Source organism: Mytilus edulis, chromosome 7 (genome assembly GCF_963676685.1).
Source record: "Mytilus edulis chromosome 7, xbMytEdul2.2, whole genome shotgun sequence".
NCBI lineage: Eukaryota > Metazoa > Mollusca > Bivalvia > Mytilida > Mytilidae > Mytilus > Mytilus edulis.
The window spans coordinates 66764079-66836167 of NC_092350.1; the positions used below are offsets into that span (position 1 = coordinate 66764079).

The following is a 72089-nucleotide window of genomic DNA, read 5'->3' on the forward strand; positions in this document are numbered from 1 at the left end:
GATATCAATAGTCATAAGACTTTGCGTAGTATTCCACATGATTAACATAAAACCCCAAATAATCAAACGAACGCTGCTTGAAAATTACCTTAAAAAAATCCCTTGAATAAAAGCATGTGATGACTCTTGATTAACTCCTAGTGGACATTAAATGCGTAACATTTTGAATACATAAACATAAATACGATTGAACATATATACGATTTCGAATGATGTGTTTATCATATTTGATCACCTGGCCCAAACGGCTTAAAAACGATCATAGGGGGTATAAAACAAGATTTATATGTTACTTTGAAAACAGCTATAAATCAACTTGATCTGACAAGGGTAGACATTTTCACAATGTTAAGCTCTACATATTTTATATCAACGTCAAAACTTTCAGGCGATTTCTGATTGGAATTATCGACCTTGAATAACAAATTTTACCTTCTTTTTTTTTTTTTTTTTTTTTTTTTTTAAATATTTGACTATTATATTAAAACTGTAATAGACAAAAAGAAACTTATAAAGTTAAATATGATCAGCTAGAAATGTTTAACAAATAATTTAAATGGTTGAAATTGTCAGTCGACTATGTTTTATAGCTTTTTTGCCCTTTGATGATCAATTTTGATCAATGTTTTGCGTTTTGCCTTATATCTTTAAAAAATGTAACTGATAGATTGAAACCAAGTAGGCAAAAAGGAACAACATGACATTATCTACAATTACTAATGTATAATGAAAATCGTTCGATGACTCCTTAATGACGATTTATACCATTTTTGTGTGTTGTGCCAAATATAATGAAAAGTATAATAAATAAATAGAAACTTGAATAAGAAAAATTGATAAGCAAGACATAATCTACTATCAAATCACATTTTGTCGATATATGAGTGATTGTTCTTAATTTGTGATTAACTTTCCATCTCTTGTGTTAAATTTTTTGAATAATAACTAAAGTAGATAGAGAGAAACCTAACAAACTCATCGATCAGCAATAAAAAAATCAACAAAACAAAGATTTGGGTTTTGAATTCTATTCATGCCTTCGATGTTGGAGAATGTCATTTGTTGTATATGCATATTGAGCAAGGTGAGCGATACAGCTTGCTCGTTTGGATACTATGAAATGTTCAAGGTTAGTATAATTATGACGTCTTAAATAATTAGTTTCGCTTGCCAGTTGTCTTTTACTAGTAAGTTCAATTTAATGAAATACAAACGCTATACCGCATTTTTAACTTATGCTAGAAGGAGTTTGTACTGACGAAACAGATCTTTTTCTTTTATTTTTCTGAGTTTCTAATGACTGTTGTTGTTTTCAACACTTTTTTCTTACTAGCTAACTAGAAACTTATTTTGAAGAGTGCCACTTGCAAGAAAAATTACTCTGTTAACCCTGGGAAGCCAAGTCTATAAATCAAAACATATGATATCGTCCATGCTCAATGCATTCTTGCTGACTTCATTTTGATACAACCACCAGATGTTATAGATAGCAAATAAATAGCTGTCCAAACCCAAAGAAGTGCACATATTCTAAACTTTTGAAAATCTTTGTTTTCAGAATTCATGCTTAAAAATAGTTTCGATTTAAGGAAATTGCAAAGTAAACATTTGAATTGATGCACACTTGTAACCAGACCTTATGACACTGAATAACCCGAGATCGAGTGATCAACAGATTAGATACAATCAAAGGTGTTAAATGGACCATACCAATGTCACTTTTAGAAAACAGTTACATAAACAATTGTTATAAATGTACCTTGAATTGTAAAATAAATTCTTATCAAAAGCAAGCCCAATAAGAAATTGTTATTTTACGTAGGAGAATTATGAGGATATAGAATGAACACTTCATTATAATCATCACCGAAAATAGATCTGACTTTCGTCAATCATTTTGTTATGAATTTATAAATTAAAAGTGTGCAGTTTAGGCCTTTAAATGATTAAATGGGTTAGGTCCTGCCTGTAGTTGTAAGAGCATTTGCCGATATTTCTAAATTCTATATCTAATATGGACCGTATACATGTAGTTAATTTAGATCGTGTACGTCTATATTTGGACATCAGTCGTTAAATTTTTTTGGACACTTAAATTTATGAATAGAGTCAACCACGAAAACCACGAAAACCACGAAAATTGGTTTCCAGCGAATAAAAGTACTTTCACAGTATCATATTATGTGTAGCATGCACGGAGTATGATACTAAGGGATGCAAAAGTAACTAGTTTTGATTTGCATAACCAGCATCATGACGATGTTACGACATATCGTTTTATATCAACTCTCGTTATTCTATTTAATTATTTATAATTACTTTTACCGTTTAGTTTGTTTTTGGTAAAATCCATTTGACGTGGCTCGGTACTTAAACATATATAAAGGAGTAGGTCCGGTAAGGGCCGATTTTAGCCTCAAATTTCACGTTCATCGAACGAAAGATTTTGGACACTTTTTAAACACGTAAGTGTCTATTTAAATTGATTCAATTAGTTTCTGTAAAGAATTTTAACTGATTTAGTAATTAAAAACGCTCCGATTCAAGCTTAACTATGAAAAATCTATCAAATATGCCAAAAAACGTCACTTTTCAGATGTTTTTTGTCAAAAATGAAAGTGGCCGCATCCGTGTTCATCCACAACCTTTATATATGTCATGTATTATCATCAAATACACCTTACATTTAAATATTATGAATGAACACGAATGCGGCCACTTTCGTTTTAGACGGAGACCGTTTAAAAATTAACTACAATGCTCAAATTGTGAAGATTTCAGTAATTTAGCATGACTTAATGATGCTAGTACCCGATATATGTGCATTGTTTGTAAAAAAAACCAGCCCATATTTCTGTAGCAGAAGCATTCTACTTTCCAGTAAATAGCTAAAAGAATACATTTTCATACTTTTGTAAAACTGCTATATTTTTGGGCCAAAAAGGGGTCTTACTGAACCTACTCCTTTGTCTATTCTTATCTTTCATGTTTGCGAATGTGCTTTGTCTATATCCCATTTGCTTGTTTTTTGTTTGCATATTAGATTGTTTTATAATAGTGATTAGGATTATAACATAATGTTGACTGCTGTACCTCTACCTGTTGGTATTTTTGACATTTTTACTTATTATGTCTGTTTATATCGTTGTCAATACAGTCATACAAGTGACGGGTTTGCTACCTATAAAACGAGGTGAAATCCCCTAATTTTCAACATAAAAAAAATCCTGTACCAAGTCAGGAATATGACAGTTGTTATCTATTCGTTTGATATGTTTAATCTTGTGATTTTGCCATTTGATAAGGAAAATTCCTTTTTTTTAAACCTTTAACATTTTATTATTGTATTCGAATTAAATAACCCGAAATAATATCAAGCAACATCTAATTCTCACTCGTTTAGTTGTGAACATATTAAAACAGCAAAACACTCGTGGACAGCTGAATATGAATAACGTTATTTTTACCCTTTATTGGGGCCGATTGTGAGATATGCAGTGTGGCCTTCTAAATGATTTCATGGTTTTGTTTTTAATTCATTTTCTCCTTAAACCCGTGCCAAACATCACAGGTATTCTGCTGGAATGGTACATGTTTAACGTACACAAAACATGCAAACTAGGTCGTTGAATTGGCAAATCTGTTCCTTCGAACTGCTAGAGAAACCAAGATCCATGTACTTTCGCCGAAGAGTTGATACAAACTAAACTGCACCGATATATTTGACAAGCTTTGATTGATACCAGAGCTATGTTTGAAGGCGATAAATTAAAAATAAAACATAATTCGTAACACAATATCCTTTTTTATTGCTGATTAAAGTTTCAAATAAAATACTTATCTGATAATACATCATTTCAAAAAAACTTATGTCCATATTATTTAGTATTGATTAAAAATTCTTTTCGCAAAAACACAAATAAGTTTGCATTTATTTTGTTTACATTTGCAATTCATTCATGAATTACTCACATTTTTTATTTTCTCTATTACCACGGATGTTTGACATCTTACAATTTAATCGTCATACAAAATCAATTTGTATTCATTTCATATCATTGAACTCATGCATTGGATCGATTGACTTCAACATTTTTAATATCTACCTGTCCACAATCTATATTTAACTTTAATCTTTCTTCTCAAACAAAATGTCGGAAGCACAGTTGTCATATGAGAAATGTTCTATGTGTTATGATCAAATAGGAACTTTATTTTGTCACGATTGTGAAAAAATATTGTGTATGCAATGTCGTACATTTCATGATAGAATTCCATTGACCAAAGGACATGTGGTAATAGATTCACATAGTGAAGGTCGTGGTATTTTCAAACCGAAACCTGTTTGCACGACACATAAAACGGAATTCTTTTCAGTTTGCTTGGATTGTGATTGTTTGATCTGCAACGAATGCATCCTTTCTATTCATAATGGACACAAATTAGGTAAAATTAAGGATGCTTCGGAGACTTCACGTGAAATTACAAGAAATATCATAGAAGATTTAAAATCGAAAGTAAATGTGACTTCCGACATGTTGAAAGAAATCAGAACAGCTCAAATACCAAAGTTGCAATTGGATTGTGAAAACTTTATTGGAATGATTTCTACGACATCAAACGAATTTCAGCAAATTATAAATCATACAACAAAAATAAGCAAAACAAAAACGAGTGATTTTTGTCAGTCAGAAAATGAACCAATTCTTGAATTTTCGGCTCATCTTGAATGTCTTCAAGACAGTTACACTAAAACATGCACACAATTTGAAAATATTCTTCAAGAAAAACATGATGTAACATTTCTGTCTACAAAGAAATCTCTTCAGAAAGATTTAGATAATTTAGAAGAAATACCAGAGATGATAAAACCAAAAACATTAGATGCATTTCAACTGGAAGATTTTGTCAATTCAGTGATAGAAGAAATACAACAGAAATTCACCATTGGGTAAGATTTGTTCAACTTTAAAAAAACTGATGGAACCCCAAACTACTTCAAATTGAAAAATAACCATACAAAGTATAAACATAAAATAATGTTAAATATTATTTGCCATTTTTTATCAAACATCTATTTTAGTGGTCGAGGACCAGTTACCGTCACCTTTGGTCAGTATAGTTGAATTTATCTTCTATGAGGTGTAGAAAATTAGAAGATATTCCATTGACAAGGAAAGTCAATGCTAAAATTGACAAAATTTTCGAGAAATTGCTCCTATTAAAAAGCATATTCACAATTTCCTAGGCAGCAACAGAAATCATCCTCAAAATAATGAAATAAACATGACAGGAGCAGCAGAAGCAACCCTCCCCCAAATTGTTTATTTTATTTTCGAAATTAACCTATATTACCCTGTATCAGTAATGGCTGGAGCAATATATGATATTCATGCGACACCAACAGTCCCAAACTTCCAACAAAAACAAACAAAATGTCGTAGACCAGATCTGAAAAGCAACCAACATGTATTTCGAAACAAACACACTTTTAATCAATAGTTATCAAAGGTACCAGGATTATAATTTAATACGCCATACGCGCGTTTCGTCTACATAAGACTCATCAGTGACGCTCATATCAAAATATTTATAAAGTCAAACAAGTACAAAGTTGAATAGCATTGAAAAGAAAGCAAATAACCTCCTTTGCTAGCATTAAAAAACATACTTCACCCGGACATCACAAAGCGTTATACATTGTTACAAGGAAAACGAAAGGCTGATATTATCTGTAATTGACTTTTTCATAGAGTACGCGCACATAAGATCTAATTGATTGCGATATTAATGTGCTTCTGAGACGGAGTAGCTACCCTTTAATTTGGGTTTACCCATTGTTATCTACACCTCTGCCTGAATAGGATAATTCCTGTACTTTTCTTTTTAACGACTAATTGAAATTTCAATTGCTCAAATATTGGGCGTTATTTTATCCTAAATAAAAAAAAAAAAAAAAAAGAAAACGAAATAAACATATTGCATACGAAATTGTAAAACGATATCAGTCTGTGTACTGGGTTTAAACACCTACAAATAAATGATATCCATTTTCCGTTTTTTTGGTGCTCTTTAAGCTAACCTTGTATTTTATATAATGAACATCTACTGAAAAGCCAATCATAACTGAATCAAGTTAACTGTTTTATTGAGGTGTATATTATATTCACCGACATCATATAAGTATGATTTGAAGTTCATATAAAGTTCGTTATTTAATAAATTGCACGGTACTCCAGATTTACGATTAGCATTACATCTAAAGAATTTACTTTTAGTATTCTAATTGAAAAAAAGAATCAAGTTGATGAGCTAACAACGGAATTGATGAAACAGAAATCTAAATCAAAAGATCTAGAAATGGAGAAGAACAAATTACAGAAGAGGTTGGACGAAAGGGAACTGGACATAGAACAGTAATATATATTAATATGTTATCTAAGAAAAACAAAACAATTATATGACGTCCTATTAATACTTTAGATATCTTCATTTTATTTCTTGTTCTACAATGCACCTACTATATATTGATTATAAATAGATCTATTTCAATTCAAAAGTTATAGACAATTAATTTTCAATAAAAGGAACACAGTAAAACACAGTTTTGACTTGTGTTATATACCTCTATTTGCTATTTCTGGTTACCGGAAATGTAGGACATAATTTAGCCTGTTTATTGTATTTTACGGGACTGTATACCTTTGTTTGTGCTTGTCGGCGGCGAGCAATTAGTGTCGTCTGTCATCCATGTGTTTGATAAAATGGCTGTAGAATAAAATTTAGATATCGATATTCAAAAGCGTGACTTCAATCTTATTAGTCATGGCAGATCTTTTTGTTAAAGAAAAAAAACCCCGACAAAACAATAAAACGATCGCAATCGTAAAAGACAATAGTCTGATTTGGGGTTTTCTATCACCGACTAATAAATCAGATCAATTTCCTTTTTTTATGCTCTTTTTTGCCAAACTTTTTAATACATTCTTTAAATATCAACCCGATCGAAAGCCAATCGTGACAGAATTGTTTTATTGAGTTGTATGATTTCTTCAGCTACATCATCTTCTGAAGAACTTAACTTTCCAGTTTCAAATGTAAATGGATACCTAACGCAACCTAAGACTTTTAAGAAAGATGGATGTTTAAGGTCAATATTTATGATTTTCTAAATTTCAGACTCCTAACTGAAAACAGAAAAGCTATGCAAACACTTAAGCAAGAATTGAAGGATGAAAAAGCTAAACCATGTGGACTAGATGAAAGAAAATTAGAAAATCGAGAAGATAGAGAAGAAATACAAGGTAGAAAGAAGTATTTGGACTTTACAAAGTACGTAAAAAAAGTTCATGTTTGTACGATTCTGCTTGAATATCTACAGTCACCTGACCTAATTTTTTATGTAAAGTATAGCAGTTTAAAAAAAATATTTCTGATTTTTTATCATTGTTATGAAATCCTAAAAAAAAGACAAATGTCAATACCTAAATAACCGCAAGACATATATAAATACAAAACCCGAACTTATTGAAACATAGAAAAGAAGCCAATACTCATCTATTTTTTATCATTTTTATTTAAGCTTAATGTTGATCCTTAACTAATAAAAAATTAAACTAAAGGATGTGATCGATTTCAATTTGGTTTCCTATGTAATTGATTGTGATGATGTAAATAGTTTTTAAACACATATTCGAAAGATATTTATTACAAAATACTCAACCATAATGAGTGATATGCAATCTTTATAGGAACAAACTGCTATTTAACATTGGTGACATTCTATCCTGTACTTGTAAGATTAATTAAGTCTTCTTAAATCGAGTTTTTTTTTATCGGGATGAATCAAACAATAACTTTGACAACATGTTGAAAATCATTCAAAGTATTAAATTCTGCATAAAGGATACTAAATAAAAAATAAAATATCTAATATCGTTGACAATGAGGCAAGCATCCACCCTGATAACAAAACGGTGTAGATCAAATCATATAACGGTAACCGTATGACCTTCAACAATAAGCATATCTCGTTTCTTATAGTAAGCTGTTAAAGTTCCATTGTAGCAAAATATAAGACAGTACAATTAAGGAGAACAACAGTCTTATATTATAAAAAAAACAGTCATAAAAAAAGATATATGACGGGCAGAAATTGCCCACAACCTCTGAATTACAGGCTACTGACTAACAACAGACAAAAACGAAATACGACATGGTTAAAAACTTGGAAACAACGTTTAATAGTTTCATGCGTCCGAGGCGCTTTTCTGGATTTACCTTCACCAGGAACGGTCAAAACCAAACATCTGAAATCCGAGGATGTATAAGTACCGAAACCGTTGAGGAGCTATATGACAAGAATAACTAAAATATAACCAAATTATCTAGAGTTAACTATGCCTGAGGGGGTTAAATCCTTAAACATGCTATCAAGCACTCACTCCTTCTTATTTTTTAAGATTTTGTATATCAAACCCGGCTTACTTTTTCTCAACTATTGAGATTAACAATAAACATATATCCAGATGACCGGTGTTGGCTCGTTATTCTCTATAATTGAAAGTTTTTGTAATTAGAGGTAGTTTTACTTCATCTTGTGGGTTCAGTTAGGAGATAACACTAAACACACAAAAACAAATGTAAAATCACAAAAATACTGAACTCCGTGGGAAATTCCTTAATAAAGTGGCAAAATCAAATAATAAAACACATCAAACGAATGGCAAACTACTGTCATATTTTGTAAATGAAAGTCACTTTTTTTACCATGGTTTAAGTCAAGCCAGGATTGTATATAACATGTCAATTGTTCTAAATGCAAACTATCTGTTGTTTCAATGCAAAAATTAATTGTACACCTCATAGAAACAAAATAAGCTTCAAAATAAAAGTTCAAATTACGATAACCGTGAAAGCAGTGCATTTCGTTGGTAATATATCTGTTATTGGTTTAAAACAAAAGTTATGATAAAGGTAACTAAATAAGCATGGTTTATGTTAGGTAATTGCCAGATTGTTATCAGCTGTCTATTTACCGTTCAATTTGTCTGAAGTTATATAAACATTAGACGGTTTCTTTGTAAAGAAAATGTTCTTGCTCCCACAGAAAAAGCTTAAAAAAATTTGTTCTTATATGTAAATCGTACAATACGGGCAAAATGCTAGGTTGCATTCATAAGTATCTAAATAATCCTGTTATTTTAATCATTTCTAAGTTCATTACAGTAAGGTTTGGACTGTAAAATATATTTCATGTGATTAGGATCTTACTGAAGTTTATGAAGATAAATAAATCATGTAAATGTTTTCATGATTTTTTTTGTATTATAAAACTTGAGGATGGTTTCTTGTATTTAAGATATATCTGAGTCAACTTTATTCAATGAAACATAATGTATAACCGTCATATGTATGATTAGTATTATCAAATTCAAACGTATTACATCTTCTATCAAAACTATCGAAATTAGTTATATCCGAACTTTTGATTTTTCATCCCTGTATACCACCATTCCTCATGTCAAATTGAAAATAACTTAAAATAGATTTTCAATATAGAAATGGTAGCACATGCCAATAATTTATTGCTTTGTGATACGGAATATTTTGCTGCAATTGACAAAAAGATAAATCTTGCTGCACAGAAGAATAAGTGATGAGTACATGTATAATGAAGTTTATTATTGACAACATACTTGTTGAATTTAGAGGTAAATGTTCTCATCAAATCGTCGGCATTCCTATGAGACCGAACTGTACGCCTCTCTTTGTCGACTTCTCCTTTTATTCATATGATCCGGAGTTTCTTCAGACACTTATCAATAACAAGAAGATAAAAAAAACCGGATCATTTAATTTCTCATTCAGATATATTAATGATGTTCCTTCCATTTACAACCGAACATTTTCTGATTGTGTTCCATTAATATATTTTCTAGGAACAATTATCAAATTAAAGAAACAACAGACACGGCTTTCGCTGCTTCATCTATAAACTTATACCTGGAATTTGACATCGCTGGTCATCTCAGCACCAGAATATGTGATAAACGGGACGATTTCAATTTTGAAGTTATAATTTCCACAACTGTAGCTGCAATATACCACCTTCACCTGCATATGTGATATAAATTTTCCATTCATTCACTCATTTGGTATTCAAAAGCATGCAGCTGCTACTTCGACTTTACAAATCGTCAACAGCACCTGGGCAGAAAGTTGATGAACCGGGATTATATCTTTCAAAGCACGTATTGTCCATTTTCTTAAAATGTTCAACGGAAGATACCCAGACCTAGATAATAGATATTTCGTTTCAACTTCACATAATACAAGATGTATTTTGTATCATCTTTATGACATTTTATATTGTTCTTTGATTTTATTTAAATTTGTATAATTTAATCTTTACTCTTTAGTCCATTTTTGGTATATTCTTTTGGCGCGGCTAGATATTTTTACATCCCGCCATTCTGTTATTATGCTGTGGTAATTTCTGTATTCTTGTCTTTTATTTTTGCTTATGAACTTTGGCAATATAGTGTCTATTTGTCATTTTTTGTTTTTCTTTGTTTGAATAGTTATTTTTGTACATTTGGATTTGGATTGTAACATATGATTGACTGCTGTATCCCATTTTTAAAAACAATATTTACCTATTACGTCTTTTTATTGTCAATATAATTGAAAGCTATGTGCGATATAAGTGAGAAAGATAGATGTTTATCGTCGGAATTCCTATTTGACCAACAACATAAGAAACAAACAAAAATATGAGGACCTCTTCTAATACTCATATGAGTTGGAGTTTCTGACACTGCTGACACTTATTTTAAAAAGATGATAAAAAACAGGATAATTTAATTTCACGTTCAGATATATTGATGATGTTATTTCCATTAACAACCGACATTTGTATGCCCCACCTACGATAGTAGAGGGGCATTATGTTTTCTGGTCTTTGCGTCCGTCCGTCCGTCCGTCCGTCCGTCCGTCCGTCCGTTCGTCCGTCCGTCCGTCCGTCCGTTCGTCCGTCCGTCTGTCCGTCCGTTCGTCCGTCCGTCTGTCCGTTCGTTCGTCCGTCCGTCTGTCCCGCTTCAGGTTAAAGTTTTTGGTCGAGGTAGTTTTTGATGAAGTTGAAGTCCAATCGACTTCAAACTTGGTACACATGTTCCCTATGATATGATCTTTCTAATTTTAATGCCAAATTAGAGATTTTACCCCAATTTCACGGTCCACTGAACATAGAAAATGATAGAGCGAGTGGGGCATTCGTGTACTGAGGACACATGCTTGTTCTGATTGGGTTCCATTAAACATTTAATATATCTTCGAGAAACAATTATCAAAATAAAGAAACAACAGACACGTCTTTCTCCCGCTTCATCTTTAGACTGATACCTCGACATTAACATCAGTGGTCATCTCAGTGCTAGAATCTGTCAGAAACGAGGCAATTTTAATGTTGAAATATAAATTTCCTCCACCATAGCAGCAGTATATCAGTTTCACCTGCATATTGAATATACATTTCCCATTCATTCAATCATTCGGTATTTAAGAGCATGCAGCTGGTACTCCGATTTTAAAAATCGTCAATAGCCCCTTGGCAGAAAGTTGATGAACTGGGGTTATGTCAAAGAACATAGCGTCCTTTTAAAAACAAGTTCATCGGAAGATACCAAGACCTAGTTGATTTTAAATATTCCGTATCAACTTCACATAATACATGACAGCCTTAAAGTATTGTTCTTTATGACTTTTTTTAGTATTCTTTCTTTTAATTTTTATTTATATATTTAAACCTTTATTTTTTAGTCCATTTTTGGTATATTCTGTTGCCGTGGCTATGTATTTATACATTTTGCCAAAGGTGTTATCATGCTATGATAATTTTTGTTTTCTTGTCTTTCATTTTTGTCTATTTGCTTTTACAATAGAGTGTCCATTTGTTTTTCTTTAATTAGAAAGTTTTTTTTTGTATAAAGTGGTTAGGATTGTAACACATGGTTGACTGCTGTACCCCTATTTTAGAAATTTTTACTCACACATTGATGCCAATATATTGGAAAGCTATATGACAGCAATACAAGTGAGACGTTAAGCCAGCTATAAATCAGCTTTAATCCACCGTATTATACATAAGGATATTCCTGTACTAAAGCTGGAAAGTGACAGTTGTTTTCTTTTCGTTTATTGTATGTTAGTTTTTATATTGCCATTTGTTAAGGGAATTTCCGTTTTGAAAATCCAGAGAAATAGATTATTTTGTTATTTTACTTTTTTATCACGTGAAAACATGTCGTTGGTATGATTTGTCGATAAACGAATTTTTATTAATGTTCCTCACAGGTGGCAGAATGCAAGTAGACACATACCTTTCAGAATTGATGAAAGTTTGACCAAGTTACCTAATCCAATTGAAGAAAATTCAATAATCAATTCAAAAGGAAAACAGAGAGAACATATTGTGAAGAAAGACAATGGCAAGGATATCTCACAAAATGTCCGATGAAAAAGTTGAGGAAAAAAATCCCAACAATTAGATGATGACAAACAAGACGTAGAATACAGATACTACAGAGGACGATTTATTGCTTATAAGCCCAATGATAAAAAATGGTTTTATGTTCATTAAGTCATAGCATTTATGCAGCACATTTATCTACGAAATTTACAGAGTACATATGTTTACTCTCTGATTAATATTTATATCAGAATATCATCTGGGGTTTCTCATCGGAGAACGGTTATATTTTAATCTTCACCTTTGTGTTTTATGATTTATTAATATATTAAATATAACATGCAAGTATTTTGAGGAAAACATCATACCAAATCGAAAAAAAAAATTGCTTCACCAGTTGATCACGTAAGTCTTTACGTTGTCCTGCGCTACGTGAGACAATGAATATGGTTGATTTCTCCCTCCATAAATCAATTAACACCAGTACAATTTCAAAAAAGTCTTCTTACTTGCCAAAACAAAATGGCCTGTTATTGAACCAATCGCCAAATATAATGTATAATCAAGCGCTGCAACATATTGCAATGTTGATAAAGATTTCTAAAGTTTAGCATGTTTTCCTTATTAAGATCAGGAAGGACAAAACTTATATTATGTTAGTTATAATGATATGCATTTTCTTTCATTTTAGTTGTAGAAGGTAATTGGATATATATAATGTTGCAAAAACAAAATGTATGGATAATTTTGTATCACAAATTTTCTCCATCAGCATGTTACTGGAAAAAATTAGAACAATTGTGGATTGTAATACTAACGACTTACTAATAGTTGATACAAATATCTCATATAAACACCTTGTTCAAATTGATTTAATGTTTAATGCTTTAGCCATAAGGAAGACCTCAGGTGCACATGAGATCTATTTAAAAATATGATTGGTTTTTTTTCTCAGTCTTTAAAGTTTGATTAAGTAAGTAAATAGTTTGTCTATCAGTTTTGAATCAATTTTGGTCTAGGTTTTGTCTGATTATGTCGATATTTTGATTTATGATTGTATTATCTTCGGTATTGGTCGCCTTTTTAACTGTAAATGTTGTCTTTGAGATACAAAAAAGGAGAGTTTGTACTCATGCTAGTATTAATCTCCGACACACACAATGAACGTGTTCAACATCGATATCTTGCATTGGTTGCCTTTGCATATCATATAAAAATAAGAAGATGCGTTATGATTATAGGGACTCCGTAAGCAAGGAAATGTTTTGTTGTTTTTCTAGCAATTTGCAGTTTACCATCCTTATCTGTATACTGAAAAAATCGAAAGGGGATCTGAGTCGCCATTTTGAAAAGTAACTCCAGAAGAACGGGCACAATAAAAGTTAATATGTTTTTTTTTCTTTAAAAATTCTCTTTTTATCGGAATTTCATACGTCTAAGAACATTAAATTGTTTTGATACATTCTCTATAAAGTCGTCTATTTGCTTGGTCAACTTGCAGTCACTACTAATAAGTAAACCTAAATGTTTTTGAATTTTTGATACTAAACAGTATGATGTTAGTTTCATTTGGATTAGATTTCACTGTCAAATTATTTGCCCAGGTTTTAGTAATTCATTAATCGATATTGATCATGGATTGAAGCTTAAAGGGACCCAGTAACGAGCCTTGCGGAGTACCAGCTTTAAGATTGCCTATATCGGAAGTTTCCTCTTTTAATAGTACCCTCTGGGTTTTATTAGTTAAATAAGTTGAAAACCATTATAACAACTTTCCTTTTATATTTTATCTTTCTAATTTAAGAAGTAGGCCCTTATCCAGACTCAATCGAATGCCTTACTGACATCAGCAAACTTGTATAAAATTTATTGTCTTAAGCGTACACAATAGAATGGTACATCTTAATTAGTTGATGAAAAGTAGAAAAGCGGGGTATGAAAACAACTAGAATTTAAACAAAAGTTTTTTTAGAAACTAAATGATTTAACATATGTTCAATGTTTTTCCTGGTACCTTGGTCACACAAGAAAGAAATGAAACTGGTCTTTAATAAGACGGCATTGACTTATCTCCATTTTAAAATAATGGAATAACATCTGTTAATTTCCAATCTTTATAAAGTATTTTTTAGAGAGCGAGTTATTCAACAGAATACATAAGAGCAGTGCAATTAGACAATATACGTATAGTGTCTTGAAATATGAAATTTATTTGTATGAGGCTTAGAAACGGGAAAATGCGAGGTTCTACCGAGCATTTTCCCGTTTCGTGCCGAACAGAAATAAATTTCATATTTCAAGACACTATACGTATATTGTTTTTATACTGAAATCGATAAAATACTAAAAAAATAATAAAAATATGAAACAAATATTATTAAAAAAAAAGTGTTTGGAATTTCCCCCTTGGGGTACCATTTTGGGGTATTTCCCTATGAGCGTAGTTTAGGCGGTAAGCATTGACAATTTACGGAATTAGAAAGGGAAAATGAATTTAATTAATAGCATTTAATAAACATGGTATATAAATTACCAATTTGAAGACATAACAGGTTTAAATTCATAAAAGTTTGACCATTGTTACTACACGTTGTCATGGTTGTGACGTGACGTTGTAAGTAGGCGGGGCTTATAGGTGAGTTGAGGTCATTGACGTATAAAGCTAACGTTTATACGTATAGCTTTATCTGTATAGTAAAATAGCTGATTGCAGTATAATATCCTTTTTGTGTTTTACAGTTATCATCATTCTAATACTGATTTTGTCTGGGCAAACAACTTTATTTGGATCCAAAGTAGAAATAATATCTTCAATTTCTTCTTCAGTTACAGTAATTTCTGACAAAACTTTATTACCTCTATCATCGAAGTCAGGCATTTTTTTTGTTTTCGTCATCTAAGCTAGCTATTTAACAGAAATATTTATTTAAAATATTAACTATTTCTTTTGCATCATAAGAGAATTCGGAATAATTTTTTTTTGCCACGACGGAATATCATAAGAAGATCTGTCTGTCTTCTTAATAATGAGTTTATGACTAACTCTACTACTTACTTGTTTAGCTCATTTAAGTTTTTATTAATATTTTCATTAAAAGTTTTGTTAATTTGTTTCATTAAATAATTCACTCGATTTCTTGTGTTTTTAAATTTCCTTTAGGAGTGCTTTGATATTTTTTAAATGTTTTTCAAAACCGCTCGTTTTCTCATTTCTTTACACAGACTTGAATTAAAGCTGAAATTATTATTAGATCAAATGATTTCTTCTTTTTTTGGGAATACAAGATTCCGTCACTTTTATAAATTCGTGCATAAATATACTGCTAGATTCATGGACGCTAATATCATTTTAAAGTAATTTATTCCATTCGACCTCTGAAACCATCTGTTTCATTAAATTATAATCCCCTCTTTTATAGTTCCATATTGTACGTTTGAAACTTTCGAGTTACTAAACCCGCTTTTGACTGTAATGTAAGTGCTTGTATAATCAATCATGTCTCTATTGATAGGTCTAATTGAAATGGAATCTGTTTATAATATTGGGTATAAAAGGACAACAAACCAGTTCGGGAATTAAAATGAGTAGCATTGTTATTATAAAAGATCAGACAATTAATATTTGGTCATGTTAGTTTATCACTGATACATTTCGGTAGGTTTAGTACGAAAACTTTATTTAGATCACCTATATATATACTATGATTCGTTTTGTCTAATGCCCTCCTCAACAGTATATCTTATAGCGACTAAATATTACACGATGAAAAGCGCTCAGATCGATAAGTAACGTTAATCAATTTAACGTGCAATTGTTTTTCAATTCAAACTATATAAAGTAATTTTGAAGTTTTAAAGGCACGTTACACATGTGAAACATAATGAGTACAAGTTAAATAGGAAATATAAATATTATCATATACCGCCAATAAGATATGTCATATACCGCGGATAAGATGTGGCATAGTATCAAATTGCATAGTTTCATGCATTGACAAACTATAATCTCTATACGTATGATAAAGTCAACTATGTATTTCTTTACCAATATAGTTTTTGCAAATTTACATTATTTGTGTCATAAGTCTGAGTGATGTATGAAAAAAGTCAATGTCGGCGTGTGTAATTGAAGACATCTTCAAGTAAAAAGTCGACAGAAAGACATTGCTACCAAATATATAGAATTATAATCTCTAATTGATAACTCGTGCAGATAATTCGTACCATTAATTGTCTTTTTGTTACTTATGCCATTTTATCAAAGGGAGACTGTTTTGTAATTTCTTAGTTGTGTATGTTAAAGATAAATGTGTTTTTTGTTATTTAATATGCTTCATATTTATTGTGCAACATTGGAATGTTTTGTTTTAAAAAAATATTATAGAATGACCTGTAGATATTCATTTGTTCTTACTATGTCGTTGCTTCAAATCGATGTTGCATTCACTTTTCCATAACACAAGAGTGATATTTAATTTTGTCCCTTTGATGTTAGTCAACGAGGGTATCACCAGCCCAGTAGCCAGTACTTCGGTACTGGTATGAAATACGGACTTTTTTAGTTATTTAAATTTGCTGTTACCAAAGGCTAGAAATTATTATAAATTAAGGAATGTATCTCCCTCATGCAAAGCTCTGATTCCTTTCACGGATTTGTCTATACTTCTTGGACCTTTTGGATTATAGCTCTTCGTCTTTTATATAAGCTTTGGATTTCAAATATTTTGGCCACGACTATCACTGAAGAGACATATTTTGTCGAAATGCGCATCTGGTGCAGGAAAATTGGTACCGTTAATGTAATTACTACCACTGGGTCGATGCCTCTGCTGGTGGACTGTTAGTCCCCTAGGGTATCACCAGCCCAGTAGCCAGTACTTCGGTACTGGTATAAAAATGCGGATTTTATGAGTTACTTAAATTTGCTGTTACTTAAGGTTAGAAATTATTATAAATTAAGGAATGTATCTCCCTCATGCAAAGCTCTGATTCCTTTCACGGATTTGGCTATACTTCTTTGACCTTTTGGATTATGGCACTTCATCTTTTATATAAGCTTTGGATTTCAAATATTTTACTTCAAATAACATGCTTTTTAAAAGACTGTTATACATTAATCATATCTAAATAACAGAACAAAAATGCAGAACAAAGTTAAAGGTGCGTTTCCTTGTTTTTCAGATATAAGCCATTGAAAGTATGGCAGGAATCGATTCCCTCTAGATTTTCCTAATAATTATAAAAAAGAAGATGTGGTATGATTGCCAATGAGACAACTGTCCATAAGAGACCAACATGACACAGACATTAACAACTATAGGTCACCGTACGGCATTCAACAAAGCAAAGCACATACCGCATAGTCAGCTATAAAAGGCCCCGATATGACAATGTAAAACAATTCAAACGAGAAAACAAACGGCCTTCTTTTTTTTTTCTTCGCATTTTTTATTTTTATATTAATACTTGTTTATTACAAATATTTCCTGTTTACAATTTCCTCAGTTGCCCAGGATGCAAACTGTGGATTCCCGTTTACATTTAAACCAACTGTCCGGGAAGTAGGAGGCTGAAAAGTGCACTGTATTATCAGAAAAATAGTATAAATGTAGTAATACTTATATTGTTTTATATGACACTGAGTGAAAAAAGAAATATCTTTCTAGAATGTAATACTAGTTATAAATAACATAACCATGGATTACCGTAATCAATATAAATTAAATAAAAAAAAACCAGACCACATAAAATTGTGACTGTTATCTCCTGCGAGGTATGTACTTATAGTATAAAATTAATTAATGTGTTTATTTTCTCTTTGTCTAATGTATAATTCGATAAGTAACAGGGTACAGATTTCATATGTGTTATCATGTATGATTTCATTTTGTTTCTTATTTTCCACAAGGACCATTTTGTCAAAATAAAAAAGAGATTTACATGTAAAGTTTGGTTCGATTGACCACTGCTATCTCTCAAAAGCATAAAATGTTTTAAATTTTCATCATCTAGTTGAATATTCCATAATGTAAAAATATCTTTGATTTTACTAATGATTAAACGGCCTTATTTAAATTAAAAAAAAATGAACGAAAAACAAATATGTGACTCAAAAACAAACGACAACAACTGAATTACAGGCTCCTGACTTGGGACAGGCACTCACATAAATAATGTGACGGGATCCCAACCCTCCTCCTAACCTGGGACAGTGGTATAACAGTACAACATAAGAAAAAATATAAAAATCAGTTGAAAAAGGCTTAACTCATCAGATGGACAAAACACAAGTGGACGTGGCCGGGTACTTGTACATCCCGACAACAAAAAGACACTAGGAACAGATCTGAGAGTACTCGCAGTTATCTGACACCTAGTTCAAACCCACTAATAACTTATAAAAAAATTCATGCATCTAAGACTAAACTATCAATCCGTACACATGATAGTTGGTTGTACAAAATACCGAGTCACGTCGTGCAAATTCCCACTCTGTCAATCAGTCATATTCATTAACAGGCCATGTTCGGTACTTAGCAGATACTGACATACAACATAAATGATGAACAACAATCTAAAACGTAGTAAAAATGTCGTTACTTAGTTTAGACACTGACACATAGTATAGAAGAACCAATTTATGATGACCATAAAATTTACGGAGTGTTTTCCCCCCCTCCTCATAACTATGTTGGTGTATTATCTGCATAAGGAGCACACTACTGTATATGATGTACATATAGTTCGAACATTCACGAGATAAACGTTTCAATTGAGATATGTAAACACCATCCGATGGAGAACATGAAGAGGAGGGAATGTTACTGCTGAGAAATGGGAAATTGATAATTGGTAAGTTGAAATCATCCGGTTTGTCATAAATTCTAGTGTGAACTCGTCAATCTGTGTCAATATTGAGGACATGATCAAGCCATAACGCAGTTCTTCTTGTATTAGTAATATCCTTATTTCAAGTCTTTTAATAAGAAGGATCTGATTTAAATCTGCTTTATACGAGTATAAAAACAAAAATCTATTTACGAGAAAAATTAAGACAAATAGAATTCACAGAAAACATTTCATACCAGACTTTTTGTAGCTGACTATTCAGTATGGCTTTGCTTATTGTTGTAGTCCAAACGGTGACCTATAGTTGTTAATTTCTGTTTTTTATGGTCTCTTGTGCATATTTGTCTCATTGACAATCATTCCACATCTCTTTTTGTATATATATATATATATATATATAAACTAAATAATTAACTAAAGGCAGGAAACATTAACAAAATCAACTGTTATCTAAACCATCATGTCACCGTGAGATTGCTGCATACATTTACTTAGTGACCAGTTTATATTCAATAGTCATCATAGATATGTTTAAAATAAACTCCAGCAAAATGATAAGTGAAAATTAATAATATTGCATAAATTCTAGTGTGAACTCGTCAATCTGTGTCAATATTGAGGACAAGATCAAGCCATAACGCAGTTCTTCTTGTATTAGTAATATCCTTATTTCAAGTCTTTTAATAAGAAGGATCTGATTTAAATCTGCTTTATACGAGTATAAAAACACAACAAAAATCTATTTACGAGAAAAATTAAGACAAATAGAATTCACAGAAAACATTTCATACCAGACTTTTTGTAGCTGACTATTCAGTATGGCTTTGCTTATTGTTGTAGTCCAAACGGTGACCTATAGTTGTTAATTTCTGTTTTTTATGGTCTCTTGTGCATATTTGTCTCATTGACAATCATTCCACATCTCTTTTTGTATATATATATATATAAACTAAATAATTAACTAAAGGCAGGAAACATTAACAAAATCAACTGTTATCTAAGCCATCATGTCACCGTGAGATTGCTGCATACATTTACTTAGTGACCAGTTTATATTCAATAGTCATCATAGATATGTTTAAAATAAACTCCACCAAAATGATAAGTGAAAATTAATAATATTGCAGAATTATGGCAATTTTAAACCTAAATGTAGGTCCTGGATCTCAGCTATCAGTCATCTTGGTTTTTTCTTTAAACACTTTGGTTGTTCGATATTAGAAATAACAGCAAACAACCAACAACAACCTCAAGCAACATATCCAAACCAAAACACCTACTTTAAAGTTGGAACTTGTTCGAGAAACTAAAATCGAGAAAAATGAAATAATAGAAACTGCGAAAAACTTTTCTTATTCATTTGACGTAAAAATCTTCACGCGAGAATATATTACAACAGGCACTAAATAAAAAATTACTGCAATGTGTCGTCCGAGATTGAATGTCATTTCAATTGAAGCCCAGCATAAAATAATGGTAAATACTTAACCTAAATCCTTCAGGATTATTTTAGTCGTATTCTTTTCATACATGTTGCATGTTGATGAGATTTTTTTCTGCTTAGCTTTATTTTTAACTGACCATTCTACAGTTTTGTCTGAAGCAACAGATATATCGTAAATATAGGAATTCATTGTCATATATACTATACGAAAACTCAATTATTTCAATGAAATGTTATTTAGAGTTGAAAAACAGTGATTAGTCAATTTTCTCGTTTGAATTATTTTACATCTGTCATTTCGGGGTCTGTTATAACTGAAAAAGCGGTATAAGGTTTTCTAACTGTTGGAGGCCGTACAATGACCTATAGTTGTTAGTTTCTGTGGCATTTAGTCTCTTGTGAAGAGTTGTCTCAATGGCAATTATACCTCAATGCTCTTCAACTTTGTACTTGTTTGGCTTTATAAACATTTTGATATAAGCGTCACTGATGAGTATTATGTAGACGAAACGCGCGTCTGGCGTACTAAATTATAATCCTGGTACTTTTGATAACTATTTACCACTGGGTCGATGCCACTGCTGGTGGATGTTTCGTCCCCGAGGGTATCACCAGCCCAGTAGTCAACACTTCGGTGTTGACATGAATATCAATAATGTGGTTATTGTTATAAATTTCCTGTTTACAAAACTTTGAATTTTTCGAAAAACTTAGGATTTTCTTATTCCAGGCATAGATTACCTTAGCCGTATTTGGCACAATTTTTTGGGAATTTTGAATCCTCAATGCTCTTCAACTTTGTACTTGTTTGGCTTTAAAAATATTTTGATATGATCGTCACTGATGAGTCTTATGTAGACGAAACGTGCGTCTGGCGTACTAAATTATAATCCTGGTACCTTTGATAACTATACCACATCTTTTTTTTTTTATATTAACTAGTAGTCAAATATTGGAAATCAATAACAGTAAGAAGATACAAATAAGGTAATAAACAAATTATAAGGAAACTGCATGGACATGAAATCCTTCTTTGTATGCTCATCCGCCTTTTCGAATTCATGCCATTCTACATGTATCACGTTTGTTTGTAACTTTATGTGTATCTTTATACTACTGTTCCCGATATTTTGGTTAAAACAGAAACATCGGGAATAGGACACAATTGGTTCAGCCATTCTTATTATAATCTGTTGGAGCATTGTTTTTGTAAATGAATTTGAAAAATACTTTGAATAAAATTAAAGCATATCAATGACTGATTATTATTCATTGTATACGTTTCTTTTTACGCCTAAATTGTTACATAATTCGATGATACTTTGAAATATATAAAACTTTTTTTTAACTCAATAATTATGTAGTTTATGAATTTCTGACATTATCAAATTTACCGAAGACAATTATTATAGTGAAATACAGAGTTTTCAAACTTAGTTGATATAAAATGATTAATTTAAATTAACAGTCCCTGATTTACTAAATTATGGACTGAATAACCCATACACTTGTAAAATATGAAAGTCCGGTTTAAACCTTTCTATGTTTTATTGATTATAAATAGAGATCAATTCTTCAAGTGTACAAGGTAAACAATCTATATTTAACATTTACATACCTGTTCATTCAAAATGGCGACGGCACAGTTATCCTCAAATAAATGTTCTATGTGTAAGGATCGAATAGGATCGTTATTTTGTCGTGATTGTGAAAAATTATTATGTATGCAGTGTCGTTTATTTCATGATATGATTCCATCAACAAAAGGACATGTAGTAATAGATTCGCACATTGAAGGTCGTGGTGTATTCAAACCGAAACCTGTTTGTAAGACACATAACATTGAATTCTTTTCAATTTGCAAAGATTGCAATTGTCTTATCTGTAGCGAATGTATCTTGTCTGAACATAACGGGCACACTCTAGGTAAAATCAAAGAGACCACCGACTCGTCCCGTAAGGCTACCGAGCACATCATAGAGGACCTTAAATCGAAAGGTGATTTGATTACAAAAACGTTGAAAGAAGTCAAATCTAAAATATTACCGAAATTAAAATCCGATAGTGACAAGTTTAGAGAAATGGCTACTTCCACATCTAAGGGATTTCAGCTAATTATAGATCACGTAACAACAATAAGCCAAACAGCTGCGAGTGATTTCTTCCAGATAGAACAGGAATCGGTTCTTGAATATTTGGCTTCTCTTGAATGTCTTCGAGAAAGTTACACTAAAACATACACAAAATTTGAAAACCTACTGCAGGAAAAACATGATGTGACATTCTTATTCGAAAAGAAACTATTGCAAAAAGACATGGATAATTTAGATGAAATACCACAATTGATAAGTCCAAAAAGTATAGATGTATTCAAACAGGACGATTTTGTCAATTCAGTTATTGAAGAAATACAACAAAAATTCACCATTGGGTAAGATTTGTTCAACTTTAATTTTTTTTTATGGAACCACAAACTACTACAAACAATTGAAATGTAATCCTACAAAGTATAAACATAAATTAATGTTAAATATGTTTGCAATCTTTTATCAAACATCTATTTTAGTGGTCGTGGACCAGTCACCGTCACTTTTGGTCAGTATATATGGAACGCCGGAACTGTCTTATAGTTTACATATTTAATGTGTTTTGTCGCTCTACCTTTACGTCCTGTCATTTCTTCTTTATGTTATGTAGAGGAGCCTTTATTTCCTGTCACTGCACCTCTGTGTTATGTCAAATGAATTAATTGTTTGGTCAAATAATTGTATGATATGTCATTGCTAAACTTTGTTGAGTGCAATAGGCATTACATTATGCTGTAACTACTATATATTCTGTGAATACCTCCCAACTTTATGATCAATCACCTATACATTCTTTCATATTTTCTCTATATTGTGTCTTTTCTTCCTTTAAGTAAGTCTGGTATTAATTGCGTCCTGTCACATATGTGATTGTTATGCCGAATGTTCTAAACGTTTTGTTTTGATATATATTTGTTCTATGAAAACCTCATGATGTTATAGTCTAACGGTTTTATGTTGTGTTTATACATATGTATCTCCAGTGAAAACATAATACATCAAGGTATAGTTCATATGCGTTTTGCCGAACAATTGGTACTCTCTGTTAGCATTCATTGCGTCATGTGCAAATGCCTTTTACATTATGTTCAACACCTAATACATTATGTGCACACCCTTATAAAATTACGTTCAAACAACTTATACGTTTTGTGCAAACATCATTTACGTTATTTGCAAACATCTATTACGTTATGTGCCAATGCCTGTTACATTTTGTGCATACACCTATTACGTTATGTATAACACCTATTTCAAATGCCTATTACATTATGTTCAAACATCTATTACGTTATGTGCAAACAGCTATTACGTTATGTGCAAACACCTATTACGTTCTGGTAAACGCTTGTTTGACGCAGATTAAAATAAAAACGCATCAGTGATATACGCATTCAAATTCAGAAAAATACAAGTTTGAGCTTTCTAAAAAGCTGTGAAATGCTTTGCTGTATCCATATTTAAGGTAATATGTGTGCATCGGGTTTTTTATTAAGTAGATGAAATGTGGTATTTTAGATATTTTTTATATACAAATGCTATATAAATGTTTCGTTTTTTGGGAAAATATGCTGTTCAACTTTAAGAGTGTGCGTTATACACCCATGCTTTTAATTTTTATTCACTTTACTTGTTGTAAATCAAAAGATTTACAAATACACAAACAGGACTGTAGTTTCGCAGAAGTGCAACCGAAGGACACAATATAATATGAAGAAGAAGATTTGGTATTAATGCCAATGTGACAACTCTTCGCAAGAGACCACATGACGCAGAAATTAAAAACGATAGGTCAATGTACGACCTTCACCAATAAGCAAAGTCCGTACAGCACAGTCAGCTATTAAAAGGCCCGGAAATGACAAATGTAAAATAATTCAAACCGAAAAACGAAAAGAAATACACCTAACAAAAACATAGAATGGACGTGGCCGGGTACTTGTACGACCCATCGAGAAAAAAACCCACTAAGTACAGATCTGAAAGTACTCGCAGTTACTAAAAGGTAGTTCAAAGTTCCCATTTTTCTCCCAAATTCAATCTCGAACTAAAAATATAATGGGTGTCAAAAATATTTACTCTCCAGTAGGCTATTCTAGCGAGACACGTGAACCAGTTTAATGCTTTAAGGGCATACCAAACAGTTTTAATCTCGTATTTACAGTTTGATGAAAATTTCTATATAGGATATTTTTTGCCTGATTAAATCTAATATGTAATAAACATAGACCTTCATGCGCTACTTTTAGAGTTAATTGCGGTCGAAATTTTGTATATTTGCTCAAAATTTGGATGTGTGGCCTTACTTTCCCTTTCGAAAGAAAACCGCAACTTTTTTTTTTTAAAACATAAACACAAATTGTTTTTTGTTAAATAATTTGTAATTTCAGTATTTTATAAGTATCCTAAAAAATTATGCATGTTTTATTCAGAAATATCTCATATTTATCAAATGGTCATGAATTAAGAAAAAAACGTTATTTTTTGCTGTATATTTATCAAAAAAAAAAAAAAAAAATGCACTATTTACAGTTTTTTCAAATTTGGTCCACATAATCTACCTGCAAAATGAAACAAAATGTTATTTTTAAAAATAGTGGTCCATGCACTCGTTTTCAAATTAAATCAGTTTGAATGATAAAAATTAGTCGAAAAATGCATCTTTTCCCGATATGTCATAGTTTGACGTCGCGAAAATAATATTTTACTTTAGCAACGTCATTACCTCCCCTGTAACTGTATCGTGTGCCCTTAAATGCATGGCGTCTCCCACGATTCTCGTAGCAGCTAGGGAATCCTGCAAAAATGTTTTAGATTTTATTTTCGTTTATTTTCCATTACGGTCGTGTATATTATTCTGAATAAGACATACTTTTTCCTCCATCCCTGACAATGCCTGTTGAGACGGACTGGTGTCCTGGGGGGAGGGGGAGGGGTCAGGTGGCGCGCCCATTTCATCTGTAACTTTTTAAATACTAACAGGGATTTTGGAAAAAAAGGTAGGGCCATGTTCCCGTGATTTTTTTCCATTCGATTAGCTAAGTAAATCATGTTTTTAAATAGCCCGATATATTTTGATTATAGTACATGAAAATACGTCACATCATCTATTTTCATACCTTGAACAGGTTATAATCAAGGCAAAAACTATAATTGTTTGTTTTTTGTTTATTAAAACTAATATCTATTGTTTGCTAACGCCTCTAAGGACCATTAAAATATGAAATATCAACTAATAAATATTCAAAATTAATTTTGTATTAAAAAAGCGTGCTAATGTTGATAGATGATTTGTAGCATACTTGTAAATAGCTTTGTTTAACTTAAAGCTAATAAAATATTAACAAGAATGTGTTCATTGTACACCGATGTCCCACTCGCACTATCATTTTCTTTGTTCAGTGAACCATGAAATTGAAGTAAAATCTGTAATTTGGCATTAACAATGATTAACATTAGAAAAATCTTATCATAGGGATCATTTGAACTAAGTTTAAACTTGGGTGGACTACAACTTCATTAAAAACTGCCTTGACCAAACACTAAGCTGAAATGGGACGGACAGACGAAAGAAGGAACGGACGGACGGACAAACGAACGAACGAACGAACGCACAGAAAAACTTAATGCCCATAAGTACCGGTTTACGAATGGTTGTACAATCTAAAAATGTAAGAAAAAGTATCTACACAGTTGGTGGATTGATGACACAATTACTGTCTGCTATTGTTACATATCATAAAACGTTCATGTTTAAAATTACGAACACATGTTGTTTTGAAATTTTTCCGCTATGGCCTTTTTTCGTTATGTGTATAACATATGTTGGGCTTCATTGATTTACAATCAATTCTCGTGTTATTGGTCATGTACAAGCACCTACTTCAGTGTGACTCTTTGAATTAAATAAACATCTGAAATAAATGTGATAGAAACATAACAATTTAATATTTCATCATAAAAAATGAGAAACATAACCATGAGATTGAACACCTTCTGAAAAACAATCCATTATTTACGTATTAAAACGCTTTTTTCTCTTGATAAAATTTTATTGCACATATATATATTTATTATCTACATCAATTTACAACTTCAATATCAAAAACAGCAAGTCCTTATACTATCAGGCACCTCACTCTTATCTCACATGCAGCTCACTCATTCAACGTATTAAAAAGCTACTGATGGAGCCACGGCGACTCTTGAAGAAATAAAAGGTATTAAGCAGCTATATAGGTAAAATTTAGTGAAGTTCTCCTTTTTATTAAAAAAAATCATTTATTTTTTTAGGGAAAAAAGTTGTATAAATTGCAACAACAACAAAAAACATAACTTTGTTTTGAATTGAAGTGTCCTTCTCGGGGGATTCCTTTGTTTCGAACCTTAAAACACGGTAAATTAAGCATATTTGACTTTCATCCTTTTTTTTTGGGGGGGGGGGGGGGGTTAAACTAACTATTTTCCAGACATATCATAATATATAAAAATCGAGACATTGACCAAAAGATATTTTTATTTCTTGTTTTTATCATAAATTCTTTTCTTTCAGCACTTTTTGAAATTAGCCCCTCTGTAAAAAAAATATCAGGGGAAATTGGCCTTACCTCAAATTTTGTCCGATTTTTGATTCTTGATTAAAAATGTACAAGACAGGTCAAAGGGTATATCAAATAGCTGCAAATTAAAAATGGAATTACCGAAATTGGAATTAACATTTTAACGCGTTCGAAACCGAAAATGCAAACTGTACTTTCTAGCTCGAACAACGGCAATTATGGAGCCAGTTATATATCGTGGACTTAGACCAGGGTATATTGCTCCATGTGCTTTGCTCGTAGACATGACCATTCAGATAGGATCGGAGTCAGAACCAGTCAAAGTCAACAGTGCTATTAAGAAAAACCTAAACCACAAACCCAACCCAGAAGTGATGGTAATTGTAGTACATGCTGTAATAGTTGCGAACATTTTGAGAATGCACATTTTTACGTTACCCCTATTATATTGTAATGTACTTAACTATATCAATAGGCAGCAGAGCCACCCCTAAATAAAATACATCAGAAAAAAAAATTCAATTTTTTATCATAGTAGTGCTAAGTTCCACAAGTCCCATATAATTCAACCAAAGACAGATTTATGAATTCTAGAAGTAGTTCCCCTATCTAAATAGTTTTTAATCTGGTTGCAAATACAGGCTGTTCAAGAGCCGATTGTAAAATAAATGTAAGAAGAGGTTCTGTTTTCGTTTTTCTATTTTTAATTCAGATTTTATTAAGAACCAACTTCATTATTCTAAGATGAATAATCATCTTTTTTCTGAGACATTTGCCACTGGCAGTATAAGAGAACCTCCATAAATTGAGCTACAGTCTGTGTATCCTTGTTGTATCATAGAACCTAGTGTTTTACACAAGGGAAAGTTGTAACTTTGAACAAGGATCACTGACTGTAGTATACTATAATAACCACAATTATTGTTTTAGTTGTCGTTATTATATCATTTCACGCAACATGCTATAAGTAGTTGAATTTACACGTGTAAGCTTGCATATACATAGATTATCGGTGGTGTAACAAAATCATTTTATAAAACAATTTTAAAACGAAACAAGAATGCAAGATGGACTCGTCCTCTGTCTTGTGGTCTTGTTTCCGTTGGGTGTACAGGAGTGACGACCTGTATACTACATGTCAGAAAATGCATTATTATGTTTGATCAAAACCTGCTTACAAGGTAGAAATATAGCCACTGATAATCTGATAACCGCTTTAGATTCTTGATATTGTTTTCGAAAACCTTCCAGACAGTATAGTGTAGTTTGTTAGATTTTTTAACGGGCCAATGAGCATTATTGGCCCCCCTTTTTTTCAATCAATTCATTAAATACCCTGATACTTAGTTCTACTTTTATGATTATTATAAAAGCACCCTTTGTTGTTTATATATCTATAGATAAAATAGAGCAAGTCCTTTTGAGTTGTGAAGTTGAAATAGATACATGTATCTTCACATCCATTTTTTTATGGAAATATTCTTTATAAAGCACAAAGGTGTCAGTATTCACCTCAAAAACTAACAAAACCTTTGAATAGACTTATTAAGAAGGGATATAGTTACGATACTGTTGTCAGGTCATTAAAGATTGCATATTTTGGCGTTAATATTGATTCACTTATAGGGTCTTTGCATCGGAACTAAACACATTTATTCAAAAACCAGTTGTTGGCATGACACGGGTTATGTTCTTCTCATATATGTTATGATGGTATGATACTAATCCCCTAACGGGAAGGATTGTGCCTGATGTTCATATGATGAAATCATAATCTTTCAGTCAGTTTAATTGAAGTCTGGAGCTGGCATGTCAGTTAACTGCTAGTAGTCTGTTGTTATTTATGTATTATTGTCATTTTGTTTATTTTCTTTGATTACATCTTCTGACATCAGACTCGGACTTCTCTTGAACTGAATTTTAATGTGCGTATTGTTATGCATTTACTTTTCTACATTGGCTAGAGGTATAGGGGGAGGGTTGAGATCTCACAAACATGTTTAACCCCGCCGCATTTTTGCCTCTGGCCTTTGTTAGTCTTGTATTATTTTAATTTTAGTTTCTTGTGTACAATTTGGAAATTAGTATTGCGTTCATTATCACTGAACTAGTATATATTTGTTTAGGGGCCAGCTGAAGGACGCCTCCTGGTGCGGGAATTTTTCGCTACATTGAAGACCTGTTGGTTACCTTCTGCTGTTGTTTTTTTCTATGGTCGGGTTGTTGTCTCTTTGGCACATTCCCCATTTCCATTCTCAATTTTATCTTAGTATATTTTGTCAGTAGTCCCCCTCCTCAGAGTATAGTATACTTATGTCAGTAGTCTCCCTCCTCAGAATATCTAGTATGTTTATGTTTATCCCCCTCCACATACCCCCTTTGCATATCTATTAAAAAGTCCAATATGTGCATTTTCTATGTTCGTGATGTTTTCAGTATGTACACACTTTCAGCAACCATGAAGATGAATTACCCATAGACAAATTACCCAAAGACGAATTACCCAATTGAAAGACGAATTACCCAAAGACGAATTACCCAATTGAAAGACGAATAACCCATAGACGAATTACCCAAAGACGAATTACCCAAGGACGAATTCCCGCAGATGAAATATAACATTACAAACCCAATGACGAAATGTAGCAGTTTGTGCTCGGGACGAGCACTTCGGGGAAGTAGTGGATAATATAACCGGAATAAAAGTGACATTGGGAACTTTTACTATAATTTGCAAAGTGCTTTATATAGGAACTCTCGTTTTGAATTGAATATGCATATGAACTCTCGTTTTGAATAGTTATATGAGCTGTCGTTTTGAATATTCATATGAACTTTCGTTTTAAATTGATTATTTCTCGTTTTAGTTTTAAGTTGAATATTTCTTGTTGTAAATGTTTCTTATTTCAAATATCCAAAGAGATTATAGAATTACTATTTTACAACTTAATCCGATCGCTGTCAAGACGATGTGAGAGATAATACATGTATCTAACACTTGAACTACAAAAGCAATTTTCGCTATTTTATAAAGTTTAGCCGGAGGACAATAATCCTATTATTATTACATAAGATTGGACAATTATATTCATATTTTATGGGAACCTTTTATAATGTCTTAATACCCTTATCTTTGACTTAATTTATATGTTTTGTAAACTGTTGCTGGGGCAGTCTACCCCTAGTTTTCGAACTGTAAACTTGTGTCAGCAATAAATTTGTATATATTTGTATACGGTATTGCGTTTAAAGCAGCCATAGTGTCAATTATAGACCTACAAACTTAAATGTAACCCGTGCCGAAGTTCACGGACTGATGCCGGAAAATCACGGGGTTATTTTTTCTCTAAAACGCTTTTTTCATATTACAAACTGCCTTATCCTGTCATCCACAAAAATGACCCATACAAATATTTCCTCAGCATAAAAAGTTCACCAGCCTTGTGTCACCTTTACTGGCCATACTCGCAGTAAAATTTGAAATATTCAAATTTTAATTATAAGTTAATTATTTATTAAATGTTTAAGTAACACATTCATCTATTCTAAAAATACGAAACACAGTTTTTACTATTTATTTATTAAAGCTCTTATGTAACGTTGCGCTCTTTTGAATAACACATTTTCCCGTTTCTGTTTTATGACGTCATGCTTTTGACGTGCGCTTCGTCGTCTAGACTTTATTTGATTGAATACCGATGCACATCGTTTTTTATTAGACAGATTATAGTTGTTAAGAAACTTTTTATGTATACTATCTTTTTATTACATCGAAACTTATTGAAAGAGAGAAAACATTGTATACTACTTTTTAGAAATATGCGTAACTTTTAATTATCATTTTAAACGTAATTTAACTTATGAGAGAACTAATGATACATGAATGAAATGGTTTTTATTGTTTGTATATTATAATTTATGTATTTTTACTTATGTGAAATTATTCTTTATTTGTAGAGAATCGATTGTTAGCGACCATATGATATTATATATGAATAACAGATAGATACATGGTGCAAACTCGCATAATCATCCCGCAAGTTAACCGATGTGATTCGTTCACTCCCAGTTCAATCCCACAAACTGATATTCCAGATAACGACTTCGATTTGGTCCAGTAACTGTCCGAAACGTGTCATCAAGAATGATACAAAAAATCCATATTCAAGTTAATTGATATTGTTTTCTGCTATATACACGGGTCATAATCACAGGGTTGATACTACTAAATTCAATCATTGTCAAATTGTTCCCTATTGTAGTATTTTCATCAGTAAGACTTTCTAAGATAACAATACGAATAACAATACGAATACTAAAAATCTGGACTTAAAATAAGGCGTATAGATACAGTTATCAATTTGTTAGCGGACATGACGTAAAACAGCGAATAAAAAAATTCAACTTTATTTATAATTTATATAGGATAATGCTATTGATTAAAAAATACTCCATTCCAGGACCTTTTGTTTTTCAAATAATTAATATCACCAATAATTGTTCAAGGTCGACGGGTTCAAAAAGGAATACGCATAGTTATATACTAATTAATTCAGCTACGACCCCGCGATTTCACGGGTGTGTTCTAGAACTATATTATATATATAATCAACACATTATTCCGCAGTTGTTGATATGAATCTATCTGTTTGTTCAACATTTCAACGAATATCGTCATATAAATGAGAAACATCTACTTCTTTTCTGAATGGAGAGTCATAGATCAATGAATGTTATTGTGGGATACGGTATAAACGGTTAACTTCGATGCGTTTAGTTATGAACGCGAAGGTTTGATAAATTTAGTTAAATACACAATTTAGCCAAAGGTTTATAAAAGGGATTTGCTGCACATCTGAGAAATCTTATTTTAAAAAACATAAAATTTCATACAAATATATTCTATTGGTTCCATATGTTGTCATTCTAAAATATACATTGTTTTTGACAGTTTCCCTTAAATTTTGCCATTTTAAGAAATATCGGTCCCCCTTTTCTCAGCTGCGGTTAAAGCGTGAAAAAATGTAGTGAAAGCTAACGAGGCTTTTTATTCATATGATTTAATCCACATTATCCTCAAAATACGGAATCTGTCTAAAATTGGTGCAATCTGGTTCGCCGTGAAATCGACGTAACATATTAAAGCAAAATTCTTTTAAAAAATCACCGATATAACGAAAAGAAAACTGGGACAGACTTTGACATGAAAAATAAGGCTTTAAATCTTCTGTTATTTTCTGCTACTGCTTATAAATTAAGAATGTTCACTTGTCATGTTTTTTAAATTTTGTTAGAATTTCGGAACCCTCTTATTCATTTGTTTAAGCATAATAAAAGCATTTGCCAGATAAATCCCAGTTTTAAAAAGTCTTTTACATTTACAATATGTCATTGATACGTTTCTAGTTCTCAAAATGAATTAAAATGAAATAAGGATTATAATAAGACATTAGTAAAAAAAATATATAAAACCCTTGTTATGTTTTATTACATTTTGAGAACAGCTGTATGTTAAAGATTTGAAAAAGGAATAGAGAAATTGTTCCCGCTAAAATATCATTTAAGTCTTGAAAACAAACACACGGACCTAAATTAACTTTTTGCTCTATTTGATTTCTCAGTCATTACCAGTGGCGGAACTAGAATTTTTTTAAAGGGTATAACTACATTTGTTGGTTTTATAACATGTATAAGCAGTTTGATTAAGATGGGGACTTTGGACTTAATTTTGCCAATACTCCCTCTTAATTTAAAAAAAAGTACAAGAAAATATCTTCTTCCTCGGTCAATATAATCTGAACATGTCCATCTATAAAGTATTGACCTCGTCAAACGGCTAAAATTCATAAATATATTGCCGCCTTTTAAAACCGTATGTAATAAATGTGAATGGAAGATATAATTGTTTTTAAAATGTAACATTCTTTTTGCTTTGAATAACGACACAGAGCTATTAGTTTCTCAGTCGATATACACGCCATCTTGAAATAATAAATGGTCACATATGAATTATGATTGGTTGCTTCATGATGTGGCACCTATTGGCTTAAATGAGATAAAGAATTACAGACTTTTCTTTCTGAGGATAAGACATCAAATCCCGTAAAAATTAACTATGTGTAGTAGTTCATGATCGTTTTAATATACATATATCACACACTGAAGATGAAAAACAGAGACACACCTCGAGAATCGTGTCTGTATATTTGTAAAGTAACAAGTAAAGTGAACAACATTTTAAAAGCATGGGTGTATTACGCACCCTCTTAAAGTAGAACAACATAATTTCCCCTTAAAACTAAATATTTATATAGCATTTTTATATCAATAAATATCTAAAAATACCACATTTCCAATACTAAATAAACAACCCGATGCACACATATTCCCTTAAATATGGATACAGCGAAGCAGTCCACAGCTTTTTAGAAAGCTCAAACTTGTAATCTTCTTAATTTTCAAAGTTTATTTCACTGATGCGTTTTTATTTTTAACTGTGTCAAAAAAGCGTTTCCCCAGAACGTAATATGTTTTTGCACATTACGTAATAGATGTATGGACATAATGTAATAGGCCTTTGTACATAACGTAATAGGTGTTTGCACATAATGTAATAGGTATTTGCACATAACGTAATAGGCGTTTGCACATAATGAAATAGGTGTTATACATAACGTAATAGGTGTTTGCACAAAACGTTATAGGTGTTTGCACAAAATGTAACAGGCATTGGGACATAACGTAGTAGATGTTTGCACATAACGTAAAAGATGTTTGCACACAACATATAAGTTGGTTGAACGTAACTTTATAAGCGTGTGCACATAATATATAAGTGTTTGAACATAATGTGAAAGGCATTTGCACATGACGTAATGAATGCTAACAGAGAGTATCAATTGTTCAGCAAAACGTATATGAACTAGAAAAAAAATGTATATAAACAAAAGGTTTAGAAGATACGGCATAACAATGACCTTTGTAACAGGACGCAATTATTACCAGACTTACTTAAAGGCAGAATAGACACAACATAGAGAAAATATAAAAAGAATGTATAGGTGGTTGATCATTACGTTTGGTGGTATTCACAGAATAGTAGTTACAGCATAATGTAATGGCTATTGCACACATCAAAGTTTAGCAATGACATATCATACAATTATTTGACCAAACAATTAATTCATTTGACATAACACAGAGATGCAGTGACAGGAAAAAAAGGCTCCTGCACATAACATAAAGAAGAAATGACAGGACGTAAAGACAAAGCGACAAAACACATTAAATATTTACACTATAAGACAGTTCCGGCGTTCCATAAGTATATTTGATTTATCTGCTTAACATGAAAAAATAAAAAGATATACATAGACAAGGATAGTCATACAATACTGTAATAATGCAATTGATCGGTATTTAAAATTGTCCAAATTTGCGGGAAATTACTACTATTAAATAACTATATAAAAAAACACAATTCTCAGGCAGCAATTACAAAAGTCCTGAAAATGATGAGGTGAATATGTCAACATCATCAGTAGCAACAACACACCTCCCCCGAATTTATATTTGATTTTTATTCTCAAAGTTAAGCTTATATCAGCTGTATCAGCAGTGACGGGATCACTATACAATCTTCATGCGGCACCAGAAGTTTCAAACTTCCAACATGATATACTAGTAATATCTGTCCTTTGATTGGGTTGTTGTATTTTTGACACATTCCCCATTTCCATTCTGAATTTTATTAAGACACCTGCATTCATTGTAAAAAATAAACAGTCTTAAGCAGTGAAAAACAACCAAAAACCCAATGACATTTTTTGCTTGCATTAAAAAAGGCGTCCTAGTTAGGAGATGAAACCATCTGTACCGCATCCTGACATTAAAATTTGATATTAAATAAAGCGTTAAAAATTGTTACACGGAAAACGAAAGGCTGATACTATCTGTAATTGACTTTCTCATAGAGTACACACACACAAGATCTAATTGACTGCGGTAGTAATTTGCTTCGATGTAGGAGGAGTAACCCTTCAATTGGGGGTCAAGTGTCAAGAAATACCTAAAGTTCTAACTACCCCTGAGAAGACTACTTGTACATGTTTAATCGGCTATTTGTACATTTTCTCTTTTAATCCGTCTGACTTCTTTGCTTTTTAGATCATTGACAGTTGTATATCACATTTAGCTTTATCATATACGTATGATTTGAAGTTCATATTGAATGAGTTATTTAATAAATTGCACGTAGCTCCTGATTTACGATAAACATTACATCTTCAGAATCCTTCTTGAGAAACAGAATGAAGTTGACGAGCTAACAAAGGAAGTGATGAAACATAAATCTAAATCAAAAGACCTAGAAATGGAGAAAAACAAATTACAGAAGAAGTTGGATGAGAGGCATCTGGATATAGAGCAGTAATAACTATTCATAAATTTTCTAAGAAAAAATAATAATATGATGCCATGCCAATATTTAGGATATATTGTTTGAATTGCACCTACTATATACTCGTTTTTGAAAAATCTTTTTTTAAATGCAAATATCATTTGATAAACTTTTTTCATTAAAAAGGAACACATTTAGTGTCTTTTCCTAGAATTAAGAAAGCATTCTCATACGTAATTTGAAACAATATACTTAGCACCTGTACATCACAGAAAATATTCAATTATTCTTGCAACGAAAACATTTGGCTCATATTTTCTGTAATAAACATTATCTTCGATGTCTTTTACCAAACATACAAAAAAAGACTCTCAAAATATTAAAAATGGAGTAATTAGTTTATATCAAGATACATACATTAGATATAATGACTGCGGTATTAATTGCGTCAGTGTAGGAGTGGTAACTTTTCAATAAGAATATTACCCATTGATATCGACACCTCTTCCCATTGTTCCGAAGGATGAAATTATTCGTTTACATATTTTTAAAACGGATTTTACAGTGAAAGTCGAAGTTGAAAATACTTCCGGAATAGTGTTTATTAATTTGTATGCCCCACCTACGATAGTAGAGGGGCATTATGTTTTCTGGTCTGTGCGTCCGTCCGTCCGTCTGTCCGTTCGTCCGTCCGTCCGTCTGTCCGTTCGTCCGTCCGTCCGTCTGTCCGTTCGTTCGTCCGTCCGTCTGTCCGTTCGTCCGTCCGTCTGTCCCGCTTCAGGTTAAAGTTTTTGGTCAAGGTAGTTTTTGATGAAGTTTAAGTCCAATCGACTTCAAACTTAGTACACATGTCCCCTATGATATGATCTTTCTAATTTTAATGCCAAATTAGAGTTTTTACCCCAATTTCACGGTCCACTGAACATGGAAAATGATAGTGTGAGTGGGGCATTCGTGTACTGAGGACACATTCTTGTTCATATAAATCTCGTTTTATGAAAGATAATTTAAAATTTGCCGGTTTTTTTTTTTTTTTTTTTTTTTTTTATAATATGTCACTTTATTGGTTAATATGAATGGTACAAATGTACATGATTCAAGCAAAGGGAAAATGAGATATGTGTCTGGAGTATGTTGTTGGATGCTCATTTATCATGTACTTTTATTCATACGTTGAATATCAACAGACAAGCCAATCGTTAAAGAATAGTACTATTGAGTTTGATGTTTTATTTTTAACCCCATATTCTGAAGAACTAAGGTTACCAGTTTAGTGATATTTTAATGTAATGAATATATGACTTTGAAAGAATTTTTAAAAAGACTGATATTTAAGGTTAATACGTATGATTTTGTAAATTTCAGAATCATATCTGAAAACAGAAAATCGATGCAAGCACTTGAGGAAGAATTACAGGAAGAAAAAGCTAAACGACATGGACAAGAGCAAAGTAAATTAGAAACTCGAGAAGATAGAGAAGAAATACAAGGTAGACAGATGTATCATCAGGACTTTCCAATGTACGTAAAAAATTTCATGCTTGTATGTTTATGCTTGATGATCTAGTGTAACCAGACCTGATTTTACATGTAACGTATAACAGTTTGAAAATTACAATTATTTCTGATTTTTTTATTACTATTTAGAAATCCTAAAAAAAGTCAAATGTCCATAGCTAAATAGTCGCAGAAAAAAGTATAAATACTAATTCTGAACTTATTGAAATATAGAAAAGAAACCAATAATCATTGATAATCACCTATTGTTTATAATTTTTAATCAAGTTTTAAAAATGTTGATGACTAAATCGATGACTAATAAAAATTAAACTGAAGGATATACTCAGCCTTCAATTTAGTTTCCTATGAAATTAATTGTAATGATGTAGTTAAAATAAAGATAATTATTGCAACATATTTAAAACCAATGCGTGCTTTTCATTATTAATATGAAAACGCTGCTATTAAACATTAATTACATTATATCATATACATAGGTATCGAAGAAAAATAATACATCGATATTATTTTTGATTTTTTATTGGGACGAATTAAACAATAATTATGACAAGATGTTGAAAATCATTCATAGTATTACATTCCGCCTAATGGTTAATAAATAACAAAATAAAATAATGATATAATTTACAATGATACAAATATCAACCAGACAACAACACGGCGTAGATGTAAACATATAAAGGTAACCATATGACCTTCAACAATAAGCATATCTCGTTTCGTATAGTAACCTGTAAAAGTTCCGTTGTAACAGAATATAAGACAATACAGACGAAAAGAACGAAGGCCTGAGTTCATAAAAACATGAAACTTAAAACAAATATGGCAGGCTGAAAAATCTACAACTTCTGAATTACAGGTTACTTACTTACTTGCTTAATGCGTAGACTTTTTTCGATCAAACCCGGCTTACTTCTTCCCAACTCTGGAATATAACAATAAGCATACATACCCAGATTAACGGTATTGGCTCGTTATACACTATTATTAAAAGTTTTGTTTCTAAAGGTAATGTTAATTTATCTTGTGGGTTAAGTTGGGTGATAACACTTAACCTACCCTATACGAATGTCACTTTAATACTATGGTTTAAGAAAAGCCAGGATTGTGCATAAAATGTCAATTATTCTACATTTTCTATATAAAAATATCCGTTGTTTAAAATGAAAAGAATTAATTGTATCATTCAAAGAGATAAAATAAGCTTCAAATAAAAGTTTAAATTATGATAACCGTGAAGACGGTGCATTTCATTGGTAATATTATGTTATTGGTTTAAAACAAAAGTAGCGATAAAGGTAACTAAATAATCATGGTTTATGTTAGGTAATTGCCAGATTGTTTTACTTAAGCATGAAACATAAACTAGGTAATATTCAATCCTATAAATGAACACTTATTTCAATTTTTAAAAATCTATCATAACAATTTCAAATCTGTTAACTGAAAAAGTTAATTCAAGTCAATATGACTGTTGTCCTATTTTACTAGTAGGGTATCTTGACTTATTTTGCATACGTCCCTATCACTTCAGTAAGTTAAATACATCCAATAAACAGTGCAACTGTATCTATTTCCAAGAACACATATATTACATATATTTGAAATTTTGATACCAAAACCGAGTAAATGTAACTAACTGATGAGTTTATTAAATGTAAAAATTAAAAAAAAATACATTCATAACAATTAAAACCAACATTTCTATTTAAACTGATACCTCGACATTGACATCAGTGGTCATCTCAGTACTAGAATTTATCACAAACAAGGCGACTTTAATGTTGAGATATAATTTTCCTCCACTTTAGCAGCAATATACCAGTTTCACCTGCATATTGAATATCCATTTCTCATTCATTCAATCATGCGGTATTCAAGAGCATGCAGCTGCTTCTCCGATTTTAAAAATCGTGAAAAGCTTCTTCGTAGAAAGTTGATGAACCGGGGTTATGTCAACGAACGTTGCGTCCTTTTAAAAAAAGTTCTTCGGAATATACCAAGACCTATATAATTTTAAATATTCCGTACCAACTTCACATAATACATGACAGTCTTGAAGTATTGTTCTTTATGACGCTTTATAGTATTCTTTCTTTTAATTTTTATTTATATATTTAAACCTTTACTATTTAGTGAATTTTTGGTATATTCTATTGGCGTGGCTAGGTATTTATACATTCCGCCAAGATGTTATTATGCTATGATAATTTTTGTTTTCTTGTCTTTCATTTTTGTCTACGTGCTTTTCCAATAGAGTGTTCATTTGTCATTTGTCATTTTTCTTTGTTTAGAAAGTTTTTTTTGTATATAGTGATTAGGATTGTAACACATGGTTGACCATGTTGACGGCTGTACCCCAATTTTTGACATTTTTACTCACACATTGATGTCAATATGATGGAATGCTATATGACAGCAATACAAGTTAGACGTTTTGCTAGCTATAAAATCAGCTTTAAACCGCAGTTTTATACATAAGGATATGTCTGTACCAAAGCTGGAATATGACAGTTGTTTTCTTTTCGTTTATTGTGTTTACGTTTTTATATTGCCATTTGATAAGGGACTTTCCGTTTTGAAAATCCAGAGAAATAGGTATATTTGGTTTTTTTTCCATTTTTATCACGTGAAATCATGTCGTTGGTATGATTTGTCAATAAACGAATTTTTATTAATGTTCCTCACAGGTGGCAATATGCAGGTTGACAAATACCATTCAGTATTGGTGAAAGTTTGACCAAGTTACCTAATCCATGTAAAGAAAATTATATAATCAATTCAAAGGGAAAACAGAAAGAACATATTGTGAAGAACGATATTGGCAAGGATGTCTCACAAAAAGGTTTTAGTGGTCCATCATCCGATGAAAAGGTTACGGAACAAAATCCAAAACAGTTAGTTGATGAAATTGTAGAATACAAATGTTATCAAGGAAGACTTATGTATAAAAGAACCAATGATTTGAATTGGCGATATGCTTATTAGGTCATTGCCTTTATGCAACACTCTTATCTACACAATTTTTAGGGTGCATATTTTTAATATGGTTAATGTTTTTTGTCAGATTATCATCTTAGTCTTTTCATCGGAGAACAGTTACAGTTTAATCTTCCCTTTTTTGTTTTAATACTTCTACCGGTATAATAATTGTTAATACACAGACAACTATTAAACACAAAATATCTGTTAATTTAAGACAAACATCGAAAAGTTAAACTTTCTTGTGTTACTAATATACATCTGCAGAACTAAAAGTTTAGTTCAAATGGTTTATTAATATACACAAACCAGAAACATACAGTTCCCTCTGCAAATCATATTGAATTCGTGTTTCATAAATCTAAGGAATTATAAGTCGAAAACTAGAAATTGTATCATGATGATGGAAGTGTTTAACGACTTGACATCCCTCGCACGGTCGGTAGAAGTTTTAGAATTTTATCATTTCAAATGTTACCATGTTTAGTTGTTTAGAAATTTTAGCATTTTAAAACGACACTGACCATGATAAATTTCCAAAACTTCAATACCATGTCTGACAAATTTTACCCAAAAATACTTGACACAGAAACTTATGAGAACAACGTATCACATTTTTTGGCCGAAACGATGTGTCGTTATCTGAACTCAGTAGAACATGTGTTCGTTGTACAATATATCAATATAAAAAAAATCATTGCTATACCCCCATAACAATAATCGGATGTAAATTGTAAGTACATCAGATAGGGATCACTATCAGAGTTTTTGTAGCGGATAAATGTCCGATTAAAAGATTAATTTAATGGAAAAATAAAAACAAAGGGAAGAAGAAAACATTTTTTTTAAAAACCAGGATAGTCGAACAAATAAATTTAAGTCGAAAATATCTGACAATGCCATAGCAAAATTACAAAAAAGCCTGTAATAGACACACAAGTATTTATCCAGAGGATTAAGCAAATTGTGCTTCAAATGGCACCTGTTGTGATGCTCGTATAAGCACATACCCGGTGATAAGTATAACGCAGTAGGTCACATTAGCGGAAAAGAGGATAGGACTGTAGTAAAGACAATTTGACAACTTTAAGTATCATTTACAACAGTCGGGGCATTTAGCGAACTCTATAATATTATCGAATTGGCTAAATTCGACTGCTAATTATATGAAAATACATAATATTATGAGATTAAATATTATTTCCAGAAATATTATGCCAGCCCAACATTTTGAATTTTATTGAATTTCATATATATGCATCAAAAAATAAAATTTGATATGTCCGAAAAACAATTTGTTGGGCCCTTCTAACAAGTTCAGTAATTTATTTATCTTAGAATGCTATTTTTATGATCATCTATTGATTATATTCATCCGACAATCGTCGCCTTCCCCACGTCTTATTTATAAATGCTTACGTCTTAACCGTCTTTTGTCTGGAACAGTATTATGTACAAGGAAAAACAACTCGTGTCGTCTTGTCAGCCATATTGTTGTTAAATGTGTTATCGTTCCTTAAACAATTAATAAATCGTCTTGTAGGAAATAAATGTAGAAAATAAGTGTGTCAGGTGACCTCGTTTACAATACATTAGTTTTATCGAGGGGAAGTGTTATTAAAAAAACCAGTACATATCCTTCAGAGTTCTTTTAAAATTATTTATGACTATATACACATTAGGTATAGAAATACATTACTTTCACGTGTTTCTATGTCTTCATTTGACGAAATTTAATTAATGATCAGATTCACAACTACGATCAGCCAATTCATTACATGGAATTATTGTTTCAAATTCAGTTTATGTTGGAGTGTTATAGGCATATTAATTGAGAAAATCCATATAACCAATCGAATGTATATATTCAATAAATATATGTTTGCCTCGCCAATTGATTACGTAAGAACTTACATTTTCCTATGCTCTGTGAGACAATGACGTAGGGTTAATTTCTAGATGAATTAATTACACCAGTACAATTTCAAAAAGTCTTTTAGTCTTACCTAAAGTCTCCTCCTTAGTTACAAAAACATAATGTCCTGTGATTGAACCAACCGCAAAATATAAAAATATATTATTAAATGCTGCAACATATCGCAATGTTGATAAAGATTTGTAAAGTTCTAGTATGTTTTCCTTATTGAGACCAGGAAGGACAAAACTTATATCATGCTAGTAATAATGATATGCATTTTCTGTCATTTTAGTTGTGGAAGATAATTGGATATATATGATGTTGCACAAAATAAAATATATAGATAGTATCTTAAATTTACTCCACGAGCACATTCTAATGTTTAGATTTATATGTGTATATGTTACAATGGATTTGTAAGAAGAAGGATCACTGATTTTGACAAGGGACTTTACCAAATCTCTGAAATAATTAAGATGATCTTAAATCATTCTCTTTATATAATTTGTGAATTGATTGTTACAGTTTTGGTTTGGTAATCTATTGAAAAAAAGACGAACTGATCCAGATTTAGATTAATTTGTCCCATTTAATTAATAGCAGGTGATAAGTTTTTGAAAAAAATGAGGAGAATTAACATGTAATATATGGAAACGTTATGAAAAAAAATGATAAAAAATGGGGATTGTAATGCTAACGACTTACTAATAATACAAATAGCTTACATAAAAACCTTGTTCTAAGTGATTTGATTTTTAATGCATCAATCCGTAGTTACTAAAATTTAGAAAATATAATATAAAGGGAGTACATTATGTTAATTACATTCCTCACTAAGATTAACTCATGCAAGGAGTTGGTTAAGGCTATGTATGCCTGTAGCAATGAAGAGAATATATTAATATGATATGAATATGAACCCTGTTGCAGCCAGACACGCTGAATCTTAATGTTATCATTATTCCATTCATATTTATATCACATTGATATATTCTCGTCACAATATGCATTTAATACTTAAATTCATCCATGACTATCATACACGGACCCATAGAAAAATCCATACCGTATGGGCGGCTTTAAAAGGCCCGGTTATATGACACATTTCAATTATGAAAACTAACAGACTAATCTATAAGATAACAAACTACGAAACACAAATATGAAAGACATGTACTAACGACAACCACAGACCTACAGGCTCCTGACTTGGTACAGACCCATAAAGAATGTAACGATGTTTAACCTGTTTGTGAGTTGCATAAGCCTGGTACCTTTGATAACTAAATTCAACCTTTCTTCTAACCTTGGACACTTATCAACAATACATGATAATTTTCCCCGCTTTTAATATAGAAATATATTTTTTTAGCAATCTTAAATAAATATTAGGTTAATAACAGGGTATAACGTCCTTCACCGGGAAGATGTACAAATCTAGTACAAGCTGTTTAAATCAGAGCAATTATGTAACTTCAGGTTTCGACAAAACTTATTATGCAGATGCAACAGGAAGCAATGCTATTTTGACTTAATTGTTTTAAAAGAAGTTTATTCATTAGGTGTTGTGCAAACATGTTGTTACTGTGATTTATAAAAAAAAGTATTTGAGTAAATGGGTAACGTTTGAGTCATTTAGCGATATTCCTGCCGCCATGATTTTGTGCCTGTAATAGAAAATCTGTGTCATGACTACGGATATATTCCATTATCGTACCCACAATCATGTTTGAACATTACCGAAAGAGATATTAACGGATTATCATCAGAATGAGGCATAAGTGTAGAATTCTGCTGCATATTGGATCCAGACCGACATTTGGTTGGGTTCGTGTTATTCAGTCTCTATTTGTTATTATTAAGCTAGTGAATAGTTTATTTATTATTTAAATACTATTAATTGTCTGTTTGTCTTTTTTACTTTTTAGCCATGTCGTTGTCTATCTATGAGTTTAACTGTCCCTCTGGTATCTTTTGTCCCTCTTTTGTCTATCAGTTGTTTGCATGTTTAGTAGATATATTTAATGATTGTATTATAATCTGGTATAGTTCGCCTCTTTAACTGCAAATGTTGTTATTGAGATACAAAACAGGAGAGTTTGTACTCATAATACTCATTGTATGTGCTGCAGTTTATTACTATAATAGTAAAAATCTACAGCACATACAATGAGCAAGTTCAACATCGATATTCTTGTAAATGGTTTCCTTTGATTATCATATAAAAATAAGTAGATGCTTAATGATTGCTACTGGCATGTTTGAGACAACTCTCCACAAGAGACCAAAAGACACAAAAATTATTAACTACTAGTATAGTTTACTGTGCAGCATACAATAATTTATAAAACCCATACCGCATAGGCAGATACAAAAGGCTTCAAAAAAAGTATCTATCGTAGTGATATCTTTTATCCGTGTAATACATTAAGTAGTTTTGTCGCTGCAAGATTGATTGAAACGTTCGTCAAGACGAATAAGATCCAAGTATATGATATTCCATTGAAAAAATGCATAGATACCTCTGTTTACGTCAGAAATAACTGCCAGCAAGCATATTCGAAAAATCATCTTTAAATTAACAGTGTATGTGATTGTGTACTAAATATTAATTCGAATATACATTATCAATTCGTCTTAAAAGTTATCAAAATCAAATTAGGTGAATAGCTGTCCAATAATAATGACCAAATAACCATGATAACCATCTGGTTTTTTTTTATTATAAAGAATCAATGTTTTAAACTCGTCTAAATAATCAGTTATAGAAACAGATCGTTCGTTGAACTTTCGCCTTCTTCTCTTGACACGTGTGTTAATTTGTTATACAATGAAATAGATGGTAGCATATCACTTGAAAAAAAATATGTTTATATGTACTTTATGAACAAACCTTCAGATATTTTTTCCTGAATCAACAAACATTAATTTTTTTTCAACATGACGATTGTTCTGATAAGCGTGTTCCTCGTATTGCTTTTTCAAAACAGTAAGTTATCTATATCACACTTTTTTTTGGTTCAGAAAATTATTTCATAGTGCTATATGTCATTTAGGACAACGGATACTCTGAACTTATTTATTTTCACGGCTTTCGCTAATAGAAAATAACGCAAACATAAATCTTCGCAAATGTGCTTAATTTGGATCATTCCCTAATTTTCAGTAAAGTAGAGCCAGGAACCCCAAATAAACGGCCCTGAAAAGGTGTATTTTTCAAACTGGAAATCTATTGGGTATGCTTGCTAAATGTATGATATCTTAATATATTAAATAACAATTATATATATATCTGCTTCATGTTTATAGATATGTTAGCTTGATATAGAAATGAATTTTATTATCGTGCGTTTTACTAGAAATTTGTAAATGTTTCCACCTTTTTTTATGATTTGGTGTGTTGCGCCATCCCTAGCCATTTGAATTATTCATTGACCAAAAAAGGATATGGATTAGATAAATATATGTTTGCACAAATATAATATTCGTGCACGAAAGGTGGCACCACTGTTAATTTTTTTTCACAGACGACTGTCATAAATTTTGAAGAATTCTACAAAGAATCAGGTTTTCCGACATTCTTCATTATGGCGTTACAACTACGTTCCTAATAACACGAATAACGCCAGTTAGGACAATTTACTTTCTTTTTTTTGTTACTTTATTTTCTATTTTCTAATGTTAAAATATATACACATTTGGTCCTGCTGAAAAAGGTTACATAATGTTGAGTAAGAGCTGATGAAGTTTTCTGTAATTTTGATATAATTTCCCCAAAAAATAGTATAACACACTGTAAAATTATTATTTAGAGAGGGCAGGTAGGATTTTTGGACATTCAATTTCTGAAAGAAATGCACTACGAAAGAACTGTGTTCTCGGACCATCCAAGTGACGTTTTTATACTTGAGCAGGCATAAGATCCTTCATTTTCAACTTTGCTTTAACTTTTATTTGAAGGATTTACAGTTTTAGATGATTATCATTGTTGTCCCATAGTACTGTGGATTCATTTGTTTTCGTGGGTACCATTGTTTTGTGGATTGAGGAAAATTTGCATGTGTGCGAATATTTAAATTTGTGGTTTTGCCGAAAACTTTAAACAAGCCTTAAGAAATTTTGTCATTCTTTAAACATCTTATTTCCTGGTTTACGAAAAAATAATTAATCCACAGTAGTATGTTGCACAATCGTTTATTGTAGTAAAGTTATATTTAACATTGCCGTAAAAGCGGGAGGTTTGACATGTCAAAAAACCAGGTTCAACCCAGCATTTGTTGTCCTGTTCCAAGTCAGGAAAATGGCCATTGTTATATTATAGTTCGTTTCTGTGTGTGTTACATTTTAATGTTGTGTTTCTCTTGTTTCGTAGTTATCCTTTTATATTTGACGTGTTTCCCTCAGTTTTAGTGTGTAACCCGGAGTTGTTTTTTTCTCAATCGATTTTTGAACTTCTGTATACTACTGTTGCCTTTATTTATACCCGTTTCGTTACTATTTATAGAATATATCAAATTTGAGTGAACATGTTTGAATAAGGCGAACTAAACCAAGAAATTTTCAAACTAATAAATAGGAAAATAAAAAGGAAAACCGATTAAAATAAAAACAGCAATATACAAAACAAAGTAATAGTATGTGAATGTTATATGTATATAATGTTGTCTTGTTTTTACGTGAGAAGATATATGTTTCGTATTATACTCAAAGAATTATGATACCAATGGTATACGCGAACAGCATTCATTTGGTTAACATATCCATAAATATTGAAAGAAATTTCGAGATGTTTTTTTCTCATGTCATGTCACAACGGTCTGATAATTATTCTACTGAAATTACTGTTGTACCCCTATTTTGGGGTGATGACTGCTGTACTCCTATATTGATTACCTATTATGTCTGTTTTGGTCAAGCATCGTTGTAAATATAATGGAATTTGATGCGACTGTCATACGATTGAGAGGTTTAGCGCTATAAAAGCACATTCAATTCCCCATTTTCTACATTTGAAAATGCGTGTACCAAGTCGGGTATGACAGTTGTTGTCAATTCGATTGATTTGTTTTATCATTTGATTTTGTCATTTGATAAGGAAATTTCAGTTTTGAATTTTCCTCAGAGTTCAGTATTTTTGTGATTTTACTTTTTCTGTACAATCAAAATTGTTATTTGTTATTTGTCAAATAAGATAAAATTTATTTGCATGTTTCACACGAGAATAATGTCTTTAATGCATTTGATTACTTTCGGACGAGTGCATAATTTTTGAAAATGTCTTTTGTAAATTACTGACAACGGAATCGGAAGTAAGGTGTCAATATGGTCAAACAGTTAATATGCAAAAGATATTAACAATTTTTCATGGACTTTTATGTTTTTGAAAGAAATATTTTAACAACTAATGAGATTTGTTTACAGATTTGTATTCTCTTTTTTTAATTTAATTTCACAAGTAATAGTAAACTCGTCATAGACTCCAAAATTACCACATTAAATGATTGAGGTTGATATCGACCAATATCCAAGTCAAACTAGTATTTCAACCTTTAACTTCCTATTTCATGTAAATAACAATTCACATTGTCCTGAAAAAACTTTACCCTAAAAGGTGAAGATCGTTTGAATATTCGTTTACTTGTACTGGTTTTTACTACACGGTATGTAATCTTTATCAACCTTGAATTCATGTCTTAGTTTTTTTTTAAATTTCTGTCATGTAATCATGGTAACCGTTGTGTTTATCGTTCTGGAACAAATGTATCAAATAATACAACATACATATATATATATATACGTCTGAGTCAGTGACAACTCTACAACAGATGTATCCATCGGATCGCCATCAATGATGGTGATACATGGCTGTGTACATAATGTATATACAACCCGTCTAAACATCAACCCAACAATGTTAGATCTGTAAATTTGCTTTCGCAAATTTTTGGTTCTTCCCTCGCCGGGATTCGAACCCATGCTACTGTGATATCGTGACACCACATCGCCTGCACTGCAGCCGTCCAGCTAGACCACACGACCACCTGGGCTCTAGAAAAAGAGCTTTTGCTGGCCGTGTTTTACCTTTCCTCGTCAGTTTTGTAATCTAGCGGCGTACGACAGTACATGATATATAAGGCATGAAGATGTTATTGTTACAGATCAGCTAAATTATCTATAGTAAAGGATCCTACAAATTAATGTAATATACAGTCACAGAAAATAATTATATTTATAAGTACGTCTGAGTCAGTGACAACTCTACAACAGATGTATCCATCGGATCGCCATCAATGATGGTGATACATGGCTGTTTACATAATGTATATACAACTCGTTTAAACATCAACCCAACAATGTTAGATCTTTAAATTTGCTTTCGCAAATTTTTGGTTCTTCCCTCGCCTGGATTCGAACCCATGCTACTGTGATATCGTGACACCAAATCGCCTGCACTGCAGCCGTCCCGCTAGACCACACGACCATCTGGGCTCTCAAAAAAAGAGCTTTCGCTGGCCGTGTGTTACCTTTCCTCGTCAGTTTTTTAATCTAGCGGCGTACTACAGTACATGATATATAAGGCATGATGTATATATATATAAGAAAATATCGTAATACACGAGTTACAGTGGTGAAATCTGTTTCTTTTTTGATTTTGATAGTTCCTTTTCAAAGATTTGAGGAAAGCTGTGTAATTTTGAAGTGACCTCATCAGGCTTGGTCGCCTTTTTTTCATGACGTCACAATAAGAAAATTCAGAATAAAACAAGAAAATTTGACGTAAAAATCAAATTTCAACCAATCATTTGCTGAGATCCAATTTTTCACTAGAGATTAGAAATATTTTTCTCACACCGGTCAGGAAATGTGACAATAGCATAACAATTAGAGAAATAATGCTCTCCATGCAAACGGATCAGTGTTATTTCTTCAATAATATTTAAACACTTACATGTTTTACCTGACAATATGTTTTTTTTTCTCATTTGATTTCTTTTGATTTCACCCAAAGCTGATTTTAACGTCAAATGGTTTGCTGAATAATACAAGATCAATGCTTACAAAGACGAACTTATAATAAGACAAACAAGTTTTATTCTTCAAATATCAATCTCTTGAATCAGAAGCTATTTTCTTAATTTTATCAGCACCAAAACTTCAACACTTGAAAGCCAAAGATTCGTAAATACATTATGATGTATATGACAAAAAAAGGTTGCAATAGGATAGCTAAATTCATCTTAAGTCAACCTTGTATTAGATAGATGGACACTTCTTAGTAAAGTTTAAATTAATCAACGAATAATTATTCTGAATAAGTTATTAAATTATCAATAACATCAGTATCGAAGCACCAAATAGTGAGCTAATGATTCCCACGAGATGAACATTCCACCTGGGACCGTATTACCCCAGTGCTATTTTTTTGTAATAATCTCTTTACACATTTCGTAAGCTTTTGGGGCGCTTATGTGGATTTACCGTCACCAGAGTTACAACGTGACTGAACAACAAAGAATACCTAAATAGAATATCCCAAATCATCATAAACAACCTTGCCTGAAGGAATCGTATCACGCGTAAAATGCTTTGATTTATTTACCTTCACAAGTCTGCTAAAACTTTAAGATTTAATAGCCAGAGATGCGTAAATGACGCAACATCACAATGCATATGCCATAAACAAAACAGCAAAATGCATATAAGCTCAATTAAGGGAATTGTAGCCTTTCATGCCTTACTTTCTCATTGTTTATTTTAATTTTGTATTAAAATTTGCTATAAATGTAAAATTCGAAAATTAGTGTACTTTCCAACAGGCTCGTATAGTAAAACAAAAATATGCACAGCTTTCTTTTTAAATGTTCGAAAGAAATATAAAGTTCCTTTTTAGGGTATTTACAGTGTTCAAAAAACAAATAATTCCTTTTTATGTTGAGATTGTAGAAAAACCGTTTTAAATTTGTTGTGTTACCATGGCAACATATATTTTTTAAACATTTTTTTATATGAATAATGTTTTATGCTTATAATGCACCTTTGAGCCAAGTTTTGTCTGATTTCATGACATTTCCTTGTCATTTTGTTGCTTACAGAGAATGACTCGTAACAATTTCTAAACATTAAAACGTGAGAATTGGATACACCTTAACACACATTATTTTTAATTTAATTTTAACCATAACGATGAACTCATCAAAGAATCGTTTGTTATTACATTGGAATGTAATAAAAAAATTAATTATCAATTCGATGTATAAAAGTACCTAATTATTATTCATGCTATAGTACATGTAGTAGACGAATATAAAAAATATCAATTCAAAATGTAAATTAAACATATTTTTCTCGTTTTATTGATTATAATCGTCACTGGAGGTTTATTTGTCTAAGCTTTCTATATAGACACATCTGCTGCTTTATACACATTACCAATTAATAAATGGATGAATAAAGCCAGATGGTTAAATGTCTGACTATTTTTGATAATTTTTTACTATATTTTCCATTACAGTTACATTATGATCATCACTTGACATGATTCATTTTGTTTTGCGATGACCTGCATGTTTTTACTAAAGATGACATGAGACATGAAAAACGTGAACATGGTTGATTGTCAGTAGTCGACTATTACAAGTACCAGGGAACCAACACATCTAAAGTTCAACAAATGATAAAAAATCCGTCACTTATGATCGCTTATCCCCATGCAACCCTAATACTTTTTCTAGTTCTAAAGCATAACTTTAATCTAAAACAACCAATAACCTAACCACAAACATATACATGCTAAAACAAGACCACAGGACAATCTAGGCTGTTGATGATAATTGGACAAACATTGGTAAACATAATAGAATATATACTGAGTGCCAATGAAAATGCAACACTTTTGTTTTTCAATAAACTGTTTTGTGTTGCTTCAAAGAGAGGCGCAAGATACCAGAGCGACATTCGAACTCATATATCGAAGATTTTGACGTAACTAGTTGATTTTCATGAAAACATGGAGTCATAATAGTTTTTCGGTAACTGATATAATTGTTTATAATGTCGAATTATTTGTTTTAAAAAATACAAAATTTATTCATTTTAAAATTTTTCCATTAAACAATTTACTTTTCTAATTATTTCATTAAAAATAAAATCGGTTATTTCTTCATGTTCTTATGATATACATTTTACTGAATTAATGTCGGGCAATGTGACGGCAACCGATCAACCCAATTCACAAGCCAGACATTAAGGCGTGTTTTTGTAGTATAATTCAGTTTATTAAGAGTTGTTGCCAAATAAAAATAGACCAATACCAATATCGATGCTAAATATAGTTCTTATCTGATGGTTTTAAAATTATAACAAAAATTTCAAAATATATAAAAATATCTACTTTTATTTTAGCTATGAGTAATGAAAATCCTGATAACCTTTATACCACTTAATCATTGGCATTTTGCCCAAGCAAAGAGTTATTTAACACAGAGTATTATATGCTCGACTTTTTCTAAATTTTATGTTCAATCATTGCCCATTTATCGCCAATTCTACTGCAGTATTATTTGTTGCGTCCATTCTTAATTGGATGATTCAGTCATGTCCATTGTCTAAACTTGTGCAAAAATTTAGCTTATTAATGGTATTGTAGTTGCAAAAAATAATCATCAAAACATATCATACCTCCCCTTTTTCCTGGGAAAATATTCAAGGAGTCTTATTGTATAAGTTAAATCGTAAAACTGCCCAAACAATTTCATTATGAATAATTTATTTCAATACAGGTACAGATAGACAAAGAAATTCAAAAACGATTTCGTTCTCTCGTACTTTACACCCCTTACTTATATATTTTGCCATAACATAACATCATATTAATGGTTTTTTTCCTTTTCAAATCAAAAGTTATCAATTCGTTTTTTTTTTAAATCAACAATTCACTATGAGATGAATAATTGTTATAACACAATCACCTGTTTTTTCTTCCTCAATAAAAGCAATTATTGTAAATCGTTTATTATTCATTACTAGAAATAGAAGGTTTATAGAACTTCCTCATACTTTTCTTGATACGCGTGCTAGTTTATAAAATCAATGAAACATGGTTTTCGATAAAAACATATTTTTGTACTTTACTAAGTAAGCCATTTTGTTTGAAACAATATACGGTAAAAAGGTCTTTAAACATTCCGATCGTTGGTACAAGCATTTTCGTCAAACACACGAAGAAAACATGCTTACAACAAGACAACAAGACAATAGAGGGGCGAAAGATAGAAGAGGGACAGTCAAACCCATAGACTGAAAATAAACTGACAACGCCATAGCTAAAAATGAAAAAGACAAACAGACACATAGTAGTACACATGACACAACGTAGAAAACTAAAGACTAAGCAGCAAAAACTGGGAGTGATCTCAGGCGCTATGGAAGGGTTAGCAGATCCTGCTCCAAATGTGACAACCGTCGTGTTACTCATGTTTTTACAAACCCAATCTAGGCGGTATATGCTTACTAGACAAAATTTGGGAAACGTAATAGAATACATGTGTCAATGATGGAATCTGGTATTGTCAATTTGTCAAATAAACTTACTGAGCGTCTTTTTTTCTCGATGTTCACCGCACCGCCGACGACCGCTTTCGCAGAATGATCTATTGTCATTAGTAACAAATCAGGTACCAACAGTATAACCAGAACAAATAACTCTTTCAAAGCACTCGATAATCAATGCTATTATAAAAATGATAAAGCATACTCATTAGATGATGTGACCACGTATTCTAAAAATAGCGATTCTTGTGATTGATTGTCATTATGCATCATGTTTACATCTTGGTCTTATCTCACATCTCTGCAGATAGTAGAACAGTCTACTAAAGAAATGCAGTCTATTTAATTATAATTACATTAGATGTATGTTTCGCTATAATACGTTATTCTGATTGGCTAACTGCACATCACGTGTTATTCCTTAAGCAATTACATTACTCAATAAAACTTTTCATTCGTGATAACACGAGGTCCCACAATAAAGTGCACAGGTGAATTAGATAAAAAAAAATTGATAAAATTCGTGTTTTTATTATCCTAGCTAAAAATGTAATTATAAGTATTGACTGCTTCTTTTTGTAACTTCATAGGGTTGTAAAAGCCGCGTTGACCGTGCGCACATTTTTAGAATGAAGCGCTTCCGCGCTTCATACAAAATGTACTTCGGTCAACGCTTTTACACCCAAATGAAGTTACAAAAAGAAGCATTCAATTTTTAGTATATTCAAAACAAAATATAAATTCGTTTTTAAAGTGGAAACTTCACACATTAAACGACCATCTGTTTCTTTTTTTTTTTCTATTTTAAGAAACAATCCTTTTATTCGTTTAAATGATCATTTACACGTTTTGACACGTGCGTTAATTTGTTATACAATGAAACAGATGGTAGCATTTCACTTGTAAAAATATTGATATTATGTAATTTATGAACACACCTACAGATATTGTTTTTCTTGAAACAACATAAATTAATAAAGTATTTCAACATGACGATCGTTTGGATAAGTGTGTTCCTCGCATTGCTTTTCCGAAACGGTGAGAAGTCTTTATTTATGTTTTTAATTGCTTCAATTATGGTTGCGTTTATCGTTTGGAAATCATTATGTCATTTGGGACAACCGATTCTGTGCACCAATTTATTTTCGCGACTTTCGCCAGTAGAAAAAAAAAACACGCGAATATAAATCGTCGCAAATATGTTAAATTTGGATCATTCTTTTATGTGAACAACCATAAGCAAGGTAGAGCCAAGATCCATAACAAACGGCCCTATAAAGGTGTACTTGTTATAATTTAAAAAATCAAAAGAATCAAATGGGTATGCTTGCTAAACTTATGATATATAAATGTAGTCAACGAAAAATATATATCTGCCTCATAATATATAGGATATGTAAGCCTAAAATAGGAATTAAATTTAATTCGTCGTTCGTTTTACTAGAAATTTGTAAATGTTCCACAATTTTGTAGAATTCTGCAAAAAAATGGTGTTTTTCGACATTCCTCTTTATTATGACGTTACAATTACGTCACTTATAACGTCATTTGGGAATAAACAACTATATTATTTTTGAAACGATATTTTCTTTTTTCTAATATCTAAAAGAAACAAACATTTTAACCACATATCATACTTGATAAAATTGAGAGGTAACCATTCAGGATTCTATCAAATTGTGGCTTTTTTATATATATATGTGACGTTTTTATACATGGGCAGGTATCAGATCCTTTATTTTCAACCTCGCTGTACTCTGAAGGATTAACAGCTTTACATGCGTATCGTTGCTGCCACGTAGTAGTAGTTGCACGTTCTTTTATTGTAGTACAGTTTATACCTATTTCGTTGCAATTTTTAGAATATCTCAAATGTAATTGAACGTGGTATAAGGGGGCGAACTAAACTAGAGGGATTTTCAAAATTAGAAGTAGCAAACATTGAAAACCGGTTAAAATGAAAATAGCATGCTGCAAAACATAAAGTATGTAAAGGAGATATCATTTTGAAAAACACATTCTCATTTTCATCTGGTTCATGCGTGAAAGTTTATAAATTTCGCATCGTAATCAAAGAAGTATGATACCAAATAAGTTATACGTAAACAGTTTAAAGTTTGTTAACCTATCCATATACCGTCAAAGAAGTATTATTTTTTATAAAGATTTGCTAAATTCAATATCCTATTTTACCGACAACACTAAAGTGGGATATTCCTTTCTAATGCGGTCAGGTTTTAATACGCCCTACGGCTCATTTAAAATGTGAAATAAAACTCACTTATTAATCTAGATATAAACCTTTTAAAATGTATTATCCTAAAAATATTACTGCAACTGCACGAAGAAACACACGAATGAATTGTTACCACCCGATAACAGTGTTTGACAAATACAAGACACATTGTAAGTAAATTATTGCACCAACTTAGTTTATGGAAAAGAGAGGGGGTATGGTTTTTTGCTATTTCTTTTGACATTTCTATCGCGGAAACGTGGTTATTTTTTCAACAATTTTAATTAAATCGAATAAAATATTCAGAAAGATTGTCTTTTGAATAGCAATACATTTTTTAACTTATAATTAGGATATAATTATATGTTGAAAAATATAATGTCGGATAAAAGTTCTACAGAGCTTATGTTGTATTGATATATGTATAACCGACTTTAAATAAATCTCTCTGCTTTTTTTTTTTTTTAATACCCTCCCCACCCGACCCTATATTGAGTTACGTGAATGTTATTCAATAGAATATAAGAATTCCTTATTAGTTGAAAATTTGATAGAGTAAAAGGTGTACATAAATTAAAAAAAATTAAGAACTGACACGAAGACGAATATAAATACATGTATGTCACAGTATTCAGTGTGTAACGTCCTGAACATGCATGAAATATTTGCCACTGGACGTTAAGCAAGCATCCAACAATCAATCAACCTATTCAGTGTGACTCAATAGGATTTTCAAAATGTTGCACACTAATACATGTATGTTAAATCTGGCTTTATTTTATGAAAGTCTACATTAAAATTCATCTGACAAATATGCTAATTTTTCTGTATTGTAGCGATGAATTAACATAACTTCACGTTATATTTGTTTCTAAGATTAAAATGACGATTTCTTTTACACCTATCATCGAAGATAAATTTCCAAATCGGCAACAAAAAACTATAAGACGAATATAATTTTTAAGTAAATTAAATATTGCATTTTTATCAAGGAAAATTAATGACCTGACACAGGTCATTATTTAATGCCTTAGAGCATATTTCATTGAGACATGGTATCTTCCGGGTTGATTTCAGAAAGAATGACCTATGGATCTGAAAGAAAATAACTCTACATAGGTATATAAAAGGCAGATAATGCATATTTTAAGGTTTTTCTTATAACATATATTGAACGAAATTCCGAAATGGGTTTCCCTTATGTCAATGATGACTTTCAAAATTCAAAACGGGAAGAATTATTCTGTAATAACTCAACACAATCGGAACTATGGCGTCAACATGGTCAAACTGTTAATATCGAAACGACATTAACAATCTTTCACGGACTTTTATGTTTTCGATAAATATGTTTTCAACTAATTAGTTTACAGATTCGTCTTCTATATATTTTTTTTAAATTTCACAAGTAATAGTAAACTCGACACAGACTCAAAAAGAATAACAATACAATGATTGAGATTGATGTTGACCAATATCTAAGTCTAACTAGTTTTGTCAACCTATAACTTCTTATTTCCTTTAAATAACCATTTCCATTGTCCTTAAAATACTTTATCCTGAAAGGTTGACGATCTTTTGAATATTCGTCAATTGTACTGTTTTTTACAATACGGTATGTAATCTTTATCATTCTTGAAGTCATGTGCCTTTGAATTTCTGTCATGAAATCATGGTTGTGTTTATCATTATTGAACAAATGTGTCAAATAAGACAACGTTTATATATTATTTGTGAAAGCTGTTAACCCATTATCTTTTGTTCCTCTGTTATGACATCACCGTCAGTTTTCAATATCCGTAATTAATGTTGTTAAAACAACACAACGAGTGCATAGTTAAGGAAATGCTCTCCCTTCAACAGCAACTTAGTTTTTTTGAATTAATGTATGTTTCACTATAATACGTTATTCTGATTGGCTAACTGCACATCACGTGTTATTCCTTAAGCAATTGCATAACTCAATAAAACTTTTCATTCGTGATAACACGAGGTCCCACAATAAAGTGCACAGGTGAATTAGATAAAAAAAAAAAAAAAAATCGTGTTTTCATGATCCTAGCTAAAAATGTAATTATAAGTATTGAATGCTTCTTTTTGTAACTTCATAGGGTTGTAAAAGCCGCGTTGACCGTGCGCACATTTTTAGAATGAAGCGCTGAAACAAAATGTACTTCGGTCAACGCTTTTACACCCCAATGAAGTTACAAAAAGAAGCATTCAGTTTTTAGTATATTCAAAACAAAATATAAATTCGTTTTTAAAGTGGAAACTTCACATTAAACGACCATCTGTTTCTTTTTTTTTCTGTTTTAAGAAACAATCCTTTAATTCGTTTAATAATCATTTACACGTTTTGACACGTGCGTTAATTTGTTATACAATGAAACAGATGGTAGCATTTAACTTGTAAAAATATTGATATTATGTAATTTATGAACAAACCTACAGATATTGTTTTTCTTGAATCAACATAAATTAATAAAGTATTTCAACATGCCGATCGTTTGGATAAGTGTGTTCCTCGCATTGCTTTTCCGAAACGGTAAGAAATCTTTATTTATGTTTTTAATTGCTTCAATTATGGTTGCGTTTATCGTTTGGAAATCATTATGTCATTTGGGACAACCGATTCTGTGCACCAATTTATTTTCGCGACTTTCGCCAGTAGAAAAAAAAAAAACACGCGAATATAAATCGTCGCAAATATGTTAAATTTGGATCATTCTTTTATGTGAACAACCATAAGCAAGGTAGAGCCAAGATCCATAACAAACGGCCCTATAAAGTGTACTTGTTTTAATTTAAAAAATTAAAAGAATCAAATGGGTATGCATGCTAAACTTATGATATATAAATGTAGTCAACGAAAAATATATATCTGCCTCATAATATATAGGATATGTAAGCCTAAAATAGGAATTAAATTTAATTCGTCGTTCGTTTTACTAGAAATTTGTAAATGTTCCACAATTTTGTAGAATTCTGCCAAAAAATCAGGTTTTTCGACATTCCTCTTTATTATGACGTTACAATTACGTCACTTATAACGTCATTTGGGAATAAACAACTTTATTATTTTTGAAACGATATTTTCTTTTTTCTAACATCTAAAAGAAACAAACATTTTAACCACATATCATACTTGATAAAATTGAGAGGTAACCATTCAGGATTCTATCAAATTGTGGCTTTTATATATATATATGTGATGTTTTTATACATGGGCAGGTATCAGATCCTTTATTTTCAACCTCGCTGTACTCTGAAGGATTAACAGCTTTACATGCGTATCGTTGCTGCCACGTAGTAGTAATTGCACATTCTTTTATTGTAGTACAGTTTATACCTATTTCGTTGCAATTTTTAGAATATATCAAATGTAATTAATCGTGGTATAAGGGGGCGAACTAAACTAAAGGGATTTTCAAAATTAGAAGTAGCAAACATTGAAAACCGGTTAAAATGAAAATAGCATGCTGCAAAACATAAAGTATGTAAAGGAGATATCATTTTGAAAAACACATTCTCATTTTCATCTGGTTCATGCGTGAAAGTTTATATATTTCGCATCGTAATCAAAGAAGTATGATACCAAATAAGTTATACGTAAACAGTTTAAAGTTTATTAACCTATCCATATACCGTCAAAAAAATATTATTTTTTATAAAGATTTGCTAAATTCAATATCCTATTTTACCGACAACACTAAAGTGGGATATTCCTTTCTAATGCGGTCAGGTTTTAATACGCCCTACGGCTCATTTAAAATGTGAAATAAAACTCACTTATTAATCTAGATATAAACCTTTTAAGCATAAATTTACCCCAAAACAAGCATTACCAACCATAACATTTAATGAGGATTTTTTTTTAGCAAACTTTACATGCAAATCAAACATAATCAAATTAGTTAGGATTTAAATGTATCATATTTATTGAATATCACATATATTCATATTGAATATCACATATATTCATATTGGATTCTTTTTCTTTTTTATCAGTATTTGGATTGTGTTCGCAACCATGTTACAGACAAAAAACTATTTATGAAAGACTAGGAGACGACGGAAGTCGAGTAAATCCAGGTCTCGTGAGAGAAAATAATCGAACCACTACTGTTTATACATTGCATGGAAGACTTCTCTTTTACCAAGAATGTTATGCAAGATCTGGACTTTTCACAGTTATAAGGTAAACATACCCTACCCATTTCTTTAAAATATAATACACAAATTATTTAGATTAGTCGTTGGGCAGGAAATACCTACCCACCATATCACACAAGTTCACCTGAGGTGATAACCCTGTTGAATTTTGTTTCAATTTTATAACGAATCACTTTTAATTGCTATTGTAAACTATACAGCTTAATGATAGGTGAAAATATGAATAAAACGACTTTATTTAAAAACATTGCTGTTGCGTAATGTACTACGAATATATTGTTATGCAAGAAGAATGAATTTCAGTTTTTGTCAACATAAGATTATAACTGAAAATTTTTAATTTGAAGGTGATTACAATTAAATCAGACAATGACAACTCATAGAATATATATTTGGTTATAAACAATTGCATTGCATCCGATGGGCATATGAAAGCTAATGCCTCCACAACAATGCTTACGATAGCAAATTTGGAAAATTAAAATCTGGTGCAAGTATTGAACATTTAATTTACCAGGAAAGACGACGTGTATACCCCAACCCTGATTGTCAATCTTCTTTTTGAAGATGCCCCTTAATCAATATTGTCCCATTTTGTCTATTTTGACGTTTGAATTCATGAAACAAAAAAACTTAGATAACACAAACTTTTGGTCCATACGATTAAAATACTTTGTTGGTATACTAACTTGAACACGAATGTCGGGTGAGCAATGTATGCTGTCTGTAGCATAACATTTGTATTTCAGAAATTGTGATTACGAAGACATTTAAGTACGCAAAACTACTAAGTTGAAATACGTAAAGAATGTTATATAATTTGACTTTTCTACATGCTATACACTGATTAAATGTGTTTTTATTTATAGACGGAATAATGGTACACACGATACATACTCATGCAGTAAAATTGTTGTCACAAATGGATTTCCAGACATCGTAGCCTTATTTGTAACGGATTGGAGTAAGATTTTTTGTTTTTGTTTTTTGTAAATGTCAATAAAATACAATTGGTAAATTTAAAACTCACCATATTGGATACAAATGACGTAATGTCTTCAGACAGCGTTTCAATGTTGAATTAAACCTTAAATCAATCCTTGAAGTGAATTTACTAGACATGTCATATGTCCTGTTCCGTGAGTATGAACACGATTATGTTGGTATGTATAATCAATTAACATACCAATCTGGAATACCTACGAGCCCCCAGGCTAAGAAGTGTGCTTGTTGTTCGTGTAGTCTAGTCTTCAGATTCTGTGAAGTTGGATGTATTTCCCTCGACTTTTGATTTTTGTCATTGTGATATCAAAATTCTCTCAATTCATGAGTTTTTAATGTCCTGTTTGTATTTCCTTACCCCTTTTTCTGTTTAAAACAAGTAATTTAATTTATTTGTTCCTATACGAGTTAGATTTGGTCACTGAATGCTATATACATGCACTATAAAGGATATTATTCAGATTTCTGATAATTTCAGAGACCTTTGAGAAACCTCCTACGCTATGTGATGCATGTGATGGTAATTTCATACCGACTATGATTCTTGGAAAAGGTAAGCAACTTGTTTAAATATGAACTTTTAATTTCATGACACGCTATTATGTTCTCTTATACATTACTATCAATCTCACTATACATAATTACATTTGCAAAAAACAACGTTTTATGTAATTCCATGTATTTCAAACGTTAGCACCCTCTTAATGGGTTTACTATTCAATCTCATACAAAGCAAACACCTTTTGTGACAAAAGAAGTCGCGTACAGTACGAATAAAGTACAGTCAACATTATCTATAACCTATATTTGTCTGCAAATAAATTTATCATAGATACCAGGATTAAAATTTTATATTTACGTCAGACGCGATTTGTCTACAAAAGACTCATCAGTGACGCTCGAATAAAAAAATGTATAAAAGGCCAAATAGGGTACGAAGTTATAGAGCATTGAGTACCAATTTTCTGTTTACAGAGAAGAACTGTTATTGATTTTGATAACAAGTAATAAACAATTTACCATTACAAAAATGTTTATATCAATTCACATTACTTTCAGATGTCCAAGTTGGTAAGTGTCTTTGTATATTTAATTTTATATATAAAAAAGACACAGAATAGTCACATAGTATTTCTGTTTAATAGTTTAATTATGTGAACTATGTGATTTTGTTTTACATTTTGAACGAATCAAACACCTTGTGTAAACATAGTTTTGAGTTACTTAATAATAAGTTGACTTTTTAGACTGTGAAGCTTTACTTTATAGTGTTTTACTATTTCATTGAACTATTTTGTTCTTCAACTTTTTAACATACTTATATTTTCACATTATGTTTTTCAGGATGCAAGATTGGTAAGCATTTGTTTTATTCATATGAAAAACATACGATTTACAATTTACTGTATCTTCATTGCAACATAAATTGACGGCTTGCAAATTGAAAAATAGATTAGAACGCGTATCCATAACTACGGCACGCCTAAACATCGGAAAAGAAACGAAAATAGCTTTATATAACTCGTAGTTTCATGATTCCGGCATAGAGTATACAATTTATTATTATTGTATGGTGTTGTGAAAGTATTGATCATTTGCACAATACCGACGGCTTCCTACAAAACGTGCAAAACCAAAAATTAGAGAAGCATTTATTTGTTGTATAACAATTATCAATAACAAAGTTAAGAACTCTTTACTTAAGGTACAGATTTTGCATCCTGTCAGGTCAATATTCTTACTATTTGTTAAATGTATGCCTGTTATAAATCAAATGTAATAATAGAATGCATTTTGTTTTCCTGTTTGAACGGTTTTACACTAGTAATTTTAGTGCCTTTTATATCTTTCTGTTCGGTGTGAGTCACGGCTCCGTGCTGAAGACCGTACTTTAACCTTTAATGGTTTACTTTTACAAATTTGACTTGAATGTATAGTTTTGTCATTGGCAATCATACCAAATCTTCTTATATCTAATTGATGCTCGTATTGTTTGCTTCAGTTGAAATTCCTCAGGGTAAGTTTGTTTGAGTACTTTTACTTTCTTATATGAATTATAGTTAACAAAAAATTATAATGTGAATGATCGACATACTATTTTGATAAAACGATTATCTTAATGGTAAATGTGCAACATGCACACACAAACAAATCAAACGATCAATCCATCAATCGATCTAAACAAGCACATGGATCCGCCATTTTTGTCTGCTTTTTAAGTTAATATATTTATATACTAATGTATCAATTTCAAACAGTCTTTTATATGTTTTAAAAAGCTCGTTTTTTTAAACAGAGTAGCGGACATCTTGAATAAATGATCAACTACGTTTTTGTTGGCTTATCAAATAGTTCGTTCGTTGACCTGTTTAATTGTCCTCTATTTATACACTACTTTAAAAAATATTTTCATTAATGGTCGTCAAAAGTAAGGCTTTATGCAATGGATACAAAATAATCAACCATTGTAATGTTATTTTTTAGATCCAGGATGCAATATTCCTGCTGTTTGCCCTGTACAGAATGAACATCAAGTTCAATGTTCTAGGTGCCTTAAAATTCCAAAAGAAGTTTTGGATGATGGTCTTTGCTGTGATTCATAAACTCAACTCATCTATCGAACGAAAGAATAAAATAACCTCAAACATACGATTTTGTATTGTTCATTATACCATATTTTTGTTTCTTTTGGTTTATCATTGAGCTTTGAGTAAAACATATAATTTAGTATGATTTACAGGCTTTCAAACTTTTGTATCTGGGCGTCACTAGTAAGTCTTGTGTGGACAAAATGCACTTCTGGCGTATTAAAATTTTAAACTTGTTGCCTTTTTTTTAGCTATTATTCGTGTTTCTTTGTCAATTATGTTCTCCTATTTATTTATATTGTAGTCCTGTAATATTGTGTTGTCATTTTAATGTTATGTTTCACATGGCCATAAAAGAGGGAGGTTTGACCTGCTACAAAACCAGGTTCAACCCACCATTTGTTCCTTTAAAAATGTCCTGTACCAAGTCAAGAATATGGCCATTGTTATATTATAATTCGTTTCTGTGTGTGTTACATTTTAATGTTGTGTTTCCGTTGTGTCGTTTATTTTCTCTTATTTTTGGGTGTGAATTCGCATTACTATAAGACGTGTAACGGTACTTATCTATTCCGAATTCATGTATTTGGTTTTGATGTTATATTTGTTATTCTCATTGGATTTTTTCTAATGCTTAGTCCGTTTCAGTGTGTGTTACATTTTAATGTTGTGTCGTTGTTCTCCTCGTATATTTAATGCGTTTCCCTCAGTTTTAGTTTGTTACCCCGATTTTTGTTTTTTGTCCATGGATTTATGAGTTTTGAACAGCGGTATACTACTGTTGCCTTTATTTACAATCGGTAAAGGATGTACAGAGTTAAAATTTAAAAACAAATCTAGAATTTAAAATTGATAATTTATGTCAGAATAGCATTAGTTAAGCATGTTTTATGTACCAAATAAGCTACATATTGTGATAGGTTATGAAGCTCCTTTAAGATATTATTTTGTTTTAAATGGCTTGAATAGGCTGACATTCACCTTTAGTTTACAATGGCATTATGTGGGTATTAAATCGAATAAAAAGACATCAAGGATTTGCTTAAATTGTGGTTAATGACCGTTTATGAGCTATTGGAATTTTATATGAAAAGAAAAATGGATTGTACTGGGAGAAGTACCCTGTATCGTAGGAAACAAATCAAAGAGTCCGAAAATCTTACAATTTTTTTTTTAAACTTGATCTATGTATATTCTTAAATCAATTCAATTCAGGGAAGACAACTTTGAAGGAGCAATTTCTTTTTGACTTTTTTTCGGAAATACATGTTGAAAGGAAACAGAAGTCAAGGCAAGTATTTAGACAAGATGAAGAAGAATTTCAATACACAATCAAAGTACACTGTCCATCTGATATTTTGAATAGTTTCCAATATTGATGGTGGTACGTATCATAGACCAGTCCATCTTTAAAAAGAAGTTTTTTGATAAACCCATTCATGAATTATCCAGTTGTGGTCATTGACCCGTTACAATATATAAAACATTATTAAACTATAATCTGTTTTTTTTCCATCTGTATTACAAAATTTGCTGTAATACTTAACGAATAGAAGACAACTGCCATATTCATAACTTCTACATGCATTTTATTTCGTAGAAAAAAAGGATTAAATCGAAATGTATTGATAGCTAAACATCTCGCTTGTACAACAGTTGTATAAAATTATAATTTGCTTTGCAAAACAATGAAAAATGCACGAACAGTTTGTATTATTGTTAATTGCTTTTGCATCCAAATCAAATGATTATTATGACACTAATTCACAGTAGGTAAAAATCTGCCGCAAAGAATTTTAACAATGCGTGATAATATGTTAAAATGTTCAGATTTTCGAAATAACAAAAATCAATTCCACTTCATGTCTTCTCTTTCACACTTACCAATGTATCTAACAAAAACCTTCAGTATATGTTAATCTGAATCGAATGTGTATGACTTCGTTAAAGGATTTAATAATTTACTTTTATTGTGTTCTTTCAAAAGTTGTATCTACATGTATTTGAATCGTCTTTGCATAGTAGAGCATAGTTTATATGATAAAAATGAAGGGAAAAAAATTATCAGTGCATTAAAGTTGTAAGTGTAAAGACGACCAGCCTGAATTAAAATGAAAACACCAGATTAAATTATTTCAACTACTGTTAAGGGGGCTCGTGGGTCTAAATCAATTGTTTTTATTTAATATAGGATTTTGCTATATTTTTCTATAAATGAACTTTATCTTATACTTAATAGAAAAATGAAATTAAAAAAAATGGGGTCACCGTTCATTTACGCTCAGAATCTGCCATCGGAAGAAGCATACATTTTTGTTAATGTCCTTTTATTCTGTTGAACTAATAGAATAAGTAGAGGTAATATCGCAATAAAAAAGAACTAAATTATAGAAATAGCTTAAATTGTACAATTATGATAAAGTAACAATTACTTAAGGAGGCTCGCGGGTATAAGATTTTCAGATTAAAATTAAACATTTTTCATTACTCATTTTATTTATTACCTTTAGTAGTTGTTACTTTATCATATGGTACAAAAATCATTCCAAAAAAATCAATTCGTGTTGGCCCCATGTGACTTTTAAAATGTAGATATCATTGAAAAAGCTCCAAATTATCTCCCTTTAGTGCAAAAATGCAATTTTTTGCCATTAAAATTGAAATATATTTTTTAACTCATCGGTGACCTACATGTTTTATTGTTGTTTTCGAATAAGCTGTTCATAAACTAAATAATTGTAAAATTTAACCGATTTCTGTAATTTAGTGCTTTTTTTTATTTCGATATAAACGCTATATCTCCAATTAGTTCAACAGAAAAAAGGACATTAACAAAAATGTATGCTTCTTTCGAAGGCAGATTGTGAGCGTAAATGAACGGTGATCCCATTTTTTTTATTTCATTTTTTCATTAAGTATAAGATAAAGTTCATTTATAGAAAAATATTGCGAAATCCTATATTAAATAAAAAAACAATTGATTTAGAACCGCGAGCCCCCTTAAATCTATATTTGACCAGGTTTGGTATAATTGTAATTGCAATCCAGTAATCATTAATTATTAATTAGCCAGTAATATCATCACATGTTATTGAATTTAATCAATTACTATTCAAAATGCCTTACAATCCAGATGACTTTCGATGACATTCTGATAATGTAAATATGGTCAAACATGTACTAATTGCATCTTTTCATTTTTCTAAATTAATGAAAATATAACTTGTTAAAATATATTTGCTTTCTTTAAACATGTTTTTAGAGATACTTTCAAATATGGTTAAACAAATGTACATGAAATTTGATACCAACAAATTAATTTGTTAATGATTTTTTTTAAACGTATTTTGTTAGTTGATCATTACATCATTGAACATATTGACGGTAGAAATGACTTGTGTATTAATAAAAAAAAATCACTGGTAAAGAAATTAAGTTTCTCTCATTTCAAAAGCCATTAAAAAACATTCCCATGACTCGCTATATGCATATGCATTTTAGCTGAGTTTAACTGTTACTGAATAATGCAAAAGAAATATAAATAATTTAACAAAGTTATAGGAGTCAAGAATTTACATATATGATAATAATTTTCTATCTGAAGTTGTTACATGCTACACGTTCAGATATATATATAAAATTTGGTCTGCAGAAAAAAAAATTCTGTCCAAAACAACCACTTCAAAATGTTTAAATCTATTTTAGTAAACATTAGATTAAATTGTCGTCTTTGTGAATAGTAAAAATTGTTGTAAATGAAGATTGTGACTATCACCAACGTCCACAGTCTGAGAAAATGTCGATATTTAAAAAGCTGAAAGTTCCATATCTCAAAATAGACTTTGTAAAAGTAAAGTGTTCAGATTAGGTCAGTAAACATGTTTTAAAAGTCTGATTTCACAAAATAAGCTTCCATCATGTAAAGTTAGGAATTTTGTCTCCTTCTTTATTTTTTTGTACATTGGTTCTAAATCCCATCAATACCTTCTCATGTCCCCCTAAATTGTCATGTGACCTTGGGTTATATTACCTAATATGTAACCCTCCCGGAGCACCTGAGATAATCCCTAGTTTTTGATGGGGTTCGTGTTGCTAATTACTTAGTTTTCTATGAAGTGTCATGTGATCTATCGTTTGTCTGTTTGTCTTCTTTCATTTTTAGCCAGGCGTTGTAAATTTATTTTCGATTTATGAGTTTGACTAGTACTGTCACTCTGGTATCTTTCGTCACTCTTTTAGAACTTAACATGTGACCTTAGGTTATATCATCTAATATTTTACATTCTATTAAATTTGTAATCAGTTTTTGAAGTAGTAAGAATTGACGTGTGAAGTTCATAACATGATTTAAATAGGACATATTATCAGTTACATTTTGCTATACATAGGTACACAAGTCAACTGCAACCGTCAACAAGTAATATTATTCATATTTTGCATAGTGAAAAATAAAATGGAAAGTTACTTACACTCCACAGATCCAGTCTTAGCGCCATATACAACGATTCCAAATCTGTTGCGAAAATGGGCGACCGAGGATCCAAACAGACTAGCCTATATTATTTACAACAAGGGAAATTTACGGAAAACAATAACGTATGGTGACCTATACGACAAATCCGTCAGTCTGGCTAAATGCCTAGTTTGTTATGGGATTCATTAAGGGGATGTCGTTAGTGTTGGTGGAAATAACACAGCAGTTTATTTAATTTTTATATTTGCCATTCAGATGGCAAGGGCAAAATCACTGCATCTGACATTTCACATGTAAGATGGCTCCGATCTAAAAAAAAATAAATGATGAAGCTCTGTCGCAACTGCAAAAATTTTACGTTTGATTCAAAGGAAGGCGACAAACACTCATGTCAATTGATCCGCAAAACGGTATTGTGACTCATTGCGAAATTCAGTATTTAAAAATAGCCGTCTTGCAATCATCACCGACAGAAGCAGTAGAACGATTTATGTTACAGGACCTGTACAATGATGGAAATGATGTTTATCTTCCACAGATTGATCCAAATGATACACCACCTATACTTACAACATCTGGAAGTACAGGATTTCCAGACGCGGTCAAATTTAGTCACTACACTACTTCAATGATCAACCTTTTTATTGTGCGGGTGAATATCCACATTGTAAAATCATCACTGTTCGAACACGTATTACATATGATTATCTCTTTGCACCTACATTGGCGTCAGAAAGGACTAACTATGTGATAGAAATACTACAGAAAGAGCGTCCTTTCTGACAGTTTTTGTTACGCCGATGTTACAAGAAACTGCATAAAAAAAAGATAATCAAATTAAAATACGCTCTGTTTTGACTGGAGGTCAACCTGTGCCATGGACATGTCTTGATGGCTTGGGAAAGACATTTGACAATCTAGCTGTTGGGTATGCTTCTACTGAATTTGGAGAAGTAGCAGGGAACATATGAGTTGCATTATCACCATTGTCGAAATCATGTCTTGGAGTTGCACAACTGTCAGGGGTTGACTTAAAAGTAGTTGATTGTAATGGTTTGATAGTGAAATCGCCAGCAAGTGATGAAGTTTATCTTCGAACCTCAGTTCGATTTGAACGATCCGTAAATAAAAAAGATAAAACGAAAAATGTTATCATTTCTTATAGCTGGTATAAAACTGGCGATTATAGTTACATAGATGCTGACATTTCCTAAGCGGTTTCTGGAAGGATTTCTGAAGTCATTGAAATATTTGGTACTAAGGTTGCAACGTTTTTTTATTGAGGCAGTAATGAAAAAACATAAAAACGTCAAGGACGTCGTAGTTTTCCCTATTTAACATACACTGACTTATGATAATGTCCCATGTGCGTCAGTACTTAAACAGAAAGAGGCAAGTGTCACTGAAGATGATCTACGAAAATTAACCAGAGATACAATGAAAATTGATGAAGGTGTACAGATGTTGGAGGATGTATACGTTCCAAAGCATATAATTTTTTTGGAGGACTTACCATCAAAATAGACAGAATAAACTCATCATAGATACCAGGATTAAAATTTTATATTTACGCCAGACGCGCGTTTCGTCTACAAAAGACTTATCAGTGACGTTCGAATCAAAAAATGTTTAAAAGGCCAAATAAAGTACGAAGTTGAAGCATATTTAAGACCAAAAGTTCCTAAAAATTTTGTCAAAAATTCAGAAAAGCAATTATAAACTTTCCGTACCGTTGATGAAAAGTATCAAATGATGTAATCAGATACATCAGGCGTGTAATTGGTTATATTCTACGATTTATCATTGAACTTGAAATAGAGAATATCAAAAGGCGTTAAACTGAACCCTAATATTTGAAATTACTAATAAAATGTAGTTTATTTGATTTGAATCATACAGTTATTGTTGTATATTTGTTGGTTTTATTGTTTGCAATAATTGGAATTTCGTCTTACAAAAAACAATCCAAGAACAGATGCATTGTAGATATTTTATATTCAAGAGGGACGAAAGATACCAGTGGGACAGTCAAATGTAAAATATTAGATGATATAACCTAAGGTCACATGTTAAGTTCTAAAAGAGTGACGAAAGATACCAGAGTGACAGTCAAACTCATAAATCGAAAATAAAATGACAACGCCATGGCTAAAAATGAAAAGGACAAACAGAAACACAATAGAACACATGAAAAAACATAGAAAACTAAAGTTTAAACAACACGAACCCTAAGCAGAATACATTTCTTCGATTTGATTTCTTTTATTCACTATTTAATCCCACTAATTGAAATACATAGTTGGTATCTATTTACAGATATGTTTCCAACACGGGGATATCAGTAATCTTGTGAAATACAAATATTCTCAAAATGGTTTTTGCTTGAAAACAACTTCGATTTAACATGCCTGTGGCAAGTCAAGAATATGACAGGTGTATGATGTGTTAGAGCTTTTGATTTTGCCTATTGTTAAAGGACTTTCCGTTTTTTTAAATTTTCCCTTGGTTTTGGTATTTGTGCTGCTTTTCTTTTTGTTGATATTGATTGTGTAACTACTAGCAATCTATGAGTTTGGTGAAGGCATTTGTAAATATCAACAAAAAGGTTAGATTTATTTTTTTCTCTGTGACAAAAATGGTGACTAGGTCAATGATCCATAGTAAAAGAGGGACGATAGATACCAGAGGGAAATTCAAACTCATGAATCGAAAATAAACTGACAACGCCTGACTAAAAATGAAAGATGACAAACAGACAACAATAGAAAACATGACACAACATAGAAATCTAAAGAATAAGCAACACGAACCCACCAAAAACTAGGGGTGATCTAAGGTACTCCGGAAGAGAAAGCAGATCATGCGCCACATGTGGCACCCGCCACAGTAAGTTATACAAAATATTTAGTAAACGACTTACTGTATATGTTAGTTTTATTTTGACACAGTAATCACCTAAACATTTCAAAATAGAAAAGTTAAAAAAGTCAAATGTCAAAATTGTAAACGTTTTGAATTAAAGATAATTACATGAAATTTACGTACAATGAAAATAATGTTACCACTGACTTGGTATAGAAGATGTAGCTACTTTATAACACATATGTTTAATCCCGAATCATTCTATGTGAGCTTCTCTTAAGTCAAGAACCTCTTATTAACTTTTGTTTTAAAACCAAGAGGTTGGTAGACCTTTAGATGTATACGATTCGCATTTATCCCCATAACATTTCAAAATAGAAAAGTTTTAAAAAAAAAGAGTCATATCTTGAATCTTAACACTTGAATTAAAGAAATATCATGAAATTTAAGTACAATGAAAAGAATGTTATCACTAACTTAGCCTGGTATAGAAAACGTAGATACCTTATAACACATGTGTTTATTTCCGTGTCATTCTGTCATTGTCTGTATGTGATTGTCTCACGTCAAGAGCCTGTTATTAACTTTTTGTATAAACGAAAGAGGTTGGCACACTTCTATTTGCACACGATTCACATTTAGCAAATATGTGTCTCTTAAGTACCGGTCTTAGCCACACTATTTGCAAAATATGCATAATATAAACGTTGAAGATTATATAATTATAAGATGAACAAAGTCTTGCTAAACCTAATTCATGTCTCTATAGTACTGGTCTTAGCTATTTATTTGCACACGAAACGCATGACACATGATAAAATGTTGAAGAGCTTATAAAACTGAAATGTGCCAAAAGTATTGCCAAACTTGTGATTATATATCTCTAGATGTCAGAGAAGTATAGAACTTGTTTGTCTTCGTGTGTCATTTTTAACAATACAATTTTTAAATTGTTTTTAGTATTTTTGCTTGTTTGATATTGTAGCTTCCTTTAATATTGTCTCCAATTTTTTATAAACTTCGCTAACTATGTTACTTTTAGTTCAGGGATTTAGAATCTTATATTGCATGTATTTTACTAAATTTACATTCCGATACCTGAAACAATGTGTTATACATGTTATATGTACATTAAAATAGTTGTGTTATATGTACATTAAAATATTTAAAAATTTCTAGTTAATCTATTTTGTAACATTGATATGTTCATATTTATAAACAAACTGTCAACAAAACTTTGATTTTTTGAAAAACTAAGGTGTTTCTTCCTCAGGAACAAATTACCTTATCTGTATTAAGGCAAAACTATGAGAATTTTGTGTTCTCAATGCTTTTCATATTCGTACTTCATTTTGGCTTTTTTAACTTTTTTTTATGCCACCGTCAGTGATGGGTCTTGAGTAGTCTTGCGCAAATACAAAATATCGATCCTGGTATCAATGATGAGTGTATTGTGTTACGTCATTAAATAGAATCCCAGTATAATTTGGTAATAATAAAACCTAAGGACATTTTATAAGCTTCGACTTTTGTTAGTTTGTTGGTTTGGTGTATGCAAGAATCATTGTTTACGAACTACAATACATTAATAAACAATATGTCTAGATTTTGAAAAGTCATTTTCAAACCACGGTTATTCCTTTATCAATATTTCAAGGATATCGGTGACATTATTATTTTTACTTAATTTAAATGTAATATTGGCATTTTGATCAATGCGATGTCTTAAGATAAAATTTCAGATCAATATTTTTATCTTACTCATACGAGTTCATTTAAACAATATTCGTGAAAAATCATTATGCATTTGATACATATTAAATTTACTTTCCATTAAAGTTATTAAGCATCGCTTCTCAGTCATGGGAAATTGATTAAAATTATTTTGCGTATTTTACATGCACGATGGTTGCCTAAGTCTAACATTTACAGTATAGTCACCGATTTGTTTTTTCGTTTCTAATTTGGATTTTAAAAGA

The 72089-nt window shown here is 31.2% G+C and overlaps 3 protein-coding genes across 3 annotated transcripts; all 3 read left to right on the plus strand.

Moving 5' to 3' along the window:
- The first annotated feature begins 4151 nt into the window (after positions 1-4151).
- LOC139483349 (paramyosin-like) lies at positions 4152-12517 on the plus strand. The gene is made up of 4 exons (XM_071267373.1): positions 4152-4951; positions 6279-6416; positions 7180-7332; positions 12355-12517. Exons 1-4 carry the CDS (start codon positions 4152-4154, stop codon positions 12515-12517), a joined length of 1254 nt encoding a protein of 417 aa, XP_071123474.1.
- A 9879-nt stretch (positions 12518-22396) lies between these two features.
- Positions 22397-40315, plus strand: LOC139483350 (putative leucine-rich repeat-containing protein DDB_G0290503). The gene is made up of 4 exons (XM_071267374.1): positions 22397-23193; positions 35698-35835; positions 37172-37327; positions 40051-40315. Exons 1-4 carry the CDS (start codon positions 22430-22432, stop codon positions 40313-40315), a joined length of 1323 nt encoding a protein of 440 aa, XP_071123475.1. The 5' UTR covers positions 22397-22429.
- A 17159-nt stretch (positions 40316-57474) lies between these two features.
- LOC139483351 (uncharacterized) lies at positions 57475-60756 on the plus strand. Its single transcript, XM_071267376.1, has 4 exons — positions 57475-57556; positions 59020-59209; positions 60054-60148; positions 60665-60756. The coding sequence occupies exons 1-4, from the start codon at positions 57508-57510 to the stop codon at positions 60754-60756; spliced, it is 426 nt and encodes a 141-aa protein (XP_071123477.1). The 5' UTR covers positions 57475-57507.
- Positions 60757-72089: the final 11333 nt, after the last annotated feature.

Coding starts and splice junctions, on each gene's coding strand:
- LOC139483349 (XM_071267373.1), top strand. CDS start 4,152: ATGTCGGAAGCACAGTTGTCATATGAGAAATGTTCTATGTGTTATGAT. Junction 4,952..6,278: donor CAACAGAAATTCACCATTGG/GTAAGATTTGTT, acceptor ATTTACTTTTAG/TATTCTAATTGAAAAAAAGA. Junction 7,333..12,354: donor AAGTATTTGGACTTTACAAA/GTACGTAAAAAA, acceptor TGTTCCTCACAG/GTGGCAGAATGCAAGTAGAC.
- LOC139483350 (XM_071267374.1), top strand. CDS start 22,430: ATGTGTAAGGATCGAATAGGATCGTTATTTTGTCGTGATTGTGAAAAA. Junction 23,194..35,697: donor CAACAAAAATTCACCATTGG/GTAAGATTTGTT, acceptor TTACATCTTCAG/AATCCTTCTTGAGAAACAGA. Junction 35,836..37,171: donor AGGCATCTGGATATAGAGCA/GTAATAACTATT, acceptor TGTAAATTTCAG/AATCATATCTGAAAACAGAA.
- LOC139483351 (XM_071267376.1), top strand. CDS start 57,508: ATGCCGATCGTTTGGATAAGTGTGTTCCTCGCATTGCTTTTCCGAAAC. Junction 57,557..59,019: donor CGCATTGCTTTTCCGAAACG/GTAAGAAATCTT, acceptor CTTTTTTATCAG/TATTTGGATTGTGTTCGCAA. Junction 59,210..60,053: donor GGACTTTTCACAGTTATAAG/GTAAACATACCC, acceptor TTTTATTTATAG/ACGGAATAATGGTACACACG.